Here is a 72,089-nt window from a genome sequence, read left to right as displayed (position 1 = left end):
TTTGACCCTATGGCCACTACCCTAAGCTCTTTAGACTGTCCATTAGAGATAGCGGCTTTACCCTTTGCTTTAGGGTTGTCCAGTCCTTGGAGGCTATACCAGGAGAAGGGCTTTTTAGGCTTTGCCTTTATATCATAATGCTTATTCTCAACTCTTTGGTCCTCAAAGTACATGGTGAGGAAGTTGGGGTAGGGTTAGGATCTTTCTTCCTTTTCAATTGCCTTTGTGATGTGATAGTACATGAGGTTCCCCATATTGATAGGATACCCTACCATGATGGAGGCTATCAAGAGTGCCCGAGTGAGTGGGAGGACATGGGTCCAACCGGCTGCATCCAAATGTGGACCACCTTTTGGCTTCAAAGTTGAGGGTGTTTCTGGCTATTGGGACTCCAGTTGTAAGCCATGCCGGAGTCGTCCCATCAAGTGCCAGCTTCTCCAAGTATTACACTACTTCCACATCCTCGAAACTGGCATATTCATTCAACGTGTGGCCATCAAACCAGATCTTTAAATTCTAGACCTTTGTCATACTGGTACCCTTTTTTATGTGGGCAACGTTTGCATAGAACTCTTTGACAAGGTAATCATTAGCATCCAAAACTTTTTTGGTGAAGAATTTCCACCTTTTTTCTCTCCTCAAACTGCCTTTTGACATTTGGATTGTAAGGAAGGAGGTCTCTCTATATGAACCCTCTCTCAAGGGTGAGCGATCTTTGGGGCCACCATTCTCGGAACTTCAGATAAGCCATTTCACTCACAAATCTATTGGCCAACACCTCGAGCTTTCTGGACCTGGCCAACCCCCCAACATTGGTGTCACCCCCTCTCCTGTCATCCGGGACCTCATCACCATCATCAACAGTAATAGGTGCAGCTAGTGAAGCTGAAGTTGTAGCAGGTGGGGAAGATGGTGTCGAAGCCTCACTAGCTCCCTTTAAGCCATCAGATGACTCAGAAGAGAAGGTAGGTTCATCTAGTAACTGGAGTCTCTCCGGGAAAATTATGGGGACATGTGTTGGCACAGAGTCTCCTTCCGAGGCTTCCTGGGAAGGGACATACTCACTGATGTTTAAATGGTCTGCTGCTCTATCTGCAGCTTTGATGGAGGCTCTTAACTTCCCAATCGACTTTTGCACTGATCTTAGTCTTTCCTTTACCCCTGCCTCGGGAGGGTTCTGCTCTCCCTTTAGATGTATCACTTCTTCCTATAGAATGGACCATTGTCTGCAACATACAAGCAATTATAAAGTCAGAAAAAAGCTTCAAGCATATGTTAAAACAGTGCAGATGAAATGTAAATACTGCTTCTTAGAATAAGGCACCGCGGACCAAGAAAAAATGATCGCAGACCGTGAATAAATGAACGCGACCGCAAAGAGGTTAGGTTTAGAATGCTAACTCTCTTATCTTGGTCGAATGTGGATGACAAAATAATGAAGGCGAATGCAAAAGACCAAACGCGGGCCACGTAAAACTGGACGCGGACGTGAAGAACCAACTGCGGACCGCGTAAAAGTGACCGTGGCCACGAACTCTCATCAATACTCAGTAGTTAAAAGTTAGGGTCTCACGAACCTCAAAAAAATAAATGTGGTCGCATACCCTAATGTGGGCTGTGGAAAACTGATCGCGGTAGTGAAATTCAGACACGACTGATATTGATCAACACATTAACTAGAGTTTTTCACTAAATGTGCAAAAATCCTTTCAATTAGCATTCAAGGTTACTAACCATATCCCCCATTAGGCATGTAAACATTACCCACATGTATTTAAGCAATAATTTTAGATTATGGCATGTATTTAACTCTAACTAAAAACTAAAAAGAAAAATTAAAACAAAAAGAAAAAAAGAAACAGATAAAATCAATTCAAGGATTTGAACATACCAGTTGCGAAATTTTAGTAGGAAAAGATCTCTTGATTAGAAAGAGAAGAGATTGAGAGCCAGAGAAGATAAATAGTACTTTTGTGCAGTGAAACTTTAGGTTTCGAAAAGTGTAAATGGCTTAAGGACCCCCTATTTATACTTAGCAGATGTGGAATCCACTGCCTTACCTGAGCGCGACCACAAAATTCAATCACGATCCACATTTTTGTTACCTGATGAAGAATAGCCTCACACATAGGCGCGGTACGCGGAATAATGGACGTGGTCGCGAAATTCACAGCGGACCGCCAAAATATGTACGCGGTCGCGAACTATGAAGGATATTTGACAGTCCAACTTTAGAGAGTTGGCATTTTGCACTTTTCAATTATGCGTCCGTGGACAAAAAGGTGCGGCCGCAAAATGCTCATGCGGATCGCGAAATGTTGGGCGCGGTCCGCAAACTTCCAACACTTAGCCAAATATTTGCTGTTAATTTTCTGCACTGCACAACCAATTCCTACATACACTTCACAGCCAGTTAGTCCAAAACAATGCTTAATCTAAGAAGAAAATCAAAAGAAAGAAAAACACATGGGTTGCCTCCCAAGAAGCACTTGATTTAATGTCGTGGCATGACGCATGTTACCATCATTCACTTGAAATGAATCAATGCCACAATGTGGCCATCATCAACTTTACCAAGGTGGTGCTTCACTCGATGCCAATTGACTCTAAAGATATCACCATTCTTGTTTTTCAAATCTAGAGCACCAAAAGGAGTTACATGCATCACTTCAAAGGGACCGCTCCATTTTAACTTTAGCTTTCCCAGAAACATATGTAACCGAGAGTTGAATAAGAGAACAAGGTCACCTTCTTTGAATTCTTTATTCCTGATATACTTATCACGTAGGTACTTCATCTTGTCTTTATACAATGACAAACTGGAGTAAGCATGGAAACGGAACTCATCAAGTTCATTCAATTGCTCCACCCAAATATTGGCAGCTACATCCCACTCTAGGTTCAACTTCTTCAATGCCCACATGGCCTTATGCTCTAATTCCACCGAGAGGTGACATGCTATACCAAATACCAACTGATATGGAGACATACCAATTGGAGTCTTGTAAGCTATTCTATAGGCCCATAAAGCATTGTCAAGTTTCCTTGACCAATCAGTTCGATTTGCATTGACAGTCTTGGATAGAATACTCCTGATCTCCCTATTGGAGACCTCAACCTGTCCATTTTCCTAGGGGTGATAGGAAGTTGACACCTTGTGAGTGACACCATACTTGGAGAGTAAAGTGTTAATCTTTGTTGCAAAAATAAGAACCCCCCAGCACTAATGATGGCCCTTGGGGTGCCGAACCTTGTGAATATGTTTTTCTCCAAGAAGGCCACCACACTCCGTATTTCATTGTTGGGAAATGCCACAACTTTAACCTACTTGGAGACACAATCCACAACAACAAGAATATAAGTGCTCCCACATGAACTCACAAATGGACCCATAAAGCTGATACCCCACACATCGAAAATGTCGATCTCAAGAATGGTAGTGAGAGGCATCTCATTCTTCTTGGAAATCCCATCGGCTATTTGGCACTCATCACACTGCTTGACAAGCTCGCTAGCATCTTTGTACAAGGTAGGCCAATAGAATCCATAGCTTAGGACCTTTGTAGCAGTTCTCGCCCCACCATGGTGACCACCGTAGTTCGAAGAATGACAAGCTTCAAGAATACCCAATTGCTCTTCTTATGGAACACATCTTCGGATAACACCATCGGTGCAAATTTTGAAAAGATATGGCTCGTCCCAATAATAATCCAAGCAGTCCCATTTGAGCTTCTTCCTTTGGTTTGAAGAGAACTCATTCATGAAAATTCCACTCACAAGATAGTTAGCCACATCGGTAAACAAAGGCATCCCAGTCAAAGACATGAAAAAGAGTTGTTCATCCGGAAATGAATCATTGATCTCAAGGCCATCATGGGGCCTCCCCTCCTATTCCAAACGGGACATGTGGTCCGCCACTTGATTCTCGCTCCCTTTTGGTCTGTGATTTCAAGATGAAACTCTTGTAGAAGAAGTACCTACCTCATCAATCTAGCCTTTGAGTCCTTTTTACTCATAAAATAGCAAAGCGTCGTGTGATTGGTGTGAACAATCACTTTGGTACCCATGAGGTACGGACAGAACTTTTCCATAGCAAAGATAATGGCTAAGAGTTCTTTCTCGGTCACCGTATAGTTGACTTGGGCGTCGTTCATGGTATTACTAGCATAGTATACCAGGTGGAATATCTTGTTGATTCTTTGCCCCAATACCGCTCCTATCATCACATCGCTAGCATCACACATGAGCTCTAGTGGTAAGCTCCAATTTGGTGCGGTAATGATGGGAGTGGTAGTCAACCTATACTTGAGTAGCTCAAAAGCCTTCATGCAATCATCGTTGAACACAAATTTTGCATATTTTTCCAACAACTTGCACAAGGGGTTCACCACCTTTGAGAAATTCTTGATGAACCAACGGTAAAACCCCGCATGCCCTAGAAAGCTCCTCACTCCTTTAACGGAAGTAGAAGGAGGGAGTTTTGATATCACTTCAATCTTTGCTTTATCCACTTCAATACCATTCTTGGAGATCTTATGGCCGAGGATAATGCCTTCCTCTACCATAAAGTGACACTTCTCCCAATTAAGCACCAAGTTAGTCTCTTCACAACGTGCCAAGACTTTATCAAGTTTACCCAAACACTCATCAAAAGAATCCCCCACAATAGTGAAATCATCCATGAACACCTCGAGGAAGTCCTCCACCATATCTATGAATATTGCCATCATACACCACTTAAAAGTAGCCGGTGCATTACATAGACCAAACGGCATCCTTGAGAATGCAAATATGCCATACGGACAAGTGAAGGTGGTCTTCTCTTGGTCTTCAGGTGCAATAAGAATCTGGTTATACCCGAAATACCCATCCAAGAAGCAATAATAAGCACGTTCGTCTAACCTATCCAACATTTGATCAAGGAATGGAAGCGGAAAATGGTCTTTCCGAGTCACTTTGTTGAGCTTCCTATAATCCATGCATACCCTCCAACCGATGATAGTTCTTGTGGGAATCAACTCATTGTTGTCATTTGTAATCACAGTCATGCCCCCCTTCTTTGGGACACATTGTACCGGCAAAGTCCATGAGCTATCAGAAATGGGATAGACAACCTCATCATCCAACCACTTGATAAACTCTTTCTTAACAACCTCTTGCATGTCCTCATTCAAACTTCTTTGATATTCCACGGAGGGTTTGGCATCCTCCTCCAATATCATTTTGTGCATGCAAAAGGCGAGGATTATACCCCAAATATCCAGCAATGTCCAACCTATTGATTTCTTCCTCCTTTGGAGCACCGCAAGGGTAGCATCTACCTGTATGTTAGTTAAGCACGAGGAAAGAATAACAGGTAAAGTGGAACAAGGGCCTAGGAACTCATACCTGAGGTGTAAAGGCAAAGGCTTCAACTCCAATATGGGAGGCTCCTTGATTGAGGGCTTTGTTGGTAGAGTCTTCCGGTTCTCAAGGTCCAAGGAAAGTTTTTGGGGCTCATATGTATATGAACCCATTCCTTGCAAAGCATTAACTTATTCAACCAAGCCATCCTTCTCATCCAAATCATGATTCAACAACACAACTTCCAAAGGGTCTTCCACATTAATCACAACATTGGTGTGTTCAACAATCACCTTGATCACAAGATCCACAAACGAACACACTTCGTTGCTATTAGGCTGCCTCATTGACTTACAAACATGGAACACAACTTTTTCATCGCCCACCCGGAAGGTGAGCTCCCCTGCTTCCACATTAACTAAAGCCTTCCCTGTGGCTAGTAAAGGTCTCCTCAATATGATCGGCACCTCGTAGTCAACCTCACAGTCAAGTATCACAAAATCTGCGGGAAGTATGAACTTGCCGACCCGAACTAGCAAATCATCAATTATCATCAGCGGCCTCTTAATTGTCCTATCCGCCATTTTCAATCTCATGGATGTGGGCCTTGGTTTCCCATTCCCCAATGTCTTGAACACAGAATATGGCATCAAGTTAATGCTTGCCTTTAAATCACACAAAGCTTTGGCGAAATCGGCACTACTAATAGTGCATGGAATTGTAAAGGCACCGGGGTCTTCTAACTTTGGAGCCTAGGAGTGCACAATAGCACTCACTTGATGTGCCATTTTGATCGTTTCATAGTTCATTGATCTCTTCTTTGTTACCAAGTCCTTCATGAACTTGGCATATCCTGGCATTTGTTCTAGAGCTTTAACCAAAGGCACATTTATGGACAAACTTTTCTTCATACTAATAAATTTCTTGAACCGGTGCTCATTGTTTTATTTTGTTTTGCTACCCTTTGTGGATATGGTGGAGAAGGCCTTGGTAAATGATCCTTGGCTTTGGACACCATTGTTTCCGGTATGTCTATCACGTGTTCCCTAGACGGGTTCACATCATTTTGTGTCTCCTCCATGTTGTCATCAATGTCTATCCTCACTTCATCATTCACAATCTCATCATTCACTTGCACCAACACATTATCACTCACAACATTTCTTGGATTAGAGTTACTTGTAACTCCACCTCTACCACTTCTTATAGTCACCGCCATAGCATGGCCCGTATTGTTCCCACCCTTCGAGTTTACTACTGTATCACTTGGTAGTGCCCCTTAGGGTGAGTATTCAAAGCTTGAGAAATTTGGCCAAGTTGGACTTCCATGTTGCGGATAGAAGTGTTGTGGGAGGCCAATAGGGCATCAAAGTTGGTATTTTTCTTCATCATTTGCTCAAACATTGTCTCTATCCGTCCCATCTCATTATTGGAAGAGTTAGGACCTTGTGATGTATATGGAGGGGGGTTGTTTGGTTGTCGATACATCGGAGGCCTGTGAAAGCCCGGCCCCCGATTCCATTAATTATTGTTGTTCCAACCCTCTTGATTGTTATTGCCTCCCCAATTACTATTGTTGTTGCCACCCCAATTGCCTTGGTTTCCTTGGTTGCCCCAATTTTGATTGTTGTTGTTCCCCCAGTTGCTTTGGTTGTTGTTGTTGCCACTTTTCGAATTTCGTTGTTGACCTTGATTTCCCCAATTCCCTTGTGATCTCTGATAACTAGGGATTCTAGCCTATTTTATGCTCCTTTTTGCTTGAGTTTTGGATTAAAAGTGTGTACAAGTAATCCCAAAAGCTAACTCGTTGAGCTTGTTTGTAGTGTTTGGTCATAAAGAGACAAGGATGTCATAACCAGCTCAAAAAGGAGTGAAACCTGCACAAGTTCAAAGCCAAGTCAAAGCAGCGCTACAGCGAAAAACCAACCGCGGATGCAGAAGATCCACCACTTAGGCGGTCCTTTTATCCCGATCCGCGGTGTCATAGATTCAAAGAGATGCAATTTTTTGGATTTCAAGTCACCGCTGACTACGGTGTTTTTGTGCTGTATCGGTGCCTCTACCGCGACAGTGGTGCTTTTACCACAGTCCGCGAAGGAGAGTTTCAGAGAGTCTAAAGTTGAGCTGCAAGTTGAAGATTGTTGTCCGCGGTAGCCTCACCACTGCAACGATCCATTTTCCGTTGTCAGCGGTACCTCCGTCAGGGGCATTTTTGTCCGGAAAATTTAGCTGTGTATAAATACTTGTTTTTCAAATTTTAGGTCATCTTATTAGTAGTGAGCATGTGAATGCCGTCTTTTAGCTATTTTGAGTAATTTTTTTAGCTTGTTTAGCAATTAATATTAGAATCTTATCTTGTAATTACAATTTATGGGTTATTCTTCATCTCAATCTATAATTTCTTCTTCAATTATGAGTAGTTAAACCCATTATCTAGGATTGTGGCTTAACCATATTTTGGGTATTTGATGGGTCTCTTATTTTAGGGCTTAGATGTTTATGGGTGATTGATATTTGGCCTGATTCATGCTTTCTATATTGAATTAGTGGTTGCAAACACTAATTTGTGCCTTTTTGACTTATGCTCTTCTTGAGAAAGAGAGCTTAAGTCTAGGAAATTCAGGCCAACAAGGAATTGGGGTGTGTTCAAGAGATTGATAGCCCCAATTAAAGGGTTAAACCTAGAGATAGTAATACCCGACTTGAGACAACATTGCTTGCACAAATTGAAAACCCAATTGGGCTTGAGAAATCCAATTAGGGCAAAGTCACTAAAATACCGAGAGGTATAGAGTGAGTAGTTTCGTGCATTGGCTATATCAAATCCCAACTATAACATTATTGTCCTAAGTTTGAGATCCCATTAGATACTCACATAGGAGTAAGTCACTTCCCTATTGCCTTTTTACCCATTTAGAAAACCCTAAAAAAATATCTACTTAGCTTAATTTCGTGCATCTTTAGTATTAAAATTAGAAATAACAAACAAACAAGAATTATTGAAAGTGCAATTAATAGAACTACACATTGCTAAATTATATAGGAATCCAACTCCAAACATTATTTTAGCTCCCTATGGATTCGATCCTGACCTTCTCGCATAAAAGCTGCATCGACCGCTCTCGCCACTCTATAGTGGTGTAGGGTAGGACCCGATCAATCTCCACTGTTGTTGATTCAGAGCATTTCCCCCTTAACTCGGATAATTTTTCACATATTGAACCTCTTCACTTTGATCATCATATGTATCATCTTGATTGTACCTGCTACCACTTTGCTCAAATTGGTCCGGATTGTTTTGAACTTGTTGACCTTGTTGCCTTCTCTTATTGATCATCACATTCACTCCTTCCATGGCATTCACTTGTTTTGGCCCTTGAACTTGTTGCAACTGAGCCTCGTCCAATTGGTTCATGGTAGTAGTCAACTCGGCTATTGCTTGGTCGTGGTCATGGAGCTCCTTGTTTAGGTGAATAACATTAGGATCACCTTGTGGCACATTAGCTCGACTTTTCCATGCCGAAGAGGTATCCACAATCTCATCAAGTATTTCACACTCTTCGGCATATGGCGTGTTCATGAAGTTTCCTCGGTGAGTTGGTTAACTACACACTGGTTCGTAGTGTTGATGTCGCGGTAGAATGTTTGTTCGATCATGGCTTCAGTCATATCATTACTTGGACAATCTTTAACCATCATCCGATACCTTTCCCAAATCTCATGAAGCGGTTCATTTAGCTCTTGTTTAAAAGCAAGAATCTCATCTCTTAGCATCGCCATATGTCCCGAAGAAAAGAACTTTACGATGAACTTCTCGACCAACTCATCCTAAGCGGTGATGGAATGGTTGGGCAACCTTTCTACCCAATCCAAAGCCTTCCCCTTAGAGAAAATGGGAAAAGCCTTAACTGCAATGCGTCCTCAGAAATGTTGGTTTGCTTGCTCCCCCAACACGTGTCACCAAAACCTTTGAGATGCTTGTAGGCATTTTTGTGTGGAGCTCCGATGAAGAAACCCCTCTGTTCTAATAGTGTAAGAGTGATATTGGTTATTTGGAAGTTGCGCGCCCTAATTCGGGGCGGGACTATTGTACTTGCATAGCCTTTGTTGGGCAACACCCAGTGTGCTGCTCTTGTTGGATGTGAGGGAGGGTTTGGAATATTATCATGAGGCGGTCGGCCTCTCCTTTGTGCTTGAGGTTCAGGTTGAATCTCATCCACATGATCATCATCTACCTCCTCCCCCAATGGCAAATTTCCAAGGGCTCCATTGTTAAGAGCCATTTGGTACCTAAGAGCAATTCACACACAAATTAGAAAAATGGAAGGACAGAAAAACAAAACACACAAATACTTAAATATATAGCTAAAATTGTTTAACTCCCTAATAACGGTGACAAAAATTGATCGGGTCCAAGCCTGCACTACTATTGAGTAGTGAGGATGGTCGATGCAGTTTTACCCAACAAGGTAGGGATCGAATCCACATGGAGTTAATTTGTTTAGAGTTAGGTTAATATCCAAGTAGAGATGTGCATTTTGCACTTAATTACACTTCCACATATGGTTGGTTGGTTTTCTACTTCTACATCTACTCTATAGCATGTAATATTTAAAACTAAGTACAATGTTTTTGTTGTTGATTTTCAAAGGTTTAAAGGGACTACGGTAGTGACTTATACATAGGTGGATATCTAACGGGTAGCAAGAATCTAGGGCAATCATATGATTAATTAGGGTCGTAATATAGCTATCACACTCGGGTACTCAGTCTATACCTCTTGGTAGTTTGAGTGATCTTGCCCAATTTGGCTTTCTCAAGTCCAAATGGGTATTCATGCAATACAAGTGATATTAGCTCAAGTCGGGTATTATTATCTCTAGGTTTAACCTTTTAATTGGGGCTATCAATTTCTTGAATTCACCCCAATTCCTCGTTAGCCTAGTTTTCCTAGAGTTAGTTCCTCTTTCTCAAGTAGAGACTAAGTCATAAAGGCATAAATCAGTGTTTGCAACCACTAATTCAATAGTTCTAGCAAGAACTAGGCTAAATACTACTAAGCCATGCACATTCAAGCCCTAAAATTCAATACCCATCTAATACCCACATTAGGGTTGGGTCACAACCCTAGTTATGGGTTTTTCTACTCATGGAAATAACAGAAATCAAAGATGAAATTAAGATAAAATCCATAATACTAGATTAAAAGATGAAAAACTAATATTAAAAGTTAAATCTAATATAAAATTGCACAAAATAAAATATCCAGCCTTCTCACGTGCTCAGCAAAAAATAAAACTTAACCTAAAATTGACAAAACTGTCTATTTATACTTGGCTAAAATTTCCGAAAAAATAACCCTGCGAAAGTTTCGCGGCCGCGTAATTCTGACCGTGGTTGCACTCTTACTTTCGCGGTCCGCGTAATTTTGATTGCGGTCCGCGTTTCTTCAAATTTGGGGACTGGGTTAAACCTTGTTACGCGGACCGAATGTTCATCGCGTCCGCGTGAGAGCCTTCTGCGGCCGCGTAATTTTGATGCGGACCGCTCTTAACATTTTTGCATAACTTATGAGCTCTCTGAACCTTAGAAATTGCAGTCGCGAAATTCCAATCGCGGTCGCGGAGGTACTTTTGCGGCTGCCACTTTCTGATGCGGTCCGCATCCATGTCTGTGCCCAAAAACCACCTCTCTAATTCTACATTTCACGGTTCGTGAATTAATGACCATTTTCGCGTTGATACTTACGCGGCCGCACTTTTGTGTCGCGGTCCGCGTTCTACACCTCTTGGCCCCGTCTAAGTTTGACTCCTTTACGAGTTGATTATGGTTTCTTTGGCTCATTTTGACCAAACCCTGCAAGCAAGCACATTAAGTTAGTATCCGAGAATACCTTCACGCATTTTTGGCCAAAAACATAAATAAAAGAGAGCAAATAATAGGCTAAAATCCCCACTTATCAACATTACCGATGAAGATGTTACACCCCGCAATATTACGATAATGTTACGCCATGCAGTATTACATTTTATAGTATTAAGTTACGACGATGTTGCACCCTGTAGTATTGTACGTTGAATTTGTCGTAAGGTAATTGACATCAGTCCCAGTAAAAGATTATTTGGAAATTATAAGGATTATGCTATTTCACATGTGATGAGTAAATTCGTGAAGGTGAAACGGGAAGCAAGTCAAAGAAAATAAATTTTCGTCAAAGTTTGGCATTTTGGGGTAAAATACGGCCCGAGCTAAAATATCCGGTATTTATGGACTAGTGCCATACAAGATACTACATGACCATAAAGTGTACAAGGTATGTTAAAAGAGAATAGTATTTTAAGTAAGTTGAGATAATATTTAATTATGCGAGTAATTAATTAATTATCGGGTAACGGGACATTACCTAATTACCTAATAAGTAGATAAATACTGAAAATTCTCCACTCCATCCCTCGTGGCAGCAAACTACTTTCCAAACAAGTGACAATTAGTCACCTTTGGTTAGGTGGCAACCCAAAATATTGGTTTCAAGACACCTAAATTCCAGGATCCTCTAGCTTTCTTCCAAAGCAATAGTGTTCGGTGGTCACATGTACCAAACTTGCTGACTATCTATTTGTGTGCCTCAATATTTAATGTGCCAAGGTCATGAAATATTCTTTTACCACTTTGTAAGTACTGTTGGACTGAATTATTAAATTTCATGAGATAAAGAAGAATTTCAACTGAGTTGTACTCATACAGTTAAGCTTGTATAATAGTACTTTCCATACATCATAGTGAATGAATATAGGGAAAAGATGCTAATGAATTCAGGCCTGATCATGTTGCTTCTAAATTTTTGCCGCCGGTCCCCAGAATTGTGTTGGCCAATCTTTTGCATTAATGGAAGCCAAGATCATATTAGCCATGTTAATGTCCAAGTTTCAATTCACCATTTCCGAGAGTTATCGCCATGTAATTGCTCTTTAACGAAAATTAATCTTGAGACAGAACAATTCCAACAAGATTTTTTAGCACCGTAACAACGTGAGATTTTGTGATTCTAAAGGAGTATGGTGCAACCTTTTCCAAGAATATCATACGGATTTTTACCTACTTCAGGTATGTTAAGGTTATCCCTTCTTTTTTTTGGCATAACCCATACGACACAAACAAAATATGCAAATGCACAATTTTCATACATGACTCTATTCATAGAAATATTAGAGGTGCTTATGTTCTTGATTCCCCATGTGCCATATTATTCTATAATTTGTTCGTGGGTCTCAGAAAAATATGAAAGTTGAAAAGAGTTTACTTTTTGATATTACTCAAAGGCAAAATGGTCTTATGACATTCCGAAAGATTTTATTAACGTACTTTTCATGCATTGCATTCATGTACATTGACCCATGACCAGATGGCGTGATATATGCATAAATATGTATGTATATATATGTATATGTGATATGGAAAAGGTTATGGTATTATATACGTACCACCACCTGATCAGCTGGTATACGTTAATGATTTTGCCTACAGTGGCCAAGATGATATGATGGGATGCCCTCAGAGGCTGATGATGTTATGAAACAGGTACATATGCACGACATGAAATTCATATGCATATACATGATACTATCATTATTTCATGATTTACAAAGTTATTTAAACTTACAGGTGGATTCATTTACTCTATATTTCCTCCATGTCTGTTATGTGCTTATTTATGTGCCTTACATACTCAGTACATTATTTGTACTGACGTCCCTGTTTGCCTGGGGATGCTGCATTTCATGCCTGCAGGTTCCGATAGACAGGTCGAGAGCCCTCCAAGTAGACTACCAGCTCAGCGAAAGATGTTGGTGCGCTCCATTTGCTTCGGAATTGCTTGATTGGTTAGTATGATTTAAACAGGTATTGTTTTGGTATGGCGGGACTCTGTTCCGAAGTTTATAAAAATTATATATTCGTAGATGCTTGTAGATAGATGTCATGTACGTAAAAGATTGTATGGCCTTGTCGGGCAATGTTCAGTACACGAGTGGATATTTTGGTCTTAAAGGCCCGTACTTTATATGTATAAGTTTGTATTCCCTTATGCTCTACTCCGTTTCATTTACCTGTGATAAAATAATATGAAAGATACATTACGTTGGTACTTGGTTGAGTAAGGTACCGCGTGCTAGTCACGGCCCATCGGTTTGGGTCGTGACAGAAAATACCACCACGCTCGAAAATACTAAGTCTCGTTACTCTATCAACCCAAACTTGAATATTTATAGTCTGATTGCCTTTCCACCACCAAAAATAAAATACCGAATCTCTGAACATGCACTGAGTAAACTCCTCTCAAGTCATTCACAGCCCCGACACATAGGCAAACATCTTACCATCACCTCAATACTTTGCGATAACGACTCATGAGCATCATAACAACCTGTACATAGCCTCAAAGCACTCAGAAGTATAACTACTGAGCTGAAATGACAGAATATCCTTTCACAAAGCGACGACAATAGCCCAATCAACTACGCAAGGAGAAACATCCTGCATTGCATCTATAGTACTATTATGATTCCTCAATTTCCGATTGATAGCAAGTGCTTCATGTCACATATGATTGAATTGGAAGAAATAAAGGCATAATCCCCAGAGGAATCAAATCGCACGATGAGGAATCAAGAAGGGAAGTGCTCCTAACAGCCATGTACCTCTCGAAGATAAATACAGACGTCTCCGTACCGATCCGCAAGACTCTATTAGACTTGTTTATGGCTCATGAGACCTAAGTGAACCTAGTGCTCTAATACCATGTTGTCACAACCCAAAATACGTTAAAGGTCATGATAGCGCCGGACACCACTATTAGGCAAGCCAACACTAAATAGTTAATTAAATTCTCATTTTAATATTTTTAAAATCATAAATTTTCCTTCAAATTAACTAGTAAAAGACGAACTTCACATAATAATAATAATAATATTTTCCAGTTTCAATACTGAATATCCCATAATCATTCCAAAATCCAGCGCCACAAATGCATGAGCAATTACTAGGAAATACAATGAAATACAATAAATGACCGGAATACAAGTTTGGACAGAAGAGAAAATACAAATACTCTTAAGGAGACTCTGCTGGTTGCGGATCGTCTCATAAGATGCAGCTCACCTAAGTCTCTGTATCAACTATGCCGTGCCCACTAGGCCACTAGACATACATGTGTATGTACAACAAAAATGTACAACAACTGTAGTAAGAGTACAAAAATAATGTGTACCCAGTAAGTATCTAGTCTAACCTCGATGAAGTAGTGACGAGGGTTGACTTCGATACTTACTAGTGGTCCAATAATATCAAGTACAGTAAAGAAGTAAATAAGTATGAGACAGGATAAATATATGAAACAAACAAGTATAAAATATGTGGTACAATTCCCCTCTTTACAATTTACTCAAGCTCTCAACTAGCAAGTTCCCTCCGTAACCAGAGCATATATATAGATATAGTGGATTTCATCAAAGAGGCTATCATAATTCAAATCAGGGAAAAACCATCAGATACATTGGCTTCTTGCCAAATATTACGCATGATTTTGTGAGGATAATATATATAAGAAATGCCGAGGTGTACGGACTGATCCAACATTAAAGTAAATTGTGCACTGTCGAGGGTTGAACGACGCGAACCATAGATGCATTTATTAACCTACCGAGGCAATCGGCCGCTCGTATGAGAGTAGTAGAAGGATTTACCCCGCTCGCGAATCATACTTGTGACACCGTCAAATATAAGTTTAAAAAATTACCCTGCTGGTAGATCATACTTGCGACGCGGTCAGATATAAATTTAAGGAATTACCTCGCTCGCGGATCATACTTGCAACGTGGTTACACAAAGTTTTCTTAAATTATTATAGTATTTTTCCATTATTTACAAAATACGAAGTTCAAATGAAAACTTTTAAGATCCCAAAATTTTCCTCAATTTCAACTCATTTCAAAACATTTAATAAGCAAACTCGATCTCGCTCCTTCTTAAGGCAAACAATCATCATAAATCAATAACAATATCAATGAGGCATGATGTAACCCTAAAACTACCCGGACATAGGCACATCTAGTAGTTACGTACAGACTCTCGTCACCTCGTGCATACGTAGCTCCCACAAATAGAAACACATAATAATTTAGTTCACTTATGGGGTTAATTCTCTCTTATAAGGTTAGAAAGGACACTTACCTCGCCCCGAAGTTCCATAACTGGCTCCCAAGCCCTTCTGACGACTCAAACTAATGCCCAACGCTCCAAAATTAGTCAATAATTATGCAAATCCATTTATATATACTCAATTACTCATTATAATCCTATTTACAATAATTTCCAACTCTACTTGAAAAGTCGGTAAAATCACCCGCAGGCCCACGTGCCCGGATTCCAAAATATTTCGAAGATAAAATTTGCCCATAACCTCATGAACTCAAATATATAATTTTTTTCCAGTTCCATGCCCAAATCGTGGTCAAAAATTCAAAATACCAAACTCTAGATTTTCTACCAAAAACCCACAATTTCTACTAATTTTCATGTTTAAATCCTTATACAAACCATGTATTTAACTTTCAATAAGTGAGGATCACTTACCTTGAGTTGCTTGATGAAAATCTCCCCTTGAAGCTCTCCAAACTCACCCAAACCAAATGAAAATAGGAGAAAAATGGGCCAAATCCCCGTTTATAAAAACCCTTCTGCCCAGCGGCATTTCCACACCTACGGAACAGTAGCCGCTTCTGCGGTGCCTTCTTCGCACATGCGTCCTTTTCTGCTTCTGCGACCTTTGCCTTCGCACCTGCGTGCCCGTAGGTGCACCCAAATGTCCACTCCTGCGATCCTTCCTACTCTAGTCCATTTTCTCTTCTGCGACCAATATGTCGCACCTGCGGCCAAAGTCACGGAGGTGCAATTACACCAGAAGCATTAAGCTTCAGAAATTCTTAATCCAAAAATCGATCTGTTAACCTTTCGGAATCAACTCCAGGCCTTCGGAACCTCAACCGATTATGCCAACACGTCCCAAAACATGACACAAACTTTTTCGAGGCCTCAAATCATATCAAACAATGCTAAAATAATAAATCACACTCCAGTTCAAGCTTAATGAATTTTAGAACTTCAAACTTCTATATTCGATGTCGAAACCTATCAAATCACATCTGATTGACCTCAAATTTTGCACACAAGTCATAATCCACATTACGGACCTACTCCAACTCTCGGAATCAGAATTCGACCCTAATATAAAAAAGTCTACTTCTGGTCAAACTCCTCAAAAACCTTCAAATTTCTAACTTTCGCCAAATGACTCCAAAATTACCTACTGACCTCCAAATTCACTTTCGGATGCGCTCCCAATACCAGAATCATCATATGAAGCTATTCTCAGACTCGGAATCCCAAACAGACATCGATAACATTGAAATGTACTTCAACCCAAATTTATGAAATTCTTCCAAATGCTAACTTCTACAATAGGCGCTGAAACGCCCCGGTGTTATCCAAAACCTGATCTAGACATACACCCAAGTTTAAAATCATCATACAAACCTGCTGGAACTTTGATATCCCTATTTTGAGGCCGTTTACCCAAAATCCAATCGTAGTCAATTCTTCCAACTTAAAGCTTTCGAAATGAGAATTTTCTTTACAAATTAAATCTGAACTTCCAGAAATTCAATTCTGACCATGCGTATAAGTCATAATATCTAAAGTGAAGCTACTCATGGCCTCAAACCGCCGAATGATGTACTAGATCTCAAAATAACCGGTCGGGTCGTTACATAGTAAATCTACTAAAAGTGAATTATAATTCTTATTAAGAGTAGAAAATGATATTACAATTTGGTATTGCTTGAGAGTATACATTTCAGGAGTTGCACTGTGTTTTAATTTATGGATACTTCATTGGTATTGTGGTGCTCGTCTAGTTGATCGACTGTTGATACTCAGATTTTGTGATATGGCACGGAAGAATCAGAGAAGCATTCCTCATGGGATGATCGTGTATGAGAGATGTGTCAGATATTCTGGCGGTGAAGTTGGGATCATGTGTTCTATGGATTTGGAGACTGGAAGTTCTCATGAGTAGATTGTTTCGTAGTTGTGGACTGTGAAAATGTAGCCAAGGTTAGTCAGAGAGTAGTGTGTGTTGTGATCGGTCACTGTGGATTTTTGGAGGTTTATTTATCTGTTGTGAGTGACCAGAGTTGATTTGGGGTTCATTGGTAGGCCCAATATGGATGTATGTTTTGCACCATGTCGAATTTGTTGACTCTGAACTGCTATTATTGAGGGATGTGCCATTCGGTTGTTGTTGAGCTTATTTGTGTTCTGGAATGATCTATGAGTTACCCTTCTGTGTTACGAGGAGTTGTAATTCGTTGGTTATATGCACCTATGGTGCGGTTCTATTGGGGTCTTATAGCAAATTTTGAGCGGGAATAGTGTTGGGTATTGCTTGGTGGATGGCGTATTGGTTATGCTCTTTGGGGTATTGTGTGGCGTTGTGTCATTTGATTCTTCGTGGTTATGGTAATGCACTTTGGGTACTTAATGTCGAATCTCGCATGGTTATTGATTTTGAGCAAGGCGGCTTAAGGTATGCAGTATGGACTAGCATTTCGATGGGGTCACGCATTTCGGTGGAGTTATGATCCTTTGTGTTGGATTCGTGTGTTTTGGTTATACGGTGTGTGCTAGGCTCTTAGCATGGCATTGTGATAGTACTTGTTAAGCTTGCGGAACAGTTCTCTCATTTGATTCATTTTTCATAATTTGAGTACATTTGGATTGTTGCTTATTGGTGCACAGATTGCATGGGTTGTGGCTTTAGATTGTGTTGATGTGGCATGTCACTAGAATGATTATGTTGGATGAGATGAGGTCATTGGACCTAGAATGGACACTATGGTAATTTATTAAAGCATAGTTGGAAGGATAATATCGGAAGTTGGCTTAGAAATTGGCTATAGTTCTTGTCGAATGAGGGAGAGTTCCATTACTTGTTTGGTCTGATAAGTGGTTATGAGTTTTTGCATGTTTCTTTAATCATTGGCAGTGTACAAAGGTTCAGAACAAGATTTTAGTTGATATGAGGTTCGTTTCCAGTATTGAGTTGGTTATCGAGCAGCTATTGCAGTCGAAAGTTATCGCTATGAGTATTTGAGTTGTGTGGCATATCCTGTGATTGTGTCGTGGGTCATGGTTATGGCTTGATACAACTTTTTCAAACTTATAAAGTGTGTATATGTAAAGTTCGGGTCTTGTAGTATTCCGGATGCTGGAAATTGGATATTGTGGTTTACGGACTAAGGATGGAGTAATGATATTCAGTTGTGTGGTGTGGTCGGGCCTAGTTGAAATAGGTTGACATGGGATCACCCCCGAGTATGTGCATGGTAAAGTTATACGGCGATTTGATGGCCTTGGAAACAACTCTTGGCACATTCGAGGACGAACGTATGTTTAAGTGGGGGAGAATGTAACGACCTGATCGGTCATTTTGAGCATTTGCACTTTGCTTGGTAGTTTGGGGGAACAAGTAGCTCTGTATATTGTATTAGAACTTGTATGCAAAATTTGAGTTCATTCCGAGTTGATTTGATATATTTCGGCACAAGTTTTTGAAAGTCGAAAGTTCGAAAGTTCATTAAGTTTGATTTGAGGTGCGTTTCATCGTTTTGATGTTGTTATGCATGATTTGAGGCCTCGAGTAATTCCGTGTTATGTTATGGGACTTGTTAGTATTTTCGTACAGGGTCCCGAGGGGCTCAGGTGAGTTTTGGATAGAATTGGATTGTGTTGCGCTCGTTTTTCTTATGTTTCGACGTCGTTTCTTCAAGCATAAATGGTATCACATTAAACAAATGTGCTCCAATTTTAGTTTTGGTTGAAGCATTAGATCCGTATCGTAATTATAGATCCATAGAAAAAAGAATCATCAAATTTGGACATCGTATGAGGATTTTATGGTCATTTTACTAAGAATTGGGGTGCTAGATTTTGCAGATTAATTACGAAATTGCCACTTCGTATTTAAAAATCTGCAGTATTTTCAAATATTGAAACCAACATATCTCCTTCATTATAAGGTCAAATGGAGTGATTCAAAAGCCTATCTTGACTGAAATTTCACAAAAAATCTATTGTAGGCATCAAAAGTAAGTTTTGGGATTGTTTGGCATGCAAAACGAGGCAGAACAGCTGGGCAAAAGTACTTAATATTGAAGGTTTGTTCATTTGGTCATATTTTGAGTTGGGGAGCTCCGATTTGGACACTTTTTGGAGGCAATTTTCACCATATGGATTAGGAAAGTGTTCTATACCCGATTTTGGTTATATTTCATAAATCCATCTTCATTTTTGACATTTGATTGATGATTTCAAAGTAAATTTTGGGGCTTTTGTCTAAAATTTCATAAAGTGAATTTTGAGTTTTGAACATTGATTCGGAGTCGGATTTGAGTGAAACTAGTATGGTTGGACTCGTAATTGAATGAGTACTTGGATTTTATGAGTTTTGTTGGGTTCTGAGGCACGGACCCAGGTTGGGCTTTTTGACCGATTTTGGGCTTTTGATTAAAGATTCGATCTTTTTCGATTGAGATTGGTTCCTTTCGAATTGTTTGATGTATTTGAGTTATTTTTGATTAGTGTCAAGCCGTTCGGAGGTCGGTACGCGCGAGATGGCATTTTTGGAGCATCGCTTGGCTTACTCGGTATTGGAATTGGCTTGTTCGAGATAAGTAACTCTTCTAAACTTAGTGCTGAGTGTATGAAATCCCGAATTATATGCTATGTGATAGGTGTTGAGGTGATGCACATGCTAGGTGACGGGCTTGTGGGCGTGCACCATGAGAATTGTGACTTCGTTGCTTCTGCGGTACTATGTAGTTACCTGATCTTACCTGTAACCGTGAAATTTCTATGTACTTAAGATATTGAGTTGTGATCCATGCTAGAATCCATATATAGGCTACATGCTTATCCTATTGGGACCACTGAGGTCATTTCTGTTGTTGAACTATCTGCTTTCATTGCATTATATACTCAGTCATACTCATTCATATGCATGTCATATCTCAGTCTCTGTTACTATTTATTGATACAGTACATCATTATTTTTGGGCTGATATTTCATGACATTGAGAGCCTGAGAGACTGGAGAGATTGATGACTAAGTAAGGCCGAGGTCTAGATGGTGAGGATATATATATGGGATCGGGTTGCACGCCGTAGCATGTTTTACTGATATATGCCATGATTAGCTTGTTATAGCACTTGGGCTAAAGGAGCCCATCCAGAGTTTGTACACACCCTAGTGAGCGCAGGTACCTACTGAGTGCAAGTGCCGAGTAATTGGGAGGATTGAGTGACTGTGAGGACTGAGTAACTGTGAGGACTGAGTGACTGGGAGGACTGAGTGAATTGATACTCTGAGAGTATACATATGGTTTTATTACTGAGTCTCATCGCATTTAACATGCACATGACATACAGGCATAGGGATGCATTTTACTCATGCCGTACGGTATCACGTCATTCATGACTTCTCTCAAATAGTGACATATAGGCATAGGGTGGTATTTTGCACTTGCTATCTGGAGAGAAAATGAAACATCATATTTACTGTTGAAAGAATGTTTGGGAAAAACTCACAGTTTTCAAACTTACTTGTATTTTCGAGTTTTTCGGTAAAAGAGTTGGGTTTTCACTGATATACTTGAAAAGCGAATTACTATTTTCGGAAAACTATGAAAAAGTTGAGCATTTTATCACTGAGTTACTTCTTTATTTGATTACTTTATGTTGTTATGAACTGTTGTTGGCTATTGGTGTTGGAGTTGACCTTTGTTCAAGCTCGTCACTACTTTTAACCTAAGGTTGGGTTTGTTACTTACTCAGTACATGGGGCCGGTTGTATTGATACTACACTTCTGCACATTGTGTGCAGATGTTAGTTGTTGTTGTTGGTGTGCTCGATAGTTGCCGGATTTGAAGAAGTACATGCGTTCCGGTTGTGGCTGCCTCTTGTTCATGGTAGTCTTAGATTTATCAAACTATGTTTATATACTTTTCAAACAAAGGATGTATTTACTTCATATCGGCTTTGTAAATTCTATTCTTAGAAGCTCATGATTTGTACTACCAGTCCTTGATATAAGATTCAGATAATTCCTTTGTTTAACCCACTTATTAATATTTCAGAAATTGGTTAGTTATTAGTTGACTTACCTAGCGGGTTGGGTTAGGTTCCATCACGACTAGTAACAAGGAAACTCTACTGATATACACATACATTTTAAAGGAATATTTACACAATCAGGTAATTCAAAAGATATCAACAGATTACTCTCCATAAAAAATATTTATTTATTTATTTTGGAAACAAAATAGCATATTATTTACTACAACAAATAAGAAGATAGTAATATGATAGTATAAAAAATCTATAATAAGCCGTGGTGAATATGACTAAACTCATCAATTGGCGCTCAGAACTTTGCCCTTATATATTATCTTTGGACATGCAACTTATTTTGTCGACTGTCAACTCCTCTCTCTCTTTATTTCTTTGCTTACCTCCCTCTCTCTCTTGTTCTTTGTTCTCGTCTATTTTCTCCAGGCTTTGGCTACTATATATCTTAGCCTTGAAGAATAAAGAGAGCAGAGACAGATATAGTTTCTTTTATATAGTTATAATTTCCAAGAAATCTTGTAGGAATGGCCACTAATGGGTAAAGTATCTGAGTCTCTTTTAATGTGAAAAACATACTCTTGTAGTTCTTTTTTTTTTTGTTGACAAAAAAGGGATATATATATTATAACTACGTAATAGAGTTTGTTACATCACTACCATAAGTAAATGACTTAAGGACACTGACATTGCCTAATTGGCAAGATTAATACAGGTACTAATAGGTAGAGTCTTAATAAAATAAACATAACCATCCCTATCTGTATCAAACTTATTTATAACGAAGGGGTGGCCTATCTAACACAACATGAGATTTTGGATTGTTGAGAGTATCCTTTGCCAGCTTGTGTGCAACTTGATTTTCATCTCTAAAGTTATGCTGGATTGGTTGGTCCTCCAGCTGGTGCATTAACCACCTATAAGAAGAAATAATTATGTGGTGAGATTGGTAATTTTCATGCAATGCTTTAATGACCTCAATTGAGTCAGTTTCTATTACTAATGGAGTAAGTCCCTTATTCAAGGCTAAGTTGAGACCCTCCTTGAGTACTTCTAACTCTGAGTGGAGGGCTGAAGATGCCGGACACTGGTGTTGAAATCCCAGAATCCAATGGTCGCTGCTCTCTCTTATGGTTCCTCCTAGTCCTGCCAAGTATTCTTTTTCTCAAAAGGCACCATCAATGTTTAGCTTAAGATAGCCATTGTGAGGTTTGTGCCACATAATGTTGATTGCATGGGTGTGAACACTCAAACTTTCATTTTTAGTGAAGAGTTTATATTCAGTGGCCAATTTGATAGAATTTCCGAGGGAGAATTTGTGAGAAGTGTTGTCTACATTGTTTTTATTTCTGTTAATCCAAATGTTCCAAATAAGAAAAAATGCATAAGTACCCCCTGACTTATACTCGGATTCCCATCTACACACTTTTTTTTTGCGGGAATCCTATTACCCCCCCTAAACTTATTTTAAATGGAATTATTTGCACCCTAAAACTAGACAACCAAACTCTTGGCAAGTTGTGAGCTACACGCGCCCCCACATGTATTTTTAGTACTTTTTTTATTCCTTTTCTTTTTCTTATCCTTTTTTCTTATTTCTTATTATTCTCATTTTTTTGGTTATTTCATTTTCTTTCTTTTTGTTTTGGTCACCGGCGGCATAAAATGGCGGTCGCCGGAATTTCACAAGCACCATTTTTTTCGGCGAATTTTTTTTTCCGGCGACAAATTTTTATCCCGATCTAAGTGTGTTTTGTTTTATATATATAAAAAATTTCTTGAAAGTATAATTTATAAGTGGGAGGAAGAACAAAAGAAATAAAAACGAATATAAGATGAGAAAACTTTTTCTAGTTAAAATTTTAATACATCATTTTTTTTTTCCGGTGTGGGAAGGTTTTCCGATGATGAATTTTTTCCCCCAAATCTGAGTGTATTTTGTTTTGCTTATGAATAGATCTTTTTGAGAGTTTAATTTGTGTGTGAAAAGAAAAAATGGAAGAAAATGGTTAGACAAAATCGCCGGTGAATGAATATCCGCCGGAATTAGAGAAGAAACGAAAAAAAGTAAAAGAAAAAAGACAAAGAAAAAGGAAAAGGAAAAGGAAAAGGAAAAAGAAGTCATAAAAAATGGTAAAAAAGAATAAAAATAATCTGAAAATCGTTTTTTCTTGTTTCTCACTCTCCTAAAGGAAAGTGAAATACACACACTTTGTCATGTCAGCGTTAAGGGTGCAAATAATTTTATTTAAAATAAGTTTAGGAGGGTAATAGAATTTCCGCAAAAAAAAAAGTGTGTAATTAGGAATCCGGACATAGATCAGGGAATACTTATGCATTTTTCCTTCCAAATAATAAAAGGGTATAGCTCTAACCATGTGAGGAAAGGAGATAACATTGGAGTATGGAGGTCTCTTATACCCTTGATAGGGGTCCTTTAGTTATAGAAAAGTCAGAGGTTAGATTTGTGTCTTTTTTTTCTTTGGTTTATTACTTAAAAGAAATTTGAAGGAGAGCATTCGCGTAACTGCGCGCTAAAGTTGTTATGTGACCAGGAGGTCATGGGTTCAAGCCGTGAAAATAGCCTCTTGCAAAAATGCAAAGTATAATGCTTAGCGGAAGTTTAGTGTATCGGGCAGCCCTATTATTTAGAGAAACTCGGAGGGGAGCCTTATAGAAACAATAAAGTTATTTCCGTATGACTTATAGGTTATGGGTTCGAGCCGTGAAAATAGCCTCTTGCAAAAATACAAGGTATAATACTGCATACAATAGACCTCATGTGGTTCGGCCTTTCCCCGGACCCGCGCATAACGGAGGCAGAACTATTACTCAGAGAAACTCGAAGGGGAGCCTTATAACAACAATAAAGTTATTTCCGTGTGACCTATAAGTCACGGGTTCGAGCCATGGAAATAGCCTCTTAAAAAAATACAAGGTATAATGATGCATACAACAAACCCCTATGGTCCGGCCCTTTCTTGGACCCGCACATAACGGAAGGCAACCCTATTACTTATAGAAACTCGAAGGGGAGCTTTATAGCAACAGTAAAGTTATTTCCGTGTGACCTATAGGTCACGGGTTCGAGCCGTGAAATCAATCACTAATGTTTGCATCAAGGTAGACTAGCTACATCATACCCCTTGGGGTGCGGCCCTTCCTCAGACCCTACGTAAATATGGGATGCTTCGTACACCGAAGTGTCCTTTTTTAATTAATTACTTGAGAAACTTCTTCTGTGTTTTAACAATATTTTATGCAATTTGGAATAGGGTTCTTATGTATATGACACAGACGGGAAGAAGTACCTTGATACTTTATCTGGTTTGTGGTGCAATCCCTTAGGTACGTTATATTCCTAGATTTTTCCTCTAAATATTTAGCATAGATACTGTCTTATGAGCCTTTTCTTTTGTTTTATGTCTCTATTTAGGCACATTATTGTTTTTATATTACCACGGTATAATGTTCATATCACTTGGTTTACTTTCATCTTCTTTTCTCTGTTGTTTATATTTAGGGTGTTGTTTGTTATTACCGAAAATATTTCCAGAAAATCCGAGAAGAAATTTGGGATTGTTACTTAAACAGCTGGCCAGATTTAATATTTACTAGCCGGTATACATAAATTATACACTTTTATACATATATTATACATGAATAATACATATATTATACATCCGATGACTATTTGGGTTAATTCTTCAAGAAATTTCGTCTTTAAATTGCAACTGTAACTATGCGCTTAGGCCTGAAACATAGTGTAACCGAGTATAAAAACATTTAACATATAGTGAACATAATATTTTCTTTATCTCGAGTATGGGTAACAAAATAATTAAAAGAAAACAGTTATCCACCCATATTATTCATTAAAAAATGGGTCAAATATGGATAAGAACCATATTATCCATTTAAAAAATAGATAATTAATGTGTTTAATTTTTACGTTAGCAAAGACTTAAATTGGGAGTCCTCAAATTTAAGAGACTAGGAATCTCCCTAAAGTGATCATATTCGAGAAGCTATGGACAATATGGATATCTATATTATCCACCGATTAATCCATTTTTTATCCGATTAATATGTGATGGGTCAGATATTTTATTCGTTTTTATTATGGTTTTGACCCGCCCTTATCCGACTCGACCTGACCGTTTGAGATGAGTAGAGGACTTTAATGGCGACTAGAGGAAGTCGCCACATATAATTCAGACTAAAAGTTAAATTTCGTAGCCCGCCAAAATGAAAATTTTGGTTGCCAGTATTAGCTGCGACCTAGTCGCCATTGAAAATGAATCACTGTATTTTAAAAAACTCTTAAAAATAAAGGTGAAATTATATGCGACCTAGACATATAATTCAAGACTAAAAGTGAAATTCCTAATCACCCAAATTCCTTCTCCATTTCAAACCTTCTGCCCAAATCCCTCTGTTTAGCTCTAAATCTGTAACTGAGCAGAGACCCGTTTGTAAAGCTAAGATTTTTCTCAGTCTCAATCAATACTTGTTGTCCTTAGACTGTTTTAAAGAAGCAAGTCTTGATTCCCATGAGTTAGAAAATTCTGAAACCCTTAAATGGCTATTTATAAAGGTGCAAAAAGTTTGAATTTTTCTCAAGATTTTTCCTTTAATATACCATTGAAGGCTGCTTCCCCAATCTCTTCATTCATCTCAGAGGTTTTCCAGTCTCTGTCATTGAAGCCAAAACCCTAATTTGTTGAGTTGTTCGATAATCTCTCATCCATTAAAGGATTAAACTTATGTTTGGTGTTTGATTGTTGAGTCCCACAATTGGGTGGGAAAATATAAATGGGTCTCCTTATATGGTCGGATAGTCCTTACCTTATGAGCTATTTTATCAGGTTAAGTTACCCCCAAAGTATATTTCATATCAATGGTATCAGAGCTCAGGTTCATCCCAATTTCCCGATGTTGAGTCACGTGCTGGAGTGTTTAGTCCCACATCGGGTGAGAAAGTATATATGGGTCTCCTTATATGGTCGGATAATCCTCTCTTCATGATCCGACATTGGGTTGGTCGGACAATATAAACGGGCATTTTGGTGTTTGAAGTTTTAATGGATTCACATTGAACTTGTTGAAAAAAGAATTACGAGCACGGCTTCCGTTGGACTCATCGGAACCTCGCTATCATTAATATCTTCAGCATTGTTGTCTTTGTCATGATCTACGAAGGTATCTATAAAGAGTTAGTAAGTCCATATGTTCTTTTCATTTTTTATATCGTGGAACTGTCTCTGTTTATGGGGTTTCTGTAAGTTCATCATTTTATGGGTTATCTTGTTGTTTTTTAAATTCTTTACTAAATATATATTGTATGATTTATTGGCCATTTGACACGTACCAAGCTAGTTAATTAGGAAAAAAGTACTGCTTAAAAAATGTTGCCACTTGAGAACGTAGGAATCCTAAAATTGAAGTCTACAAAAGTATTTCAGTACCGCTTCCTCAAAGTTGAAATTTGTCTGATTATAGATTCTTGGTTATTTTAAGCTATGTTGTTTGAATTCTTTGAAAATGTCTCCAAGTGCCTCTTTGATCCTCAAAAGTAGTGCATTTTTGGAGGATTCGTCACAGGTGTGGCAACATTTTGGAGAGTTCGCAAAATATAGGTTCTAAGAATACTCTGATCCTACTTGGTAGTAAAATCTTGATAGAGATCATGGATCCACATATTGAATACTGATCTGCTCTATGTCGCACACTCGCACTGTTTTGAATTCTCCTTTTAAACTGGAGAGTTCCTGAGAAGTACAACAAAAAACCCAGTTTGATCCCATAAATGGGGTCTGGGGAGGGTAGTGTGTACGCAGACCTTACCCCTACCTTATAGAGATAGATATGTTGTTTCCAATAGACCCTCGGCTCAAGGAACAATGAAGATAAAGCAACCAAGTAGCAAATAATATTAGCAACAATATAACATGATAACGGGCATGAATGCCACAACATGCATAATAAAGAACCATAAATAGGAAATTACAAAATAGTCCTAGTACTACTAGTCGTCCTAGGAGGAACACACTACCATCTGTCAACCTACAACCCTAATCCTCGACCTCCATACCTTCCTATCATGGGTCATATCCTCAGTAAGCTTTACCTGTCCCCAATACTTCTTAGGCCTACCCCTTCCCTTCCTCAGAATCGCCATGGATAACCTTTCACACCTCCTCACCGGAGCATCTATGTCTCTCCTCTTTACATGCCCGAACCATGTCAGTCGCGATTCCTACAACTTGTCCTCCACATATGTCACTCCTACCTTATCCCTAATAACTTAATTCCTAATCCTATCTTTCCTAGTATGCCCACACATCCATCTCAACATCCTCATTTCAGCTATTTTCATCTTTTGGACATGGGACTTCTAGACGGGCCAACACTCAGCTTCATACAACATAGTCGGTCTAACCACCACTCTATAGAACTTGCCCTTAAGTTCAGGTGGCACATTCGTATCACGCAAAACCCCGAGGCGAGCCTTCTTCTCATCCACCCCGCTCCAATACGATGAGTAACATCCTCATCAATCGCTCTGTTGCTTTGAATAATAGACCCAAAATACTTGAAACTATCTCTTTTTAGGGATGACCTGGGTACCAATCCTCACTTCCACTTCTTCTTCATGCACCCTATCACTGAACTTGCACTACAAGTACTTAGTTTTTGATCTACTCAACTTGAAATCTTTAAACTCCAGCGTTTGTCTCCAAACTTCCAACTTAGCATTAACTCCGCCTCGCGTCTCGTCAGTCAGGACTATGTCATCAGCAAATAGCATACACCATGACACCTCCCATGTATGTGACGCGTCGGGACATCTAACGCTAAGGAAAACAAAAAAAGGCTAAGAGTTGATCCTTGATGTAACCCCATCTCCACTGGGAATGATCTGAGTCTCCTCCTGCAGTCTCACCCGAGTCTTCGCTCCCTCGTACATGTCCTTAATCACCTTAATGTACGCCACCGGAACACGCTAGCCTTCATACATCTCCATAGGATCTCTTGCGGGACTTTATCATAGGCCTTCTCTAGGTCGATGAATACCAAATGCAAGTCTTTCTTCCTCTCCCTATACTTCTCCACCAATTTCCTCACAAGGTGAATGGCTTCTGTAGTAGACTGTCCCGGCATAAATCTGAACTGGTTCTCAAAAATAGTAACACTACGTCGCACCCTCATCTCCACCACCCAACCCCCAAACTTTCATAGTATGACTCAACAGCTTGATATCCTTATAGTTGTTACAATCCTGCATATCACCATACAATGGGATCATCCAACTCCGCCGCCAATCTTTTGCCATCTTCTTCGTCCTGAAAATGACATTAAACAAACCACTAAGCCACTCCAAGCCTGCCTGACCCACTACCTTCCAAAATTCCACTAGGATCTCATCTGGCCCAGTAGCCTTACCCCTGCTCATCTTCCGCATCACCCCCTCCACCTCTACACTCTTAATACGCCTACAAAACCCAAAATCCATCTGACTCCCCTGAATTCTCCAACTTACCAAGCACAATGTTCCTATCCCCTTCCTCGTTCAAGAGCCTATGGAAGTCCTCCTTCCATCTACATTGATACGCGCCTCTTTCACTAGAACCTTACCATCTTCGCCCTTGATGCACCATACTTGGTCCAAGTCCCGAGCCTTCATCTCCCTAATCTTGGTTAACCTGAACAACTTCTTGTCGCCTTCTTTGCCCCCAAGATCCTCGTACAGTCGCTCAAAAGCTGCGGTCTTAGGCGTTGTGACTGCCAATTTTGCCTCTTTCATTGCGTTCTTGTAACACTCCCTACATGTCCTCTTCTCCTCCTCGTCCGTGCTCTCAACTAGCTTCAGATATGCTGCTTTCTAAATTTCCACTTTTGCTTGGGCCTCCTCATTCCACCGCCAGTCACCTTTGTGGCCTCCCGAATAACCTTTTGTTATCCCTAGCACCTTTGTGGCCTCCCGAATAACCTTTTGTTATTCCTAGCACCTCTCTAGCAACTTCCCTAATGCAGTTCACTATTGTGGTCCACATGCTACTTGCGTCCCCACTACTCCTCCAGACCCCTATGGCCAACAACTTCTCTCCCAACTCCTGAGCATTTACCTTAGTCAATGCTCCCCACTTAATCTTAAGTTGGTCGTAAACCACTCTCTTCTTCCTTTTTCTTCTAACCTCCAAGTCCATTACCAAGAGCCTACGTTGCGTCGACAGACACTCCTTCGGTATAACCTTGCAATCAGTGCAAAGGCCCCTATCACCCCTCCTAAGGAGAAGATAATCAATTTGAGTCCAAGCTACCTTACTCCGGAAGGTGACCAAGTGATCCTCCCTTTTATAGAAACACGAATTAGCTAGCACCAAGTCAAAAGCTTTAGAAAAATCCAACAGAGAAGTACCACCTTCGTTCCTAACTCCGAAACCAAACCCGCCATGCATATCGTCATAACCCGTAGCAATCACCCCAATATGGCCAGTAAAGTCACCCCCTATGACGAGCTTCTCAGTGTGTGGAATACCACGCACAACCTTGTCTAGAGAGTTCCTGCGAAGTAATAAAACCAAATGTTGGGCCACTAGCCAAACTTCTGAAATAAATGAGAAATGTGTTATTATAGACCTTTACTCTATTCATCTGCCACATAGTTCTAATATTTAGGCTGCTGCAAAGTTTATGAGATACATCAGAAATAGAATAATAGACTTTTACTGACGATAGTTCTAGTTTCTTAATGCAAGTGGTGAGGCTATTAGGGTGAATAATACAACAACAACAACAACAAACCCAGTGTAATCCTACAAGTCTGGGGGAGGGTAGTGTGTATGCAAGCCTTACCCTACCTTGAAGGTGGAGAGGCTATTTCCGATAGACCTTCGGCTCACGAGATATATTAGGGTGGGAAAGTGTTGGTTTATGTTTAGTCAACAATGGCATGTCAATTGGAAGAGTTGTCATGGACTTATAGATTGCAAGAATTAAAAAGGAGAAGGAGACGCTTGCATGTGCTTTTTTGCTATTTTCATTGACTTCAGGATATCGTGATACTGAGAATTCAATGATGTATAGCAAAGAGCCTATCAAGTTTGAGCAAGTGCGGCAAGCACTTAACTCTAGTGATGTGCGGAGGTACATTGAAGGAGATAGAAATGACCAGGCAAGTGGGCTCTTTGTGAGAGGCCGGACTAGTCAACAAGGAAAGAGCAAATCAAAGCACAGATCAAAGTCTTGTGTGAACAAGAAGAATACAGAGTGTTGGGGTTGTGGCAAGAAGGGGCACTTTGAACGAGATTGCCCAATGTCAAAGTCCTAGGAAAAGGCGAGTGCCTCTATAGTTGAACATGTACATGATTTTGATAATGATTATGTACTAACAACATCGTGTAATAATAATAGTAGTTATGAAAACAAATGGGTGTTAGACTCTGCTTGTACTCTGCATATGACGTTCCGAAAAGACTGGTTTTAGATGATACACCTACTGGTCCTTTTAATAACCCAACTGATGTACCACCCGACCCACCTGTAGAAACCCCTAGTTTTAATAGACAACCTCCTAAACGCCTAGAAACATCATTAGTTTGGAATTTTTTTACCCAAGTAAGAGAACAAAATAAGGCTAAGTGTAAAACATGTGGGAAATTACTGGCGCATAAATATACTGGAGACCGTAGCGGAAGGGGAATTTGACTAGGCACATAAAAACACACCCTAGAGATAAAGTTAGATATTTACAAATGAAAGCGCAGCTAGAGGGGACACGTGTAGATTGTGCGGATAGCCCTAGTACAGGTTCAAATCTAGTTCAACCAGGAATTAACACTGTGACCGGAGGTATTTTATATTACGATCCAAATAGAGATCGTGAAGAATTAGCAAAGATGGTTATTGTTATGTGCTTACGCTATTCTTTTCCTTCTAATCCAAATTGGGTGCATTATATTAGAAGAGTTTTTAATCCTACTTATAAAGGTTGGCATCGCGCAACAGTTAAGAGCGATATTTATAAATATAAACATGAATATGAACAATATTTGTGGTATTTATTTACTCATATAACTAATCGGATTTCTATTACTACTGATATTGGTAGAAGTGGTAATGATTGTGATTATCTAACTGTTACAAGTCATTGGATAGATGAGGAGTGGACAATGCAAAAATGCATTATTGCGTATAGAATAATTAATTCACGTCACACAGGTAAGTTTATAGCTAACACTGTTGCAGATATTTGTAGATATTTTTGCTTTAGAGATAAAATAATGGCAATTTCTATGGATAATGCTTCTAGTAACACTAGTGCTATAGGCATACTTACAACAACACTAAATCCTGCATTTAGGAATATATTCCATGTTAGATGTATTTGTCATATTTATCATTTAATTGTCGGTGATGGTATGCGAATTTTAAATTTAGAAATTGAAAAGGTTAGAATGGCTCTTAATTGGCTTTTTTATTCAAACCGTAGAAGTAGACTTAGAGATTATTTTAAAAAATGTGATGAATACGGCCTTAGAGAAAGAAAGGTTCCTAAAGCTTGCCCGACTAGATGGAATTGTATGTACGAAAGTTTAGTAGTTGCATATGAATATAGAAACCCAATTAATGCAACGTTTAATGCTCGGGTAGGTGGTGAGGATGATGATGAAATGCTTACTACTCAAGATTGGACGAATGTTAAAATTCTTATAGATTTTTTAGAACATTTTCAAATTGCTACAAATGCATTTTCTGGGCAATATTATCCTACTATTTCAAACTGTTTAGTTTATATTGCAGCACTATGTGATTTGTTTGTTGAATTTTCGGAGGGTGAGGAAATTTATCAACTTGCTATAAATGAAATGAAAGAAAAGTTTAAAAAATATTTTTTCCCTATCCCTCCTATTTATGGTGTTGCTGCAATGTTAAATCCTACAATGAAATTAGGAGGTCCTCATTTTTGGTACTCAAATATTTATAAGGCTTTAGATCTTTCAAATGAGGAATTTGCTACACTTGCAGATGCAAAAGCCTCAATTAAAATTAATGCTCAAACAATTTATAATGATTATCAACTTGCCTTAGAGCATGCTAGGCCAAATGTTCCAACCCCTACTTCGTCTAGTTCACAATCGTCTAAAAGAGCTGCGGGCTTAAAAGCACTTAAATCCTGGACGGAGTTCAGGGGTTCTCAAGCTGATAATTATGATGAAACTTCACATCTAAATGAGCTTCAAGTTTATTTGTCGCAGGGACTTGAAAAGGAGAATCCAGACGGCACTTTTGATCTTTTGGAATGGTGGAAGGCAAGGGAAAAATATTTTACGGTTCTTGCAAGGATGGCTCGGGATATTTTATCTATTCAAGCTTCAATTGTTGCATCAGAGAGCGCTTTCAGTCAAGCAAGACTTCAAATAGGTGATCATAGAGCGTCTATGAGGGAGAGCTTGGAAAAATCTGTACTGTTCAAAGATTAGATCCGCTTAGAAAGAAGAAACTTTGGAATTGCGGAATCACAACCGGCGATAGATGAAGTTTATGAAGAAATGATGGCGGAACTTGCGGAGGATGCTGCTTCGCCCGGAAGTGGTGATGAACAAGCTTCTTTTCCACCACCAACAACGCAACCTCCTCCGAACCTTGAAGGATTTATGAGATTTGTTAGAGATACAATGTAGATTATGGTGTAACTTGTACTTTGGCACATCTTCTTTTAGTTTTTTCCCTTTTAATGGTGGTATTAGTACCTTGTTGTGCTCATTCCATTGGGGGAGGAAGACTAAGAAAGATATGCCATTTTTGGTAATAAAAATTATAAGACATGCCCTTGAATATCTTTTTGCAATATTTTTTTGTCTTTAACTTGCAATTATTTATAAGCTATAATATATATACATAACATACAATATATACTACAAGAAAATATATAAGGGAATATATATACATAACATACAATATATACTACAAGAAAATATATAAGGGAATATATATACATAACATACAATATATACTACAAGAAAATATATAAGGTAATATATATACATAACATAACATACTATATATATATATATATATATATATATATATATATATATATACTACAAAACATTATAAGAAATTATATTTGGAAATATATATACATAACATACTATATATAGTATACTATACTAGTATACTATATATATATATATATATATATATATATATATATATATATATATATATATATATATATATATATATATACTATACTAGTATACTATATATACTACAAAACAAGATTTTTCAAAATTCAAAATGAGGGCTCCACCCCCAATGACCACCAACGGCCATATTGCACAAATAGCCATTTTTTTTCAATTTACAAAACTAACCTTCTCTAACACTATAAATACCCCGCTCCCTCTTCTTAATTTCAATACTCAATACTCATTTCTCAATCTAAATTTCTCTCAATCTCTCAATCTCCAATTTTCAAAACTTCAAGTCTCAATCTTAATTTTCAAGTTACATCATGCCTCGTTCGGAAAGAGTGCGCTTATTTGTTTCGCATTACTATGAAGTGCTTGAAGAAAATGAAGAAGGCCAAATATTAAAGTGCAAGAACTATGGAAGAGTCTTAAACTTTCGTTCAGGTTATACCACAGGCATTTTAAGGAGGCATATAACGTATTGTGTTGATGGTATTTATCCGCAAATTCGTCTTTAAGATTTTTCAACAATTTGTGTTATTTTAAAATTATTAGACGTATTTATGCTTCATGTTGTACTTTCTTATTAATTTATTATACATGGCAATTTAGTTTTACTATTGTTTTGTTATTTTACTTTTTCGTCAAGCACTTTAATAATTAGATTTCTACATATATACTACATATATATATATATTTTATATAGTCATGATATGGTTTACAAGAAATTGCCTTAAACAAAAAAAATTTAAAAAAAAAAGCCCGGAAATAAAAAAAGCCCGTTAGGCCCGCTAAGCCCACGATCCCGGCCCATTTAGCCCAGGACCATATGGGCTTAGGCCCGTCACGGGCTGGTTCCACCCGTTGAGCCCACGAAGCCCGGGACCGTGAGGCCCGGGACCGCCAGAGCCCAGGCCCGTTAAGCTCGGCCCGTTTGGCCCATTTAGGCCCGGGCCCGGCCCAGAATACAACATTATGTTGAACAATGGTTTGATTCTTCTTTTTTCTTACAACGGGGTTGCCCAGTAAGCTTAGAAGTTTTGGCCAGAGTTGTTCACACGCACGCTTGAAACGCAAACCAAGGTGGAGATTGAAAGTGTTGGTTTATGTTTAGTCAATAATGGCATGCCAATTGGAAGAGTTGGTGGAAAGAATTGGTGTGGATGCTAGGTGGAAGCTTCCTCCTTTGATATCACCCATGACATCAAGAGGGGTAGTTTGATGTCACCAATGACATCAAGAGGAGGTCTTTACCTCTATAAATAGATGCACTCCTTCATTTGTATAAACCATCCCAAAAATAATACAATACATTGTAGTGAGTAGAGAGTTAAGAGAGAAATTCTCTTAAGTGTAATTGGAAAATCTCCTCTTCCTTTGTTAATATTAAAAAGGCAACTATTCTCTGGTGGACGTAGGATTATTTTGCCGAACTACGTTAAATCTTGTGTTCTTTCTTTTACGTTTCCGCTAACAGGGTGAATAGTATTTCTCAAATAAAGAACACAAAGAGCTATGGTAATCACAGTTGCACATTGCTCAAATATTTCTTGTTCAATTTCCCAACAGGATCTGTATTGGCCAAATCTACCAGTAGAGCCCTTAGTTGACTCTCTTTGTTTATAGTGTAGATACCTTTAAATTTTGGTTTCTTCTTTGCAAACCATTCCAATCTACTTCTCCCTACTTCTAATCATCTCCATAAGCTTCCAAACTATGTTCCAAATATGTTGTTATAGCATGATATTATTGTTCTTATCTGTCGCCTTTGTTAGCACACTAAATGATGTACTTAATATTGGTTATGCACTATAATGACTTAGAAGGTTAAGAAATTTTTAGGATCGCTACATCTCCTACACTCTCTAGATATAGAAATTATTTCAAATGGAGTAGTGGAAAAACATGAGCAAAGAAAGTCGTTTTCCCCTTTTAATTCCATCGTCAGGAAATTAAATGAATTACTTTTCGGAATTTTTTGTATGGAAAATGTTTTAGTTCATACCAAACATACCCTTAATGTGTGTTAAAGCACACTTATGGAAATTACTTAAGATATCTCAAGTTCACCTGTAGAATTGATTATTATGTTGATTGTTGAAAGCTATCCTTTGATGATTCAAGTATAGAAAATTTATAACATGCAGCAAAATTAATTTAGAATTTAATTGGTTCTTGATAACCAAGAACCTTGGCGTAACTGGTAAATTTGCTGTCATATGACCAAGAAGTCACGAGTTCGAGCCGTGGAAACAGACTCTCGCAAAAATGCAGGGTAAGGTTGCGTACAATAGACTCTTGTGGTCCGTCCCTTCCCCGGACCCCGCACATAGCGGGAGCTTAGTGCACCGGGCTACCTTTTAATTGGTTCTTGATAACAATGGAACTTTAACGACTTACACATTATTGTAGGGGGAAATGAGCCTCGTCTTATTGAAGCTGCAAATAAACAGCTCAACACATTGCCATTTTACCATTCATTTTCAAATCGTACAACAAAACCTTCTTTGGTATGGCAAACTCTCACCTGAGCCAAATTTAGCTATTAAGTTTTACTTTATTAGATCACTGGCTGATTTTATTTTTCAAACATATGGGATCTTGCAAAGGAGCTCCTGAATATGTTTACTGCAAATAAAATGGCGAAAGTTTTTTTCACAAATAGCGGATCAGAATCCAATGACACTCAGGTTTTGCTTATTGCCGGCCTTCAGACATTTTTTAAAATTCTAGCTGCTGCTCATATTTCCTTTCCAAAAGCCTGCTAAAAATAGAAAGAATATCTGTATCTTTCTGCGAATTCTGAGAGGATAATTTAATATTTTTATGTTCATTTTTTTTCTTTTGTGTTTGCATGTTGACAATTGGCAGAGATGAATAAAGTACTTCATCTGTTCTACTTTATGTGATATTTTTTTCTTATTAGTCCGTTCAAGAAAGAATGACACATTTGTATGTTTGAAAATAATTTAACTTTACACTTTTTATTTTATTATTACTTTTAATAAGAAGTTTTTATAGCCACACAAATGCTATAACATGTTTAAGACTTTCAAAATACTTCATTTCTTATTTAAACTGTGTCGTGTCAACTTACGTTGTATAAATTGAAGCAAAGGGATTATTAGATTTTCATCAACTGTTTGTTCTCCATGATATATATGCTGCTACAGATGTTTCCGATTCTTTGTTTTTGTTTGTTTGTATGTGTGTGTGGGGGGGGGGGGGGGGCGGAATGGGCATCGATTCTTAACTCGAGGACAATCTGTGGAAAGATTTTCAAGGATATTAAATTACCTTTGATCCTTACATGTCAATCTGTAGGTGAAGCTGGTATGGTATTACAACGATGCACTTGGGAGGCCAGACAAAAAGAAATTTATTGCTCGAACAAAATTGCAATCTTATTCCTATACTCCTGCTCTTTTTTCTGTCTTTCTTTTTTCCTCTTGTTTATATTTTGTTGTTTTTCTTTTGCCTTACATGATATTTTTCATGCATTTCACCTTTAAACAGATACCATGGATCCACTTTCATTGCCGCCGGTCTCTCTGGGTAATATTCTTATCCATTCATGGTAATCACTTATTTACTCTGCTTCGTGAGGTGTTTGATTAAGCACAGAATTTAATGAAGAAAGAGTCTTAGTGTGTATATCAAAAGTATTCTTAGAATTTGTGGTCTTAAATTATATCATATCATGACATTTCTATAGCTATAAGAACATGTTATTAAGGTTAAAAGGAAAAAATTCAAAGTTGAAAAGTTTCCAAATACAAAGAAGTGTCATTTTTTTTTCAAACAGACTATATCTTAAAAGAAAAAGAAAAGAGGATCGTATAAAATAGAGCGGAGATAAAGTATTTGTTTTTCGTATTCTTTATACTAATATTTCCTTTTGCAGTCTTCCTGCACTACATCAGAAATTTGATTTGCCACCTCCATTTGTTCTGCACACTGACTGCCCTCATTATTGGTGTTATCATCTACCAGGTTTCTATTTGTCCTTTATTTCTTGTTGTACCCTGATCTTATATGGTGTAAAATGTAAATAACTATGTGCTAAAATGTTCGTACCAGGTGAGACGGAAGAGGAGTATTCGACCAGGTTGGCCATTAATTTGGAAAATCTAATACTCAAAGAGGGGCCTGAAACAGTATATTCCATCTACTTTTATCACTTTATCTTATTTTCTTTGCATCATATATCATATTTAGATGTGATGACTACTAACAAAGGAAGCAGCTAGACAAAAACTCTCTAGTAACTTTGTATACTTGGCAGTTCCTCTTTTATTTTTGGCATTGTTACGGTAGACAAGTTAGAAATTACTTTTGCCAGAAAAACGCCCGATATTACTAGGCTAGACAGGCTATGATGCATATTAATTAATATTATATACTACTTATTATCTTTTGCACCCGAAAAATATACTATATAAATGCCAAAATGGTGAACTTATGATGATTAATTTACTTGTTTCACCTAGGTAGCTGCTTTCATTGCCGAACCGTCATGGGGGCAGGAGGTGTCATTCCTCCTCCAGCAACCTATTTTGATAAGGTCAGTTTTATTCCTTCCAGTACTCTTATGTCTGCTCCTTTCATTTTAAAGAGGGGGGTAAATACTACTATGAATTTCTAGTTTTTTTGAGTCATTTGTATTTACGAGATATCTGAATACAGTGCCCAATAAAGGAACACGAATTGCGTTCTCTTACTTGATCCTTAAGAGAGTGTTTTTCTGAGCTTATTGACAAGCAAATGAGCATTTTTTGTTTATATACGTGTGTGATAAAGATCAAAAGTGCTTATAAATTAAGTGCTTATAAGTCAAAAGCAGCTAAATTGGTCAGCTCATAAGCACTTCACTATTTTGTCTCTAAATATCTTTTGTAATTTGTGAAAATATCCTTCTCAAAAGAATACCCCCCTATTTTCTTCTGTATTCTATTTCCGTTGTTCTTCCTTGTATTTTAAATCTTAGAGAAGGTATATGACAAGGTCCCTAGGGACGTTCTTTGGAGGTGAAATGTGTGTCGGTGGCTTACATTAGAGCGAGAGCTATGATTCGGGTTAGGACTGTGGGAGGTGACTTAGAGCCTTTCCGGTGGTTATGGGGTTACACCAAGGATCTGCCCTCAGCCCGTTCTTATTTTCTCTTGGCGATGGACACACTAACACACCATATCCAAGGAGAGGTGCCATGGTGTATGTTGTTCGCTGATGATATAGTTCTGATTGATGAGACACGAGGTGCCGTTAATGGGAGACTGGAGATATGGAGGCAGGCCCTGGAGTCTAAAGGTTTCAAGTTGAGTAAGACTAAGACAGAATATGTGGAATGTAAGTTCAGCAACATGACGGGAGAAGCGGATGTGGAAGTCAGGCTTGACTCATAGGTCATCCTCAAGAGAGAAAGTTTTAAGTACTTAGGGTCAATTATCCAGGGAGATGGGGAGATCGACGGGGATGTTACGCACCGTATTGGAGTAGGGTGGATGAAATGGAGGTTAGCGTGTGGAGTCCTGTGTGACAAGAAGGTGTCACCGAAACTCAAAAGTAAGTTCTATAGAGCGGTGGTTAGACCGGTCATGTTGTATAGAGCTGAGTGTTGGCCAGTCAAGAATTCACATATCCAGAAGATGAAAGTAACAGAAATGAGGATGTTGAAATGGATGTGTGGGCACACTAGGCTGGATAAGATTCGGAATGAAGATATTCGGGAGAGGGTGGGCGTGACTCCCGTGGATGACAAGATACGGAAAGCGCGGCTTAGATGGTTCGGACACGTGCGGAGGAGAAGCCTAGATGCACCGGTTAAGAGGTGTGAACGGTTGACTTTGGCAGGTACGAGAAGAGGTAGAGGGCGGCCTAAGAAGCATTGGGGCGAGTTGATCAGGCAGGACATGGTGCGGCTTCAGATTTTCGAGGACATGGCTCTTGATAGGAACATGTGGAGGTCGAGCATTAGGGTGGTAGGCTAAGGGGTAGTCGAGAGTTTCTCCCTCTTTGTACCGGGTAGTCTGATAGAGTTTTGTTTAGGTTTGTTAGCGATCTATGTTGTGCTCACATTGTTGTTTTGCATAGTTTTGTGTTATTGTCCTTTCACTTATTTGTTGTTGTTGAAATATTATACTGTACAAATAGGATAGAATTAAAGTCTTTTGGTTATATATAAGCTGTTGAATCCCCTCGACATAAGAGAAAATTCTAGTGAAATGAAAAGAGGGTTAAATAATTGCTACTTTTGAATCGCGTATAAATTTCTGACTCCGCCACTGATAATCTTTTACAGTTAAACTGAATATGTCTCTGTTTAAATGCTCTTTCAGGCACTTTCTTCTGGATATGTGCCAATTGGTGCTGTCCTTATAAGCCCTGAAATTTCTGATGTCATATATTCTCAAAGCAATAAAATTGGTGAGCATAGATAATATCAGTTTGATAAGATATAAAATCCTCTACCTTTTGTTACCAAATTGTTCATAACCTTTTTTTTTTTCCTTTTGCAAATTAGGTGCTTTTATCCATGGATTTACTTATTCAGGCCACCCTCTCGCCTGTGCGGTTGCCTTGGAAGCACTGAAGATTTACAAGTATGCAACCTTTTTTCTGACAGAAAATATGTTTTTTTTTGTTCGAAAATAAAATTTCTCCATCTAATTTAGTAATTACTGATTGTTGTTGGTGATATGACTGAGTGGCCCTTATGCACTAAAATAAATGGGCATTTGGCTCGATAATCAACAATTAAGTTAAGTATGCACTATCAGTGTAAAGATTTATTTAGGTAAATTTTAGCATGTGATAGCAAGTTAGCTACCGTTTTTACTATATTACCAATCATAGCTTATCAAGATATTTACCTATAATTACTTTATAAATGATCTGAATTTGTACATTTTTTTATGCCTGTCTTTCTTTCTTCTTCTTCTTCTTCTTACATTCTCTCTACCTTCACTGGGTAGGGGTAAGATCTGCGTACACATTATCCTCCTCATACCCCACATGTGAGAATATACTGGGTATGTTATTGTTGTACTTGTTGCTAAAACACTGTATAAATTCAAAATTATTTTTCAGGGAAAGAAATATTGTTGAGCTAGTGAACAAAATATCACCAAAGTTCCAAGAAGGTTTGAAAGCATTTTCTGACAGTCCCATAATTGGGGAGGTAATAGTAATTATCATGGTAGAAGTAGCTAATTAAAACGTCTTAATTACCTATTAATTGTTTATTTTATTCAAATATATATTTTTTTCAGACAAGGGGAACTGGTTTGGTTCTTTCTACAGAGTTTGTAGATAACAAATCTCCTGATGATCCCTTTCCTCCTGAATGGGGTATGTTTTTTAATCTTTATCTTATCTGAGGTTAAGTTAAATTCTAAGATCAATTTGACAAATTGTTCATTATTTGCTCAGGTGTTGGTACATATTTTGGAGCACAATGTCAGAAGTTCGGGGTGTTGGTAAGTTATATTGGCAATTACATAAATATGGCTCCTCCATTTACTCTGACTCTTGAAGAACTTGATGAGGTATGTTCCTGAGAAATGTTTGGCACTATCACTTTACATTTGTTAGAGTTATTTAAAGATGTTTTTTTGACAGACAAATTAGGAACTTTTGTAAGAACAACTACATATCGTACTAGATTACATCTAGACTAAATGTTCAAGGTCACATTGTACTATATCCCATTCTGTATTTTGTTATGATGCATATCAGTCGTAAGGAATGAGAGCCTTGGAGCAATGGTTAAGTTGTCTCCGTGTGACCTATAGGTTACGGTTTCGAGCCGTGAAATAGTTGTTGATGTTTGCATCAGGGCAGGCTACCTACATCATACCCTCTTGGGGTGGGGCCCTTCCCTGGACCCTGCGTGAATGTAAGATGCTTTGTGCACCGGATTGCCCTTTTTTATCACATTTATATGCATTATAAATCAATAAGGTTTTTCATGGTGATTCTTCATGGAGACTCCTTTAATCGTCACAAAAGTAAGGATTTTGGTGGCGAATAATAGGAGTTGCCATGAATAAGTTTTATCAATTGGAATACTCTCAACAGTCTTCTTTTTCAAATTATGCGCGAATTTTAATTAATTGCTACTAAAGGTCTCATTTGTTGTAGTGTATTGAGTGTTGCTTTCCTTAGACTTTAAGTTGCTATTGCTGGAGATTCTTGATTTTGATTATTCAACTATTGAAGCTTGTATCGGGGTAGGCTACCTACAGCAACCCTTCTCCTAACCCTACGTTAACTGCCTTGTTATTTCTCTCAGATTATGAACTGTTTCGTGCAAAACTGAAAAAAGATTAAAACCGTTCTCGTTTTTGCAGTTGATAAGCGTATATGGGAAAGCACCGAAGGAAACTGAAAAGAGTGGAAGAACTCAAGGCCCAAAGGAAGGAAAAGCTGATGGCAAATGCTTGAAGACAAAAAATAAAAATAACAGAGGAATAAATTTCAAGTCCAATTAATCAAACTCTGTTAGATATTGCTATGTGTAGATTCTGAATTAATAAATGTATCCCAAGACTAGCTAGGCTTAACTGAGCCGAGGGTCTTTTGGAAACAGCCTGTCTATTTGCCCACCTATGGGCAGGGGCGGATTTATGCTTATCGAAGCGGTGTCACGCGACACCGCTTCGTCGAAAATGTTTATTAAATATATGTATTAATATTGTACGAAAACTATTAAACAGAAAAAAATGACACCACTTGACATAAATTGTATGTTGGTGTGTTGGTAATGTGTTTGATTTTTCTATAAGAGGTTAAAGGTTCAAACCCCAACTAAGACATTTTTATTTTGTAAATATTTGCTTAAGACTCAATAAAATCAATAGATTAAGACTATTTCTTGTCTAAAAATATGACAATCAAAGTTATATTTCAGTTTTTTTTTATAAATTTTGACACCGCTTACAAAAATTCCTGCGTACGCCCCTGCCTGTGGGAATATATTGGATATGTTATTATTATCTCAATACTAGTTGGGATCTGCTATATGAATCCTCTGTGCTTATTTAGATTAGTTTCTCTAGTTGTCAATCTATATAAACTACTATTCTTTATCTCTGTATTTAAGTCAAAAGGTTCATATTTTCAAGTTGCTCTCTACTTTCTTCAAAATTTCAAGCATTTTAAGACATACTCATGAAATTTAAATCATGCACCACTTGAGTTATAGATTGAAATTGGAATATCACTAGGCTGCGACTTTAATATATCGATAAAATTATTTTCTGATAAACTTATTGTTTTCGAGATAATTACAATATGAAAAACTAATGCAACTATTTCACTAGGCTGAGATCTTCTTGAATCTCACAAGGCAATTTTCAGGAGGATCAGTTTTGATATCTGGATTAAGCTGCTCAAGCCTGCATCATAACAATTAAATTGAAATATGATCTAATCAGTAATTGATATTTTCTTTTTGTTTCATATAATAATTAGTGAATTTCAGATGATTAGTAAAGAGTTACTAATACCTGTAGTAAAGAAGAAAATAATGAAGAATTACTGAAATCTGAAGCCTGGCCAAATTGGATCCTGGGCACATTCTAGGGCCTATTGAAAAAGGAAGAAAGCAGCCTGGCTTGGTTTCAAGATCCTGCAAATTAATTTTTTTTAATCACTAATTAATGTGCAATAGTTACATGGATATTCGCTCAGTGAAAACCGCTTGTGATGTGCTAGTTAGGTGCACGTCATGGATTTCAAGCTTTGGTCTAATGGTAAGACCGCAGCTTGTGATATGCGAGTTAAGTACACGTCATGGATTCAAAGCTTTGGTCTAGTGGTAAGACCGCAACTTGTGAGTTGTGATGTGCGAGTTAGGTATACGTCATTGATTCAAACTCTGCTGGAAACAAAAATCTAGTATTTAAGTGGAGAAGAGTAGAGCTACCGAGGATACACCCATTATCTACCGAGTTTCGAACCGTGCACTACTAGCCCCTCGAGAATTTCTCGGTTATTAAAAAAAAGTGAAAGAAATTTCATGAATACACAAGGGCATGTCACTTGCATCCCATCTTGAAGGATTAAATTCCTCAGGTTTGGCATAAATATCAGGATCCATACGAATACTCCATAACAATGCAAAAAATTTCCACCCCTTAGGTATAGTGTACCCTGCAAATACAGTAGATAAAGAAATGATTCATTGGATTTAAGTATGAAATTATATAAAAAGGATAAATATTTAGAAGAAGTCAAGGCTGAACACTAACCATTTATGTTATAAGGAGTATTTGTGTCTTTAAGGAATATTGTCTTGCTGCTAGCAATACGGAGTGTTTCATTAATTACCTTTCCATAATTGAAAAAGATAAAGCACAAAATAGAATGCATGTTAGTCCAAATGAAATAGTGAGCTTGAAAACAAAATAGTACTTTGGCATCTTTTTCTAAATTTAGAAACCATTTTGTTAAACTTTCCAATTTATCTCTAGTGACAAGATTTTATAGCAATATAAATATTATGACGTAGGGTCTATCAAAAACAACCACTCTACCTCCACAAAGGTAAAGTAAGGTCTGCGTACACTATATTCTTTCCAAACCTCACTTGTGCGATTTTTATTAGGTTTGTTGTTATTATCATTATTACAAATGTTATGACATATTTAAGACGACAACAAGTTTCAAAAGTCTTTTTTTTCTTTCTCAAATTATGTATCATATCACACTAAAGGAAGCCCGGGCACTAAGCTCTCGTTATGCGCGGGTCCAGGAAAAAGCCGGACCACAATGGTCTATTGTGCGCAGTCTTACCTTGCATTTCTGTAAGAGGTTGTTTCCATAACTCAAACCCGTTACCTCTTGGTCACATAGTAGCAACTCTACCAGTTACGTCAAGATTCTCCTTCAAACAGAGGGAGTAATTATTTTACATAGTGAATTGTGTGCTCCAATCCTAGTAAAGAAGACTAATATCTTACCTTACTAAGATACTTCATTTGTCTAATCTCGTCAAAATTAAGGCCAGCATTTGAAGACGGTCTTCTCTGGATTATATCCTCTTGTTCCTCCTATAAATAAATACAAAAATTTAAACTTCGTACTCAATCAAACACCGTCTAATAAAAGTTATGATCATACTTACTTTTGCTTTATGTAAGAAGTCAGGATGTTTTTCCAAATGCATAATTGCCTTTGTTGCCATTAGAGCAACAGGTTCATAACCACCAAATGAAGCAAAAATTAGCATGTTAATGATCTTCTCATCGCTTAATCCTTTTCCTTCATTATCATCGTCATCTTGAGTGTCTAACATCATATCAATTATGTTGGACTTTAGCATTGCTTTATCCTTTGCAATCATGGCTTTTCTTTCTTCTAATATTTGTTGAAATATCTTAACTAGTTCTCTTCGAGCCTGAAATGATAAAATTAGGATTAGCAGAGGATTGAAATCTAAAATTTTACTTCTAGATTTTTTATGTGTAAAAATAAAGATCTTTTGAGAAATTTGACGTAAAACTAAAAGAAAATTTTTAATGGGCCATGGAATCATTTGATCCTAAGACGAGATAGTCACACAATTTTACATGAAATATAGGGATGTATAAACCGAATCAGAAAATCACACCAAACTAAAAAGTCAAACCAAACCTATAAAAAAATCTGATTAGATTTGGTTTGATTTGATTTTGTATTGAGTAAAACAACCCGAACCAAACCGATATATATTTATATAATTTTTATATATACTTTTAAGACTTTTCATAGAATTTTCTTTAAGAAATGTCTAAAAATATTTGTGATTCTCTTATGGGATGTAATATCTAGTTAAATATAAAGTGCTCTATTTGTATTAACTTTAAATGGGTTGTATGATCACTTTCTTATCAAGTGTTAGTGAAATACGTAAATCTCTTTGTTCTTCCATATTCATAAGTCAATATCTATTAAATTCGTATATCTTTTTACGAATTTGAAGTAATATTTCGATAATTTAAAATTAAATAGAACATATCATTATATAGGTATCATATTAATTTTTATCTTTAATTATTAAATTCATTAACTTTGAAAGTATACATCAACGGAAAATTATTGTCAGCACGACTAAAAAAATAACTATCATATGTTACTATGAAAATTCTCCCATAAGAATATGTTATAAATCATATGTTTATTAATTTTTTTTAAATTTTTATTAAACATATATTTACATATTAAAAATTTAACAAAGTAAGATCGAAATAATATTAATGTAACAAAAATTGTCCGAAAAAACCCCGAAAAATCCGACAAAGACCCGAAAAAACCCGAAAAATGGCAGAATTCAACATATCTTACCTTGATTGCCTTATTGTAAGCAAATCCAGGGATATTAATGGGCAAGCTGTGAGCACCACTCATTAGCAAATTATTCTCCTTGAACACAGCATCAAACAATTCTTTAGCAACCTCACCACCTATAAGAATTCTCATAAAAACCTCAAATGTAGGTTTTCTCATCTCAGTGAGGAACTCAAAAGATTCCTCCGTAGCAGCGTATTTGTCGAATGTAGTTCTCACAACATCGTTTATACAATCAAAATAGTCGGATAATAATCCGTGACTCTTTATCGGAGCTATTGATCGACGAATTCGCTTGTCTTCTTCGATTGAATTTGTTATTCCAGCTAGCTTTGATATATATTCAGGCATACCTCTGTCAATATTTTCTTCATCCATCAGGATTTTCCTAATTGTTTCTGGCTTTGTAATGATAATGCTTGGCTTTCCAAATATGTGTGCCTTGTACATCCCTCCTGGCCCAAACCTATTCTTTTTTCAAAAATAGATTAAAAATTAAGGCAATTTAACAACCAAATTTAAAACAACAGAAAAACAAAACATCATGAATTGATCAGAGTGTGTTAGGTACAAGTTAACATTTTCTGGAATTTTTTTTTTTTGAAAAATAAGTCATTTTCTGGTAACCAACAAAAAATAATCCAGTAAAATTTCACAAATGAGATGTGGGGAGGGTAGTGTGTACGTAGAGTCGTCATAGACCTTACCCCTACTTGAAAAGGTAGAGAGGTTGTTTCCGATAGATCCCTCGGTTTAAGATATTTTCAAGTAACCAAACATCAAAATGCAATTTTTCTTGAAAAATATTTTCAACTAAAAGAGGAAAAAACGACTTTTTCGCTTATTGTTTTCTCCATTAATCCCTTTGAAATATTTTTTAAATATCATAGAGTTTTGGATGGTGACCGAATTTATTCTGGAAAAAAGCTATTTCTTCATACCAGACACACCCTCGATATCGAATAATTAAGTACAAGAATGACTATGAGAAATTTAATTATTACCTAGTAGAAAAGTAGGATAGAAATGAGCCATGATCGCCAGCAAAACTGAAGAAAAAAAAAGTATTTCCAATAAATGGCCAGCCCATTTCACCTGGAGGTATGATATATTTCTTCGAACTAAATTTTATTGAATAATACCATCCATTTGCTCTCTTTAGTAAACTATAAAGAGTTAGAATCCCTACTGCCAAAATTGTATAGAAGAAAGCTAAATTGTAGTACTCCATTTTTAGCTTTTTAGTTAACTAATTGGAAAACTTTGTGACACTGATTGAGTGAATTGGTTTTATAGTAGCATGTTTGGCCGTACTTCTAAAATTAAACTTAAAAGTACGAGAAGCAGTCAGTATATAATTAATCAATTAGAAAAGTACTTTCGAGTAGCAATTATTATTTGACTAAATATCTTAACTTTGAAAAAAAATACTTCTGAAAAAAATACTTTGCCAAAAAAGAAACACGGCCAAACATGTTATTAATATATGCTTGACTTGTCTCCTCGTAGGACGAACTAGCAATGGCGGAGCCACATGCACTCAGAAGTGTCAACCGATCGACACCCCTTAGTCGAAAAATTATACTGTCTAGTTAGATAATTTTTAAAAATATGTATGTATATATATATATACTATGTATTGGCACCCCTTAATTTCTTGGTGAGTTTAATTTTTATATTTTGACCCCTCTTAATAAAAATTTTGACTCCGCCATTGCGAACTAACTACTAGTAGCTAACAAAAGAGTGTACACAAGTATGAATTATTTTTTGTTTTGGCATTAATACATCAATATGATCTGAACTTGGCTCTATTTATTTACTCGGTTGTCTTAATTACACCTTGGACTTGACAATTCGGTATTCCTCCCGTTTTGTTTAACTCCCTCCGTTTCAGTTTATGTGTACCTATTTTCTTTTTGGTTCGTTCCAAAAAGAATGACCCCTTTGTAAATTTGGAAACAATTTAGCATAAACTTACACTTCTGCCCTTAATGAGAAGCTTTTATAACCATACAAATATTCTGGCCCCTTTTTAACTTATTTAGGACCACAAATTAAAAAAGTCTTTATTTATTTTTTAAACTCTATACCCAGTCAAACATGTTCCAATAAATTAGAACGGAGGGAGTAGTTGTTATATGTTTTTCTTTTCGAAAGTTAATTTGATTAATTTTTAAAGGTAAATTGAATTAATTTAATTTAATATTTTAAAAATTGAATTAGATATTAAATATTTATACGAAAAGTACTATACGTTATAATTCTTCTTATATTTATATAATAACAAATACATTTCAAAATATTGGTCAAATTTACATAATTTAAATCTTGAACAAATATATTTGAGAGTAAGGACGAGGTCAGTACCTTTGACCCTTAAACGATGTCATTTAAAGAATCAGGCACACGAGTTTTAATGCACCTAGCTTCTTCCATCCTCTTTTGACAATGACATAAATATTAATCTATTCGTGTGATATATTTTGTTTCTTAAGATTCAAATTATATTAATTATAATTAGTATTTAATAATTTTTTTTATATTGATATGAAAAGAATCACAATTTATTATACTTTGTATATAATTTTAGAATATCTAAACTTCAATTTAACTTCGAAAATTAATCAAATCAACTCTCGGGAACCACAAAATATTACATAAATTGAGGAGGGATTAATAAATGACAAGCTATAATAAACAAAAGCGTAATTGAGCGCGGAATATAATGCATGGCTTGCTTGGTGTTGCATGCAAAGAGGAAACTTGGCTTCTAAAAACTGATCATATATGGTACGTGTAATAAACTTGCATGCATGCAACCACTAGTCAAAACTGCAACTACCTAAATATTATTATTATTATTATTATTATTATTATTATTATTATTATTATTATTATTATTATTATTATTATTATTTTGGAGCGCCAGAAAAATTCGCAGCCGCTATAGTTTCTGGCACAGCCTCTATCGTTCAGTTGAGCACTTTGTGCGCACTGGATAAACTTCCCACTGTGTAATAGCCTGCAAATCACACAAGGGATGTAAATCGCAATAGACAAGCCATATGCGACAGGCTCAGACCCGGAAGAAATTGACGGTGGATTGATCATAGGTCATCGATATGGATACTAAATATTATTATAACATATAAATTAGAGACGGAACCCAAATATAAATGATAACAACTTTCTACGGTTACAATTTTTGCGAAGAGACAAGAGAGGAGTAAAGCTTTGTCATCTTTCATTTTCTAAACGGTCTTCTCCATTTAATTAATTTGGTAAGATCAGTTTTGAAAATTATCTCATTATATAAATAGGGTAAATTTCTACCGTTACAATTTCAGGAAAAAGACAAGAGAGGGATAAAGTTTTGTCAACTTTCATTTCCTAAGCCTCTTCATCATTTAATTAAGTAAATTTGTAGCCATTTGCCCATGAGCTTCCCTCAAACTTTTCTTTGAATTCATGAATATTTGCATGGCGATTATTAATTTCACGAGATTTTTTCGTTTATTCCAAGTTACTCTTTGCATACAGTAATAACCGATTTATGAAACATTATTAATTTTTACATTATTAAATCATTCAAAAGCCAATAACAAGTAATCATCTATATTAGCTTAAATTGGACATAATTGCATGAATAGTCACCCAACATTCATGATATTTTATCAAAGTCAATACAACAACATATCCAGTATTATCTCACACCGTGAGGTCCGGGGAAGAATAGTGTGTAACCTTACCCCTACCTTATGAGGATACAGAGATTGTTTCCATGAATAGACCCTCGGCGTCATTAAACTATTTTAAGTCACTAAATTATTTTTGTATTAAAATTTTACTTAACTTTTCTTAAGTATATCACATAAAGTTATTATAGTTACACACATAAAGGTGAGACAACCACTAGTAACTTCTTAATAGGTAGGCAAAGTTGAGTAACTTTTCTATTGAAAAAAAAGTGTGATAACTTTCTGTACTATTAAGAAGTTGGGTGACTTTTTACTACAACAAATAGTACTTTAGTAACTTTGATGCAACAAAGAAATTTAAACTAATGACCATATATCCGTAGTAATTGACCCCTTATACTAGAGGTAATAAATTGTTTCTTGTTTTCTAAGACATATTGTGTTGAAATAATTAAATTTATAACAACAACAATATACTAAGTATATTTCCACAAGTGGGATCTAAGGAAGATAGAATATATATACGAGACCTTGCTCCTACCTTGTGCAGGTAGAGAGGTTGTTTCCGATAGACTCTCGACTCATACAAGCATATTACAACAATAAAAAAAATGAAATATAGTACCGAAATAGTCATGGAAAAGAAGCAACAACAACAACGAGATAGTAAAAAACCGTAGCAGAAGCAACCTGTATAAAAGAGAATTACACTCTACTACCTACTAACATTCTATCATAATCTTCGATCTCCACAACCTCCTATCAAAATTATTAAACAATATTTTTTTATAATGGAAGAGTAGTTTAACAATTAGCTGCCGAACCTTGAATGTGGATTGTGATATCAATGGGAGTATAATTTATATACACTAGCTATAAGTCACTCATAAGATTCAATAAATGTGATGACCCAAAAGGTCATCTCTTGTTTTAGAATTCGAATTCGGGTTTCGAGGCCTTGAAAACCTCATTTTTCTTCTCTTCGATTTGTGAGCGCAGTCCAAGCGCATTTCCGAAAACCTTTGTGTGAAATTTAAGAAAAATATTTAAATTTGCCTTTAAAATTGATTAAAGTTTCAGTTAATATTTTTGGCAAACGGACCCGGACCCGTAATTTGACGGTCCCATAGGGTCCGTCGTAAAATATGAGACCTGGGCGTCTGCCCGAAATCAAATTACGAGATCCTATCCCGAGAAATGAATTTTTGAAAAAAGTTTATTTGTTGGAAAATATAAGGATTTTTAGAAATGGAATAGTATGTGATCTCATTGGTATCGGGCCTGTATTTTGATTTCGGAGTCCGCTACAAGTTTGATATGGTATTAAGTCGTATCTGTAAAATTTATTGAGAATCGAAAGTGATTTGATGTAAATCGGACCCTTGGTTGAGAAAATAGAAATTTTGAACTATCTTGAGAATTTCATGAGTTTTGGTGCTAAATTCGTTGTTTAAGATGTTATTTTGGCAATTTGATCACACGAGCAAGTTCGTATGATATTTTAAGACTTGTGTGCATATTTGGCTTAAAGCCCCGAAGGCTCGGGTGAGTTTTGGATAGGCTAAGGAGTGATTTTGAACTTAGAGAATTTGCTGGTATGCTTCAGCAGAGTTGCAGGCCTCTGATCTCGCAATTGCGAGATCAGGCTTCACATTTGCGAGCTTCACAGGCTTGGCAATTGCGAGGCTTCCATCGAAAATGCGAAGGAAGCTGGGCCTGGGCATGTTCGCAACTGCGAACTTTTATTCGCATTTGCGAAGGAAATAGGGCAGGGGGAACTTCGCATTTGCGACCAAAAGGTCGCATTTGCGATAGCAGCAGAAATGCGGAAGGTTCACAATTGTGATGCCTTTCTCGCATTTGCGAACTTCGCAAATGCGAAGCTCTAGTCACAAATGCGACATCTGCAGCAGTTAATCTGGGACTTGAATGGGATTTTGAACTCATTTCCCAAAATTTCAAACTCTAAGCTCCCATAGGCGATTTTCCAAAGAAGAGTTCTTCCCCAAATCATAGGTAAACGATTTCTAACTCATTTTCTTCAATCTATTTCATCTCAAAATCTAGGGTTTCCATGGAAAATTAGGTATTCTTGGGTAGAATTTAGGAATTTCAAAATTTGGGGATTTGGATCTCAAATTTAGGTCGGATTTCAAAAGTAATTGCATATTTGGTTCGTGGGTGAATGGGTAGTCGGGTTTTGGTTCGAACTTCGAGTTTTGACCAAGCGGACCCGGAGTTGATTTTTGACTTTTTGGGAAAAACATTAAAAAATCTATACTCATGCATTAGAATTGATTTATTTAGCGTTAATTGATGTTAATTAGTTAATTATGCATAGATTCGGGCGGTTTGGAAGTGGCAATCAAAGGGAAAACGGTAATTGAGGCTTTATTTTTTGCCGTGGAAGGTAAGTGTTTGGTCTAACCTTAGCTTGAGGGAATAAGTGTTGTTGTCTTATTTGCTACGTATTAGTGTTGAGTACGACGTATAGGTGTGGTGATGAGTAGCTATACGTTGATGTTGATCATGCAAGTGAGTCTTAAACTGTGACCGTTGTGATTCTTATTATGTACTATTCATGCCTAAACTGATAATTCTCTATGATGAACAAATCTTATGATATTTTTTTCTTGGCATTGGATAATTGTTAAGTATTGACTCGAGTTGAGACTTACATTGTGAAATTAACTGTTGAAATGATATTGGTTATAGCTGATTTCCTTGTCGGGATGTTATTGTTTCTATTGTCTGGGTAGGAAGAGTGTAAAACACGAAGGGTGATGCCATGCATGATATCGTGAGAGAGTGTTAATGCACGAAGGGTGATGTCGTGCCATATTCAGTGAGTGTTAATGCACAAAGGATGATGTCGTGCCATGATTATGAGAGAGTTAATGCACGAAGGGTGATGTCGTGCCGTTTCTGTTGGTTTATGGTGAGGACAAGAGTAAAAGCACGAAGGGTGATGCCGTGCACGTGTTACTATGTTATCATTTTTGTTGGTTCAAGTTTGATATTTACCTTGCTTATTTATTTTGCTATTGTCATAATCTGATATTCCCCTTAACATGTTTCCCCTTTCCCGTCTTTATCTGATAAATTTTTGTTATTATTGTTTCTCGTATATAATTTAATTGCATAGGTTTATATGGTTGCCGTGTCCTAGCCTCGTCACTACTTTGCCGAGGTTAAGCTCGACACTTACCAGTACATGGGGTCGGTTGTATACTGATACTACACTCTGCACTTTTTGTGCAGATTTCGGTGCCAGGCCTCGTGAGTAGTGTTGAGGTTGCTGCCTTCAATCCATGAGAGACCCAAGGTAGATCTGTTGGCGTCCGCAGACCCTGAAGTTCCCCTTCCCCCTATTTTGGATTATCTGTCTCTTTTCATTTTGAGAATAGTTGTAATTCTTTTAAACCAGTATTTGTAGAACTTCTTAGACGTTTGTGAATTGTGACACCGGATCATTGGGGTAGACATGTATTGGAGTATTTTGAACTATTATAACACTTCCGCACTTTATATCTGTTCAGCTTTAGTTATTACTTATTTCTGTTTGGGTTAATTGTTAATGTGTTAAAATCGTAATTTTTGGCTTGACTAGCATTCAAGAGTTAGGCACCATCACGATCGCGACAGTGGGAAATCTGGGTCGTGACAATAAATTACTTGCTACAACAGATAATACAATTTAATAATATAAAAATCTTTATGTTGTTAGTGTATATAAGTTAAATTCATAAATGGACCCTCACAACTTTTTTTTATAAATATCTTTAACTTCTTTGGACATATCGATTTTCAACCTCTCTATCTCTTGTTCTTTGTTTCTTTGCTTGCTTCATCTTTCTCTTTTGTTCTTTGTTCTCCTCAACTTTCTCCAGACTTTGGCTAAAATAAATCTTAGCTTGAAAAAGGAAGAGAGCAAAGACAGATATAGTTTCTTTTTATAAAGTAATAATTTCCAAGAAATCTTGAAGTAATGGCCATGATTACTAATGGGTATTCTTCTTCAGTCACTTTCATGTGTTAAAAATACTCTTATGGTTTTACGATAAAATAGTGATCTTATTATTATAGCACATAAGATTCAGTTACTTCGGCGCAAAAAAACTTATTTTATGACTTTACTGTTATAGTAAGTAACCAGAATGTATTTACATTTGCAGATTTGGAGGACATGATATGTTGGCACCATTCACTGCTGGGTGGCAGAGTGATATGGGGCCTTTAATTATAGAGAAATCAGAGGTTAGATTTGTGTCTTTCTATTGGTTTTTTACTTGAGAAAATTTTTGTGTTAATTTAACAATACTTGTGTAATTTTGGCATAGGGATCCTATGTTTATGACATAAATGGGAAGAAGTACCTTGATACTTTATCTGGTTTGTGGTGTAATCCCTTAGGTACGTTACAATCTTTTTATTTATTTAATTATATTTTCAATACATCCTTTACGTATGGTTTGATTCTTTTTATTAGTCATAACGTGATATTTTTTATTTTTTTTATAATGGATGACGGTGAGAATCGAAACCCGGACCTTATTTTGATACCACATTAAAATATGTGATCATCTTTTTAAAAAAGTTTAAGCGGTTAGAGAGAATATCTTAATTTACTTAATTATTGTAGGGGGAAATGAGCCTCGTCTTGTTGAAGCTGCAACAAAACAACTCAACACATTGCCATTTTACCATTCATTTTGGAATCGTACCACAAAACCTTCTTTGGTATGTCAAACTCTCAGTTCAGCAATTAATGTTCAAATTTGGCTATCAAGTTTTACTTAATTAGATCTATGGCTGATTTAATTATCAAACATATATACAGGATCTTGCAAGGGAGCTCATAGATTTGTTTACTGCAAATAAAATGGCGAAAGTTTTTTTCACAAATAGCGGATCAGAAGCCAATGACACTCAGGTTTTGGTTATTGCCTTCCGACATCACTACTACTACTATTATTATTAATGTTATTATTATTATTATTATTATTATTATTATTGTTATTAAAAGCCATCTTAGGGTGGCGAGATATAGGATAGTGACCATTACCTTCAACTGCACCAAAATGTGCAGTCTAGTGCACAAAGTAACTGCGCGTTCATGCAAGGTTTGAGAAAGTGCTGCACCGAGAATGTAATGTAAGCAGCCTACCCTGATGCACACATCAGCGGCTAGTTCTATGGCTCGAACCCTCACCTATAGATCACACGAAGACAACTTGACCGTTACTCCAAGGCTCTTCAATTGCACAATCTGTCAAACTCAAGGACATTTTGTGGAAAGATTTCAAGGATATTAAATAATCTTTGACCTTTCACTCTGTAGGTGAAGCTAGTTTGGTATTACAACAATGCACTTGGCAGGCCAAAGAAGAAGAAATTTATTGCTCAAGCAAACGCGTACTCTGATTCCTCAACCCATGCTCTTTTCTTCTTCTTTTTTTCTTTATTTATTTATTTATTTATTTATTTTTATCTTTTTGTGTTCTATATTTTATTTTTTCGTTTGGCTTACATCATAATCTTCATGCATGTCACTTTCAAACAGATACCACGGGACCACTTTCATTTCCGCTAGTCTCTCTGGGTAATATATATTTTTTAATTTATATGGAGGTCTTTGATTCATATTTTATTGGAAAAAAAAAAGTTAATTATGATATTTCTAAGGCTTTAATTAAGAGCGCATTTTATTAAGGATAAAATTAAGATATTAAAGCTAAAAGAATTAATATGAAAAATTAAAAAGAAAAAACCCTGGTATAAAATGGAAGAAAGGTAGTATTTGTTTCAAGTATTATTTATAGTTGTATACTAACTAATATTTTCTTTTGCAGTATTCCTGCACTACATCACAAGTTCGATTTGCCAGTTTCATTTGTTTTGCACACTGACTGCCCTCATTATTGGCGATATCATTTGCCAGGTTTTATTTATCCTTATTTCTTATAGTACCCTAATCTTTTGGGAAAATTAGTAATTTTGGCTCAAATCCGTATGTGTTAAGAAATTAAATAAATTTGTACTGTAATCAAATTCAAAACTTAGCTATTAACACGCGAGATCGTTATTCTAAGATCCAGAAATCATAAAGTTCAATCTTGAGTCCATATCTGTTGATCTTCTATGGTCATAGGCGGACCTACCCTTTAATTAAGAGGATCACCAACATTCGGTAACTTTTGAAAAAATCTACGTATATATGGGAATATATCTTGAATAACATGTACATATTTTGATTGATATTTTAAGACTTAAAGTTTAGGCAGTTGCATTTGTCGACTTGAGGGCACATCTTAACTTTTAATGTTCTGCCTTGGTCCGATTTCCACTCCAGTATTTCCTCAACTTTTTATTCGGCAACGATGCCCCGCCTATTTCAAATCCTAAATCCACCTCCATCTATGTCGTAAGTTATTAGAAGTTTCCACTAACATGTTGCATGTCAGGTGAGACGGAAGAGGAGTTCTCGACAAGGTTGACCAATAAATTGGAAAATCTTATACTCAAAGAGGGACCTGAAACAGTAATTTCCATTTACTTTTGTGTTTCCTTTGCAAATTTAACCGCAATGAGTGTTTACACTCAATCAGTACGTATAATACTATGTATATACATAGGTTTATTTCGCTCAATTATCGTTAATCAATGTATATTATCACTTTATTAAATAACTTAACCATGGTAAATTGATACACGCGGTTTGGTGAAAACAACGGATGCATATAAATTTTTACTATATAATATATATAGATGGTGAACTTGATGGTAATTAATTTACTTTGTTAACTTAGGTAGCTGCTTTCATTGCCGAACCAGTAATGGGGGGAGGAGGTGTCATTCCTCCTCCAGCAACCTATTTTGATAAGGTCAGAGATTTCCTTTTTATTTTATAGAGAGAATCATATACAATAATTAAGAATTACAAGCCTTTTAATTTGTATTAACAAGGATTGTTCAATAAAGGCAACAATACATCACCTTCCTCTGCCTTATCTTTGATATTTATTTAGTGTAAACATCTAAATATTGACACCCTCCCTAATTTTCCAAGTAATTTTAGTACTTTCTTATTTATTTTGTGTTTGGTTTAATTTTAATTTGTAGTTCAATATAGAAAATGCAAATGTTTGGTTTTTGTTTTGAGATTATTTTTTAATAAAATGTTTGCTGATTTTAGCTAGATATTTTTATTTTTTTTAGTCATTAAATAAAATAGATAGAAGAATGAGTTTGGGCTAAGTGCTTCTTGTCTTGTTTTGAATTGAAGAATTAACATAAATAGCCTCTTACGCTTAACCTAAAAATAGCCAGACCTAATTTTCCAATTGATGTATGTATAGTATGTGTATCATTATATATAATGAGTATATAATCTATATAAACCTTGAATATACCGTCCTAGAGTTTATACTTAAAAATAGCTGAAACAATAATTCTTATTACTCTTTTTTAGATCCAAGTTGTTCTCAAGAAGTATGACGTTCTGTTTATTGCGGATGAGGTCATATGTGGATTTGGAAGGCTCGGGACAATGTTCGGCTGTGAAAAGTACAACATTAAACCTGATCTTGTCTCTGTAGCAAAGGTAGATTAAATAACTATGTTCAATCTATGCAAATTACAACTGAGATTTAATTAAATACACCGAAAACCTACAGTAATATCAATGTATTTTAAGCCGTTATTGAAGGTTGTGTAATGCATTTTTGTGTACCAATTAGGGTTGCTATAGAATTTTACCCATTGAATCCCCTCTGACGAAAAATTATACAGTGTAAATAGGACATAAGCAAATATTTTGGTTATGTATATAAGCTGTTAAATCTCCTTGACATAAGAAAAAGAGGGTTAAAGACATAAGAAAAAGAGGGTTAAAGAATTGTTACTTTCGAATCTCCTTGTATAAATTTCTGACTCCGCCACTAATCATCTTTTACATTATTGAAGTATAAAGTTAAATTTATATCTGAATTTTGGATATGTTTCTCTTTAAATGTTATTTCAGGCACTTTCATCTGGATATATGCCAATTGGTGCTGTCCTTGTAAGCCATGAAATTTCTGATGTTATACATTCTGAAAGCAATAAAATAGGTGAGCATAATATCAGTTCAATAGGATATAAAATCTTCTCCTTTTTGTTAACCAAATTGTTCGTAACTTCTTCATTTTGTTTTTGTCAACTAGGTGCTTTTTGCCATGGATTTACTTATTCTGGACACCCAGTCTCGTGTGCGGTTGCCTTGGAAGCACTGAAGATTTACAAGTATGTAACATTTTTTTCTGACTGAAAATCTGTTTTTTCCAAAACAATCCCCATATAATTTACTTTCAACCATCACTGCTTGTTGTTGGTAATATAATTGAGTGACCCGGCATTTTTCTTGATAATTAGGGGAAAATGACACTATATAGCCGTTCAAAATAATGGCGAAAAATAAAATAATACATGTTGTATGTTATATACAAAAATTATACAAATTTTATATACTTTTTCGGCTACTGAATGTAAATGGTTTATGGCACGGGCAAGAAGTGATAATATCCCGATAATCAATAATTAACAAAATACTTTATTAGTTTCAGTTTTGCCGATGGTCTATCGGAAACAACCTTTCTATCTTCACAAGGCAGGAGTAAGTTATGCATACACATTACCCTCCCAGACCTTACTAGTGGGATTATACTGAGTTTGTTGTTATTGTTGTTGCGGAAGCCAAATGTATATAGTGTGAATAAGTCACAACTACTATACCAAAAATTATGACAGCCACCAAATAATAAATAAGACAATAAAACAACAATAAAGGAAACACCAGAATTTACGAGGTTCGGCTAATTTTGCCTACTCCTCGGACACAACCAATATTTTATTCCACTCCAAAAATACAAGTGAAATAATACTAAAGAGAGAAGATACAAATGCCTTAAACAGATGAGAAGGCAAATGAGAGGTGTGTCTCAATCCTAAACATTAGGCCTTCTTTTATAGGGGAAAAATCCCCTCCAAACTTAACTCCCAACCAATGTGGGACTTTGGCATTTTGCCAAACTTCAACAAATCTCCACCTTGGCAAAATTCCACATTTTCAATTCTCTCTCAATAACAAATTTTGGTTGTGTCTTCATCTTCAATCTTCAGTGTTCAACAATGTTGATCAAATCCAAACAATGTTGAAACTTGACCGCAGTCACCACCTTTGTCAGCATATCAGCAGGATTCTCTGTAGTATGAATTTTCTTCACCGTGACTCCACCTTCTTCTATGATTTCTCGTACGAAATGATACCGAACATCAATGTGCTTCGTCCTTGCATGATAAACTTGGTTCTTCGCTAATTGAATAGCACTTTGACTATCACAAAAAATTGTGATACCTTTTTGTTCAACACCAAGCTCCTTTAGCAATCCTTGAAGCCAAATTGCCTCTTTCACAGCATCTGTAATAGCCATGTACTCTGCCTCTGTTGTAGACAAAGCAACTGTTGACTGCAAAGTAGACTTCCAACTAACTGGTGCCTTTGCAAAAGTAAACACATAACCAGTAGTTGATCTTCGTTTGTCCATATCACCCGCAAAATCTGAGTCACAATATCCAACTACAGACTGATTGTCTTCCTGCTCAAAAACTAACCCGACATCTACAGTATTATGAATATACCGTAGAATCCACTTCACAGCTTGCCAATGCTCCTTCCCTGGATTGTGCATATATCTGCTAATAACTCCAACAGCTTGTGAAATGTCAGGCCTTGTGCAAACCATTGCATACATCAAGCTACCAACAACATTTGCGTATGGTACCTTTGACATATACTCTCGTTCAGCTTCATCCATTGGCGACATAGTAGTACTTAGCTTAAAATGGGAAGCAAGTGGAGTACTAACTGGCTTAGTCTTGTCATCTATGCCAAAACGTTGAAGTACTCTCTTCAAATATTCCTTTTGAGATAAACAGAGTTTCTTTGAACGTCTATCTCTAATTATCTCCATGCCAAGAATTTTCTTTGCCTCACCCAAATCCTTCATCTCGAACTCCTTCTTCAGTTGAATCTTCAACTTATCAATTTCTTCCAAATTCTTGGAAGCTATCAACATATCATCAACATATAGGAGAAGATATACAAAGGAACCATCTTTAAGCTTGTGCAAATACACACAATGATCGTATTTGCTTCTCTTGTACCCTTGCCGCAACATAAACTCGTCAAATCGCTTGTACCATTGTCTAGAAGATTGTTTCAATCCGTACAACGATTTTTCAAGTTTGCACACCATATTTTCTTTTCCAGCAACTTTGAATCCTTCTGGCTGAGTCATGTAGATTTCCTCCTCCAAGTTTCCATGTAAAAACGCAGTTTTTACATCCATCTGAACTAGTTCCAAATCCAATTGTGCTACCAAAGCCAACATAATTCTAATGGAGGAATGTTTTACAACTGGAGAAAACACTTCATTGTAATCAATTCCCTCCTTTTGAGCATATCCTTTGGCCACCAATCTTGCTTTGTAGCGAACATCTAATTGGTTAGGAAATCCTTCTTTCTTTGCAAATACCCATTTGCACCCAATTGCTTTCTTTCCCTTCGGGAGATTGGCCAATCTCCATGTATGATTCTGATGAAGGGACTGTATTTCATCATTCATGGCAATCCTCCACTTATCTTCTTCTGAACTTTGGACAGCGTCTTTATAAGTAGTAGGAACATCATCAGCTACAATTGAGGTTGCACAAGCAACCGTCTCTATGAGACGAACAGGTTTCGTTATTGTTCTTTTTGGCCTGCTGGTTGCTATTGATTCAAGTTGTTGTTGAGATTCCTGAGTTGGAATCTCCTCTACTGGCTCTCCTTCCAGAGGGTAATCTTCATTTGTTTCCTCCTCTGCTTCTTGTGTAGGAAAAATAAATTTTCCCTCAAACTCCACCTGCTTAGAAGCACCTTCATTTTGTTTGGTATCTTCTGTTACCTTATTTACCATAGCAAATTCATCAAAGGTAACATCTCTGCTGAATATTACTTTCTTTGTCATAGGACACCATAAGCGATATCCTTTGACTCCAGAAGTAATTCCCATAAAAATAGCCTTCTTTGCCCTTGGATCCAATTTTGACTCCGTCACATGATAATATGCAGTTGAGCCAAACACGTGCAAAGAGTTATAATCTACAGCAGGTTTTCCGTACCATTTTTCAAATGGTGTTTTGCCATCAATAGCAGCAGATGGTAGACGATTAATGAGGTGGCATGCATATGTAATTGCCTCAGCCCAAAATTCTTTGCCCAAGCCAGCATTGGACAACATACACCGTACCTTCTCCAGCAAGGTCCGGTTCATACGTTCTGCCACTCCATTCTGTTGTGGTGTATGTCTAACAGTGAAGTGTCGGATGATGCCATCATTTTCACAGACCTTATTGAAATGATCATTTTTGTATTCACCTCCATTGTCTGTGCGAATACACTTGATTCTCCTGCCTGTCTGATTCTCCACCATCGTCTTCCATTTGAGAAAAATTCCCAACACTTCATCTTTGCTCTTCATTGTATACACCCATACTCTTCGGGAAAAATCATCAACAAAGGTTACAAAATAGTGCTTCCCACCCAATGAAGGTGTTTTGGAAGGACCCCAAACATCAGAGTGTACATAATCCAAAATGCCTTTAGTATTATGGATCGCTGTACCAAATTTAACCCTTGTCTGTTTCCCTTTAACACAATGCTCACAAAACTCCAAGTTGCAAGCCTTTACTCCTTTTAACAATCCTTGATCTGATAGAGTTTTCAAGGATTTTCCTCCAGCATGTCCCAAGCGCATGTGCCATAGCTTGGTTGCTTCTGCCTCTTTGTCGTCACTGGATGTTACTGTCGCTGTCCCAATAACTGTACTGCCACGATAGCGGTACATATTATTATTCTTCCGATTAGCCTTCATTACCACTAGTGCACCGGAGCATACTCTCATCACTCCATTTTCTGCAATGATTTTGAACCCTTTTGATTCTAGGGCTCCCACAGAGATGAGATTCTTCTTCAAATCCGGTACATATCGAACATCTATCAATGTTCTGATCATTCCATCATGGTTCCTTAATCGTATTGAACCAATGCCATATGAGGTAAGAGGGCTGTTATCCGCTGTGTGGATGACTCCATATTCTCCTTCTTGAAATTCCACGAACCAGTCCCTGTTGGGACACATATGATAGCTACAAGCCGAGTCCATCAACCATATGTCTGATGATGTTGATGACTCTGTTGTAACTAATGAGAAGTCTGAATCATCACAATCAGCTACATTTGAATCCATAATAGCCTTTCCATTGTTATGTTTGGCCTTATTCTTCAACTTCGGACAGTCTTTCTTCCAGTGCCCTTTTTCTCGACAAAAGGCACATTCATCTTTGCTGGGTCTGGATCTTGACTTGGATCTTCCCTTCTTTGTCCTCGTTTGATTTTGAGGACGACCCCTCACAAACAGTGCTTCTCCTTCTCCGCCCTTCTGTTTTTCTCGCTTTCTTTGTTCATAGCTGTACAAAGCTGAACAAACTTCTCTGAGAGAAATTTCGTCATTTCCATGGAGTAGAGTAGTTTCAAGGTGCTCGTACTCATCAGGAAGTGACGCCAACAACATTAAGGCCAAGTCACCATCATCATAAGTTGTATCCATATTTTGCAAATCTGTGACCAACTTATTGAAACTGGTGATATGTTCATTCATCGTGGTACCAGGAACATAGGTGAAGTGAAACAGTCTCTTCTTCATGTACAATTTATTTTGACTGTTTTTCTTCAAAAATTTATCCTCCAGTGCTTTCCATAATTTACTTGCAGAAGTTTCCTTTGTGTATGGATATTTCTGCTCTCTAGCAAGGTAGGATCGAATGGTACCGCAAGCAACACGGTTGATAATTCTCCAATCTTCTTCTCCAATAACATCTGGTTTCTTTTCTTCAATGGCCAGATCTAGCCCTTGTTGAAAAAGGACATCTAGAACCTCGCCTTGCCACATCCCAAAATGTCCGGACCCGTCAAAAATTTCTACCGCAAATTTCGCATTTGACACAATTCTTGTCATAAGCGAAGATGCCAATGATGACGTATTGTTGACACTTGATGTAGATTCTTCTTGTTTATTGTCCCCCATATTTGACACAAATATTATTTAATAGCTGACGACACAAATCAAGATTATTTCCTTTCTGATGTAGAAGATCAGACTAAGCTGCAACTACAGAGCATACTCAGACAGAACCTTGACTCAGTTACCAAGATAAATCTTTTCTGATGTGGAAGATCAGACTATGCTGCAACCACAGAGCATACTTAGACAGTACCTTGGCTCTGATACCAATTGTTGCGGAAGCCAAATGTATATAGTGTGAATAAGTCACAACTACTATACCAAAAATTATGACAGCCACCAAATAATAAATAAGACAATAAAACAACAATAAAGGAAACACCAGAATTTACGAGGTTCGGCTAATTTTGCCTACTCCTCGGACACAACCAATATTTTATTCCACTCCAAAAATACAAGTGAAATAATACTAAAGAGAGAAGATACAAATGCCTTAAACAGATGAGAAGGCAAATGAGAGGTGTGTCTCAATCCTAAACATTAGGCCTTCTTTTATAGGGGAAAAATCCCCTCCAAACTTAACTCCCAACCAATGTGGGACTTTGGCATTTTGCCAAACTTCAACAAATCTCCACCTTGTTGTTGTTGTTGTTGTTGTTGTTGTTGTTGTTGTTGTTATTGTTTCAGTTTATATGAACTTAGCTTATTTTCTTCAGACTAGTTAAAAAATTATGGTAACTTTTTAAAATTAGAAAAATTAAACTTAAACTTCTCATCTTATCCTTGATGAGAAGCTATTATAGCTACACAAGTATTATTAATCTTATCCTTGATGAGAAGCTATTATAGCTACACAAGTATTATTACATGTTTTAGATTACAACATTTTCCTTTTATTCTTATACTCCGTATCGACTGTCAAACTACGAACATATATAAATAAATTATTTTTCAGGGAAAGAAATATCATTGAGGTAGTGAACAAAATATCGCCAAAGTTCCAAGAAGGTCTGAAAGCATTTTCTGACAGTCCCATAATCGGGGAGGTAATAGTAATTATCATGGTAGAAGTAGCTAATTAAAACTTCTTAATTACCTATTAATTGTTTATTTTATTCAAATATTTTTTTTCCAGATAAGGGGAACTGGTTTGGTACTTTCTACAGAGTTTGTAGATAACAAATCTCCTAATGATCCCTTTCCTCCTGAATGGGGTATGTTTTGTATCTCTCCTCTTATCTGAGGTTAAGTTAAATTCCATGAAAAAGAGGCCAAATATACCATGTACTAGGAGAAATAGTTTAAAACTACTCCCCCCTCTTTCAATATTCGTCTATAGCTAACCAGACCTCACCATTATACAGTTACTCAAATTTACCCCTAATGCTAATAAAGGGGACACGTGGAGGATGTTGGTCGATATTATTATCTACTGGAGGGGAATGGGTCGGATTATAGGTTAAATTGAGTGGTGGATTTGTAAAAGAACCGGATATTATATTTGGGGGTGGGCTTGAGTTTCTGGCCTGCCACGTGTCTCCTATGTTAGCTTTAGGAGTAAATTTGAGCAATTGTATAACGGTGAGGTTAGCTATCGACGGATACTCAAATAGAAGGTAATTTTAGACTATCTATTATAGTACATGTGTATCCGTAAAATTTTAAGCTTATTTTGAAAAATTGTTCATTCTTTACTTAGGTGTTGGTCCATATTTTGGAGCACAGTGTGAGAAGTACGGGATGTTGGTAAGTTGTGCTGGCGATTACATAAATATGGCTCCTCCATTTACTTTGAGTCTTGACGAACTTGACGAGGTAAGTTCCTGGGAAAGGCATTTGACAGTATTACTTTGCATTTGTTACAAATATTTAAATAATCACATTTATATTCACTACAACAAATAAGGCTTTTCAATGGTGACTTTTCCTGGTTCTTGAGTCGAGGGTTTACCGGGAATAACCTTTCTACCTTCGTAAGATAAGAGTAAGGTCTGCGTACATACTATCTTTCCCAGACCCTACTTGTGTAATTTCACTGAATTTGTTGTTATTGTTGTAACGGTGGCTTTTCCTGGCGACTCCTTTAGTAGTCACAAAAGTAAGGTGGCGAATTTTCGGAGTCGCCACGGGGAAGTCTCAGCAACTGGAATATTATCAGTGACTCGTTTTTTCACCTATGTGGCGGCTTTAAATTATTCGCTACTAAAGGTCTCATTTCTTGTGATCATTTGAATGTTGATTTCCTTGGACTCTTTTGATTATCAATTTTTATCAGATTACAAACTGTTTCATGCAAAACTGAAAAAACCGTTCCCGTTTTTGCAGTTGATAAGCATATATGGGAAAGCACTTAAGGATACCGAAAAGAGAGTGGAAGAACTGAAGTCCCAAAAGAAGGAAATGCTGATGGCAAAAGCTTGAAGACAGCAGAAGAAGAAAAGATGAACAAAAAAATTTCTAAGGCCAATTAATCAGACTCTGTTAGCTACTCTTAGATGTCTAATTTATATCAAAATATTAACTAGGCCAGAATCCATAACAAGCTGGGATCCATTATATGAATCCTCTATATTTATTCGGAGGATTTATCATAGTTAGACTTGTTTTACTCTATCAACTTGTTAGAAACTCTGTGCTTTAAACTGCTTTAGCTTTGCTAAATAAAGTCAGAAATTTAAAGTTTTCCATTTTCAAGTTGCTCTCCTCTTTTCTATTAATAATGTTGGTTGCAGCTTTGCACTCCGAATTTTCTATTGAAGGAGTCTGGTCAATTGATTCCAATGATGTTGATTGTCACACTATAAGTGTTTCATTATTCGAAATTGTTATTTCATGCACCCCCGAATTGAGATTCATGTATCGTAATCATGCCACGGGAACCGTACCCATGGCCACGATAATTTATTATTGATCGCGCCTAAAGCAAACTACGGTGTTCATAAGTTGATATTTCCTAAAGCTTGAGATTAAGGCCGAGAGTTTATGGAATTTATTTGTGAAAAACGGGGCAAATTTTAACTAAAAGATGGCGAGGCATGTATACTACAATCATTCAATGATTCTGTCCATTCATAAGGGAAATGCGACAATTATTAGAAGGTATGGGATTGAAATCATTTGACTTAAAATGCAACACTGACAGATGAATCATCGCATAAAAAGGAATATATCTACTGCTAAAAGACAAATAACTGGCACAATTCAAACATCTTGACAAATGAGATCATATTAAAATTAATTTAAACCCATATTGTATTAACAAATTGATTCACTTCATACGCTAACCCATTTAGCACATACGGGCTGATAAAGAGAGATCAAGACAATGTAATTGAGGAAACGCGATGTTATTACTATTCGTGGGTAAAAATGATCTAAGAAACGAAAAGGGACTTTGTGTGAATCTATGACCATTTGGTGATATTTTACATCTACACATTTGAATATTCAGCAAGAACATCAATGTCAAAACAAGGGAGGATAGTTCATTAACATAAATGAAATAGACTTACAGAGTAATTAATGTGTTTACCTCTCAGCAGGAGATACAAGAACAAGTAACCAACTAAAGCTAGAATGCGAGAAGGGAGTTTTGACCCACTGATTTTCCGTGAAGCATCAACAATTTTAGGAGCTCAATCCGCAAATAAAGACCAGAAATGAGTCAGAATAGAGCGTTAGTAGAGAAGGGCAACAACAGAGTTCAACGAAAAACCAGATTTTCGGCCATAAAATCTCAGTATCGATTTGCCTCATGAAAAGGTCGCCGGAAAATAGCAAAGTCGAAGGAAAGAACAAAATACGGCCACAATCCGGATCCTCCCTTGAGCGAACGAGACAAGCCTCTTCAAGAAGAAAGAGATGGCTAGTTTTCTGTTAAGTAAAGGTCCTTGGTTTAGCTTTTCTTTAGAGGGGTCTGTCTAATCTCTCTCTATTAGGAAAGGGGAATCTCATTGTTGGAGACAGCTGAAGATACTCGATCCAGACGAGAGTTCTTCTGTTGTTTTCAATTTAGGAAATTAGGTCCTTGGTATAGAAGAAAGACCCGCTGATCTCTCTCCTAGAAGAGGCGTCGTTTCTCTGTATTTCTTGAGAGGAGCAACCTATGATCCCTTTTTTTTAGGTCTAGGTTATTAGGTGTTTAAATAAAAAGAAAGAAAAAACAATTGGGTCAGGTAGTGAAATGGGCTGGTATTGGGCCGATTTTGATTTGGGCTGGAGAAATTTGTTTGGACTGATTTTGGCTTTAAAATGGCCCAAGTTCCGAATTTAAACCCAATTAATTAAATCCCTTATTTCCTTTTCTTTTTTTTTCCCTTTTTTTTCTTTTTTTTTAAATTAAAAATCCTAGAAATTAAAATCCTAGATTATCTAAAAATGTGAAATTAAACTAATTAACTAATTATAAAAAGCTACTTAATCCTCAATTAAAAGAGAGAAAAAAAATAATAAAAGTGTAAAAATGAAGCATTTTTTGTGATTTTCATTTTTTATAAAACAAGTAACTACCGATTAAAAATAAAGCCTAAATGCCATACGTGATATTTTTGGTATTTTTCATAATTTAAATAAAACTTAAACATGCAAGAAAAATGCAAACAATTAATAAAATCTACGAATTTGCAAATAATGGAAAAAATTTATTTTTCTTGAATTTATGGGAGTAATTCACATAGGGCAATAATCACGTGCTCACAGCTGCCCCTCTTTGCTCGGAAACAAGAAGTGTTTTCGGGCAAAGATAAAGTGAGCAATATGAGGGATTTTTGCCCGTTTGAAACTCCATGAGAAGCATTTTTGAAAAGAACCTGACCGAACCCTGCTTCAGAGGTTGCCTACATATCCTTGGCTATAAAGGAATTAGGTCAGTGTAGTTCTGGAAGTTTCGGTAGCTGAGACTACCGGAAAGCTGTGATTTCACTGCTGTTGCTGCTGTTTCTGCTTGCTGAGCTCCTTATTACACCAAACAGAAAAATAAAAAAGCTAAACTAAGTGTATCAGCTACGAGTTACAAGATTCATATCTATAAATCTCTTGAAGCTTGATCTTGAGTCTTGGCTGGTTCTTGCTGCAGACTTTGATCTGAATCTTAATGCTCGTCAACTGTGACCGCTGGTTCATTCTTCAGCTTTGGATCAAGGCGGGACATGCGAAGCTTATGATTTCAATCATATCTCGAGTAGTCCTCTTATTTCTCTGCTTCTACACTTTAAATTCACTTCTTGTCTTTATTTTTGTGTATTTTTTTCTTTTTATTCTGGATTGTGACTAACTTCTGTTGATCATCTTGGATTGTTGATTCGCATTCTTGCCGCGAGCTTCTGCTACTTCTAACTTGAATTGAATTCTGAAATAACTTCTCTTGTTTTTCAGGCAGGCGCCTGATTGCTGAACCTGAACCGTCTTCTCTTGTTACTTGACACTGTTTTCCCTTGCACGCTTGAACCATTTTCCCTTGAAACCTGAATTGTCTTCCTTTGAAACTGCTTTCCCTTGAAACTTGAGTTGTCTTCCTTCGAAACTGCTTTCCCTTGAAACTTGAGTTGCTTTCCCTTGTTCTCCTGGTGGGTGCCTGATTACAACAAAACAGACAAAACAAAAGAAATTTTTCTGCCCCAGTTTGCACTAGGAAGATTTGTGAGTTGTTAGCAAACTTGTAAACTACTTGTACTATTGATGCAATGATGAGAGTAAACTAAAGAATAGACTAGGAAAACTATAAACAAAGCTTGGCTAAAGTAAAGACTGACCCTATTCTCCAGGCGGGGCCCCTGATTTCAAGAAAACTAAACATTGATAATTTAAGAAAACTAAAAATTGACCCTTTTTTTTTTCAAATCCAGACTTCTTCTTTTTTTAAAAATATCCTAGGAGAAAATTCGTCAGACTAGGTTTTCTATCTTAGGAGAAAGATTCATCATACTAAGATGTTAATCCTAGGAGAAAATTCATCAGACTAGGTCCCTTTTTTTGTTTGTGTTTGGTATCTTAGGAGAAAGATTCATCCGACTAAGACGTTTATCCTAGAAGAAAATTCATCAGACTAGGTTTTCTATCTTAGGAGAAAGATTCATCAGACTAAGATTTATATCCTAGGAGAAAGTTCATCAGACTAGGTTTTCTATCTTAGGAGAAAAATTCATCAGACTAAGATTTTGATCTTAGGAGAAAATTCATCAGACTAGGTCACTTTTGATATCTTAGGAGAAAGATTCATCATACTAAGATTTTGATCCTAGGAGAAAGTTCATCAGACTAAGATTTCTATCTTAGGAGAAAGTTCATCAGACTAGGTCTTCTATCTTAGGAGAAAGATTCATCAGACTAAGATTTTGATCCTAGGTGAAAATTCATCAGACTAGGTCTTTTTTTTTTGGTATCTTAGGAGAAAGATTCATCAGACTAAGTTTTTTATCCTAGAAGAAAGTTCATCAGACTAGGTCTTCTATCTTAGGAGAAAAATTCATCAGACTAAGATTTTTTTTTTGTATCCTTGGAGAAAGATTCATCAGACTAAGATGTTTATCCTAGGAGAAAGTTCATCAGACTAGGTTTTCTTATCTTAGGAGAAAGATTCATCAGACTAAGATTTTTATTGGAAGGAAAATCCATCAGACTAGGACATATTACCCTAGGAGGAAAATGTAAAGAGCGATGGCATGACTTTATGCATATTAACAAGATAAATGAAGGCAAAAATTTGAGAAACTTCTCTTCGTCGGCTCTTCTCTTCTTTTCTCTGTCTTTTTTTTTTTTTTGCTTTTTTTTTTCTATTTTTCTCTTTCTTTTTTTTCTCTTTTCTTTTCCCTTCTTTCTTTTTTTTCTTTTTCTCCTTTTTTTTAGAATCTCTTTCCTTGCACTGCTTTGTTCCTGTTTCAAACAAAGAAAACTTTGTTAGTTTTGAAAGTGATGGTCGGTTTGGGGCCTTGAGTCTTGAACATCTTGGCTTTTGCTCGATCAGCCTGAGTCGGTCTCAAGAGACTTTTATTCTGCACCAACTCTGATTGTTTCACACCCAGTATCGTTTGTATTTGCAGCTCAAACAACCTTATCCCAACTGGAGATCTTTGCTTAGGTGACTTTTTCTGATATCTTGAATGACTTCCCGCTTTTGAGCAATTTGTCTGTCAAAAAGAATCAGCAGTTATCTTTGCTTGCTCCAAGTAGGCTGACAAGAGTCTTTTGGGGGTGCCGTTGCATGAATCCTCAAGGCACGTTGACAGTAGCAACCGATTGTGCCGGCCAAATTTACTTTGTGCAACTGAAAAATTGGTAGCAGATTTTGAAATCTTTTCTTACTTGTTTTGACAATGACTGACTCAGAGTGAAGGACACAATGATGCAAATAAACTAATATTAACAAGAAATGCCCCCTGTCGGAAGGACAGAAGGAAGAGTTTTTTTTTCCTTTTTTTTCAATAACTAGTCTTAATGGTCATGACATGCATTTTGGACTCAACGGCCTGATATATCAAACTAATCCAATATTCCCTTTTGTCATTCTTATGACCTTTGAAGTCGGGCTTGTTTGTACCAATCCTTCGCATCATCTTCACGACTCACTTTCGACTAGTGGTGCCCCGAGAGGTTTTCACCAATAAGTCTCTCTCATTTTTTCATCTTTGCTTACCGTCGCCTTATAGTGCCCGTGAGGGTTTCCACTAGTAAGACTCTCTCATTTTTCTTTTTCTTTTTCTTTCTCCTTCTTTCTTGGTGAGCAACTTGACAGTGTTTTATGTCGCGTTACAACCGTTGCTCATTGCATGCTTCTCTTAACATTCTTGAAGGCTTATCAGGAGGTCTTATTGGGAAGGTTTTTGGATAGGGTTGGAAAGAAAGGTCGGCATGAATGCTCAAAATAGACTCAAAATAATGGGGTTGTAGACTTACAACTCTTGGAATCGACTCTTTCAAAAAATAAAATCTTTGCCCCAGTTTCAGCTATTGGGGATCTTTGGAATTTTTTTTGAATTCTTATTTGGTTGGACCAAACCGTGAGGCTGCCTACGTATCCTTTTTTAAAGGAATCAGGTCTAGCGTAGTTCAAACATCTGGCCTAAATTATTTTTCATCTTTCTTTCTGTTTTTCTTTTTTTTTTCTTTTCTTTTTTTTTCTTATTTTTTTTGTTTGCCCCATCTTCTATTTTTGAGGGCATGGATCTTTGACAATTTTTTTTTTGAAATTTCTAAGAATTGGCCCAGTTTGTACTCTTGGGACATGGATTTTTTTTTTGACTCTAAACTTGATTCCAAAAGAGGGTAGTTAAAGAAAAATAACACAGGCTCAAAAGGGGAGTGTAGGATATAAAGTGTTTGGATAGCAGAAAAAGGGCCTCCCAACCTCGAGAACGCCAAACATAGTATCTTTTCGCAATCACAACATTGACGAACATGTTTGTCTTCTTGGTGTGTCACACTTTCTATCCCTTACTTTCCTCCAAACTTCAGTTGACTAAACATCCTCAAGCCCGACCTCCACAATGATTTGACGGTAAATTTTACTCGACCTCAATTCCAAAGTATCTCAACTCTTTATTCATCCTCAAAAGTATCTTTTTTTAGTTGTCCAATTCAAACTTAAATCAATTTTCTAAGATCTGGCCAAAAATTCCGCATGCATGTCATGTCATTAAAACTAGCGGGAAAAGAACTAAGCATGGAATGACGCATGTGAGCACGTGATTTTTTCCCTATGAGAACTACTCCCAAAAAATTCAAAACAAATAAAATGGTGTTGTGTTGTTTGTGCATGTTTATTTCTACTTTAATTAAGAAAAATACAAAAAATATATGTTGCATGCACATTTGGGATTTAATTGTGCACTTAGGAATTAATTGAACCATGTTTTGTTTTTAAGAGAAAGAAAATTACAAAATAATGTATTTTTGCATTTTTAGCATTTCATGTCCAAGTTATGTGATTTTATTTGATTGTGTGTGTTAATTGTTATTAAAAGTTAGTTAGTACTTTTATAAATTAATCTAGTCCTATAAGCTAATTTAGGATTTTTGGAATTTTTAGTTTTATTAGTTTAGGAAAAGAAAGGCAAAATAAAAGAGTGTTAAGTCATATTTGGGCCAAATCAATTTAAAGTCCATCATCCCAAATAATTTTTCTTCCCATTTGAAATTGAAACCCAGATACCCAGCCCATACCCCATCCCCGACCCGGTCTGCC

General features: G+C 36.8%; 3 protein-coding genes and 1 pseudogene across 4 annotated transcripts; 2 read left to right on the top strand and 2 right to left on the bottom strand.

Moving 5' to 3' along the window:
- Positions 1 to 29,508: 29,508 nt before the first annotated feature.
- LOC138870294 (uncharacterized) lies at positions 29,509 to 30,042 on the bottom strand. The gene has a single exon (XM_070148086.1). The coding sequence runs from the start codon at positions 30,040 to 30,042 to the stop codon at positions 29,509 to 29,511; it is 534 nt and encodes a 177-aa protein (XP_070004187.1).
- Positions 30,043 to 36,185: 6,143 nt separating this feature from the next.
- On the top strand, positions 36,186 to 42,542 carry LOC104226522 (gamma aminobutyrate transaminase 2-like; annotated as a pseudogene).
- A 554-nt stretch (positions 42,543 to 43,096) lies between these two features.
- LOC104226523 (beta-amyrin 11-oxidase-like) lies at positions 43,097 to 47,338 on the bottom strand. Its single transcript, XM_070147601.1, has 8 exons — positions 47,112 to 47,338; positions 46,105 to 46,573; positions 44,906 to 45,178; positions 44,742 to 44,831; positions 44,031 to 44,109; positions 43,826 to 43,932; positions 43,287 to 43,408; positions 43,097 to 43,175 (listed from the first exon to the last, which is right to left on the bottom strand). The coding sequence occupies exons 1-8, from the start codon at positions 47,336 to 47,338 to the stop codon at positions 43,097 to 43,099; spliced, it is 1,446 nt and encodes a 481-aa protein (XP_070003702.1).
- A 6,287-nt stretch (positions 47,339 to 53,625) lies between these two features.
- LOC104226521 (vanillin aminotransferase) lies at positions 53,626 to 65,605 on the top strand. 2 transcript variants are annotated; one of them, XM_070150289.1, is made up of 17 exons: positions 53,626 to 53,816; positions 53,984 to 54,065; positions 54,149 to 54,221; positions 54,451 to 54,548; positions 54,649 to 54,741; positions 55,150 to 55,223; positions 55,372 to 55,410; positions 55,661 to 55,749; positions 56,273 to 56,349; positions 56,618 to 56,692; positions 57,280 to 57,411; positions 57,832 to 57,919; positions 58,013 to 58,091; positions 63,867 to 63,957; positions 64,047 to 64,125; positions 64,611 to 64,726; positions 65,237 to 65,605. In XM_070150289.1, exons 1-17 carry the CDS (start codon positions 53,797 to 53,799, stop codon positions 65,330 to 65,332), a joined length of 1,401 nt encoding a protein of 466 aa, XP_070006390.1. In that variant the 5' UTR covers positions 53,626 to 53,796; the 3' UTR covers positions 65,333 to 65,605. The 2 variants fall into 2 exon arrangements, with proteins under 2 accessions (XP_070006390.1, XP_070006391.1); XM_070150290.1 differs by lacking the exon at positions 56,618 to 56,692.
- Positions 65,606 to 72,089: the final 6,484 nt, after the last annotated feature.

The sequence above is a fragment of the Nicotiana sylvestris genome, chromosome 6 (genome assembly GCF_000393655.2).
Source record: "Nicotiana sylvestris chromosome 6, ASM39365v2, whole genome shotgun sequence".
NCBI lineage: Eukaryota > Viridiplantae > Streptophyta > Magnoliopsida > Solanales > Solanaceae > Nicotiana > Nicotiana sylvestris.
This window is presented reverse-complemented; position numbering and strand designations above follow the sequence as displayed.

Coding starts and splice junctions, on each gene's coding strand:
- LOC138870294 (XM_070148086.1), bottom strand. CDS start 30,042: ATGCATGGCGGGTTTGGTTTCGGAGTTAGGAACGAAGGTGGTACTTCT.
- LOC104226523 (XM_070147601.1), bottom strand. CDS start 47,338: ATGGAGTACTACAATTTAGCTTTCTTCTATACAATTTTGGCAGTAGGG. Junction 44,110..44,741: donor AAATGAAGTATCTTAGTAAG/GTAAGATATTAG, acceptor AATTATGGAAAG/GTAATTAATGAAACACTCCG. Junction 43,176..43,286: donor TATTTTCTTCTTTACTACAG/GTATTAGTAACT, acceptor GTTATGATGCAG/GCTTGAGCAGCTTAATCCAG.
- LOC104226521 (XM_070150289.1), top strand. CDS start 53,797: ATGGCCATGATTACTAATGG. Junction 56,350..56,617: donor TCAAAGAGGGACCTGAAACA/GTAATTTCCATT, acceptor TTGTTAACTTAG/GTAGCTGCTTTCATTGCCGA. Junction 64,727..65,236: donor GTCTTGACGAACTTGACGAG/GTAAGTTCCTGG, acceptor CCGTTTTTGCAG/TTGATAAGCATATATGGGAA.